Below are 72,089 nucleotides of genomic sequence, written 5' to 3'. Positions count from 1 at the left end.
GTCTTTTAAATTTCTAGATGGACTTGATAGCTGGTATGTGTATGGTGTGTGCTCATATAACATCATTGTAATGGCTGCACTACCAATTAAAACAAGAAGGAAAAGCTAGGTCAAATTTAGTTCTTTGGGACACCTGGGTGGCTCAGTGGTTGAGAGTCTGCCTTCAGCTCAGGGCGTGATCCCGGGGTCCAGAAACGAGTCCCACATTGGGCTCCTTGGGGGAAGCCTGCTTCTCCCTCTACCTGTGTTTCTGCCTCTCTCTCTTTGTGTCTCTCATGAATAAATAAATAAAATCCTTAAAAAAATAGTTCTTTCAAATTTAAAAGTTATAGTACGTAGTCTCATTTTAATTTAGTTCTTACCTTAATTTGGTTTGTTTATTTTCACTGCTTTTTGGAATCTTATGTTTTTGAAGTCTTTCTTTGTTACACATAATAATAAACTTTTCCCTTATATTCTCTTCTGTTGAAATTTTATATTGGGAAAAGAAAACCCACGGCAATTTACTTATAAATTAGATTTTATAGATGTGACTTTGATATGAATTGTCATTTGGAAAATTATGTAATTACTACAAGAAGGAAAACTGGAAGAGATGAAGACATGGGAAAAGATAGACATATTGAAATATAAAACAGAGATTCAGAAAAGGGGGAAAAAAGAAAGTGAGGGAAAGGGAGAGAAAAAAGGAGAGAAGAAGAGGAAGGAGAATAAAGGAGAAGCATTATTTGTCAGGGAGGTATAAGTCTAATCAAAAACCAAAGATGTCAAAATAGAGATCTTTTTCCTCAACCAGCTGCATATTGCCATTATAAATTCCTGAGAACAAAAGAGCCTACCAGTTAAAGAGGTTAATATCCATAGTATATAAAGAACTCCTACAAGTCAATAGCAAAACAAAACAGAAAACCAAAGAACCCAATTAAAAATGGGCAAAAAAATCTAAAAAGACATTTCTCTGAAGACTATATACCTGCAGAGAAAATACTGTTTGGAAAACATGACTTCCACCTCCTTGTATTATAAAGAAGCATACTCAAAGCAGAGAAAAGATAGGAAATCTTTAAGATTTTATCTTAATTTGGAAGCCAATTAATCCATCCTAACAGTCAAGGTTAGAGTCCATGATCTGGGAACTTTACATTTACCAAAAAATTCAATCCATTAAAGAAAGTTGTGATAGTTGTGATATGTGCCACTGTATTCACTGGAAGTAAAATCTCCCCCTCATAATAGTCTGTTTTCTTTCTCTAGAAAGAATCTTTTAAAACAATCGGTTTCTTTCAATCAGCTATATAACATGCACAAGGAAAAAGGCCGGTATTTTCCAATATATTTTTGTGATTTTTATAATTTACGCTTGATTGATATAGGTAAAGGTACACACACACACATGCACGCACACATACACGCACACACACAACTTTCAAAGTTCATGCAGTAATTTGTCCATTAAAATATAATACTTTTAACCTCTGGTGTTGGGCAAGTAACTAAGTGGGGTAAGCTTACAATAGTTTATCTTCCACACTGATCATAATTAAAAATGCAAAGAACACACTAAACCCAAAGACTCTCAGAAGTTCTCAGAAGTTAACAATAGCAGCTAGATTAAAGAGGGATGCCATAAAATGAAGAATGAAGTTACAGAAATGAGTTTCCTTATTTCGAAAAAAAATTTTGTCTCCTATCTGACTACAGGATAGACCAAATGTGGGAAAGCATGGCAGCAGAAGAGTCAGCAAATGCTTCTAGAGAAACTCTGGCTTTGTGACTATCTAAGGATAGGAAACCTGAGAGCCAGACCATAAAGAGCATACTATTGTTCCCTCTTCATCTATTTTAACAGAACCCAAAGTCTCACAACATGCTATTCAAAATGTCCAGGTTACAGTTAAAAACCAGGAAACTTAACCAGTTTTCAAGGTGAAAGGCAATCAATTAATGCCAATCAAAATATATATGTGATGATTTTAGAAAACAAATATTTTTTTAAATTTATTTTTTATTGGTGTTCAATTTACCAACATACAGAATAACCCCCAGTGCCCGTCACCCATTCACTCCCACCCCCCGCCCTCCTCCCCTTCTACCACCCCTAGTTCGTTTCCCAGAGTTAGCAGTCTTTACGTCCTGTCTCCCTTTCTGATATTTCCCACACATTTCTTCTCCCTTCGCTTATATTCCCTTTCACTATTATTTATATTCCCCAAATGAATGAGAACATATAATGTTTGTCCTTCTCCGATTGACTTACTTCACTCAGCGTAATACCCTCCAGTTCCATCCACGTTGAAGCAAATGGTGGGTATTTGTCATTTCTAATAGCTGAGTAATATTCCATTGTATACATAAACCACATCTTCTTTATCCACTCATCTTTCGCTGGACACCGAGGCTCCTTCCACAGTTTGGCTATTGTGGCCATTGCTGCTATAAACATCGGGGTGCAGGTGTCCCTGCGTTTCATTGCATCTGTATCTTTGGGGTAAATCCCCAACAGTGCAATTGCTGGGTCGTAGGGCAGGTCTATTTTTAACTCTTTGAGGAACCTCCACACAGTTTTCCAGAGTGGCTGCACCAGTTCACATTCCCACCAACAGTGCAAGAGGGTTCCATTTTCTCCGCATCCTCTCCAACAGTTGTTGTTTCCTGTCTTGTTAATTTTCCCCATTCTCACTAGTGTGAGGTGATATCTCATTGTGGTTTTGATTTGTATTTCCCTGATGGCAAGTGATGCAGAGCATTTTCTCATGTGCATGTTGGCCATGTCTATGTCTTCCTCTGTGAGATTTCTCTTTTGCCCATTTCATGATCGGATTGTTTGTTTCTTTGGTGTTGAGTTTAATAAGTTCTTTATAGATCTTGGAAACTAGCCCTTTATCTGATATGTCATTTGCAAATATCTTCTTCCATTCTGTAGGTTGTCTTTTAGTTTTGTTGACTGTATCCTTTGCTGTGCAAAAGCTTCTTATCTTGATGAAGTCCCAATAGTTCATTTACAATTGCACCCAAAAGAGTAAGATACCTAGGAATAAACCTAACCAAAGATGTGAAGGATCTATACCCTCAAAACTATAGAACACTTCTGAAAGAAATTGAGGAAGACACAAAGAGATGGAAAAATATTCCATGCTCATGGATTGGCAGAATTAATATTGTGAAAATGTCAATGTTACCCAGGGCAATATACACGTTTAATGCAATTCCTATCAAAATACCATGGACTTTCTTCAGAGAGTTAGAACAAATTATTTTAAGATTTGTGTGGAATCAGAAAAGACCCCGAATAGCCAGGGGAATTTTAAAAAAGAAAACCATAGCTGGGGGCATCACAATGACAGATTTCAGGTTGTACTACAAAGCTGTGGTCATCAAGACAGTGTGGTACTGGCACAAAAACAGACACATAGATCAATGGAACAGAATAGAGAACCCAGAAGTGGACCCTGAACTTTATGGGCAACTAATATTCGATAAAGGAGGAAAGACTATCCATTGGAAGAAAGACAGTCTCTTCAATAAATGGTGCTGGGAAAATTGGACATCCACATGCAGAAGAATGAAACTAGACCACTCTCTTTCACCATACACAAAGATAAACTCAAAATGGATGAAAGATCTTAATGTGAGACAAGAATCCATCAAAATCCTAGAGGAGAACACAGGCAACACCCTTTTTGAACTCGGCCACAGTAACTTCTTGCAAGATACATCTGAAGGCAAGGGAAACAAAAGCAAAAATGAACTATTGGGACTTCATCAAAACAAAGATATTTAAAGCAGATATTTGGTGATACTTCACAAGGTAAAGGAAAGCACTATTAAAATGAATGCAGATAAATTTCTCAGCAAAGAAGTAGAAACTATAGAATAAATCAAATGCAGATTTTAGAACAAAAAAATGAAGTATCTTACATAAAATATTTACGTCTCAATTCAGTAGCATGATGAGGATGAAGAGGAACAAGTACTGAGCTTGATACATTTTTAAAAGAAAAAATATATATATTTTTAGTAACTTCTAAATGAAATGTAGCATTTCATTCAATTATATATGCAGACAACAAATTACAGTAATATTAACTGTATATGCGATTTTGATACCAATAGAAATCAGTTGTATTTTCATATCACATAGTAGACATATAAAAATATCAATTATCTATTATTACTTTGAAATTATGGTAGTTATCAGACCTGATGCTAGATCTTTATGTCAGTGCAATAAGAAAAGGCATAAATATTAGTATGCCACAAAATTTTAAACACTTTTGCAATTGTATTGTACTGTGACTTAAAAATGTTATGCACTTAAAAATATTATTCTAAGGACAGTTCATAGATTTTGTCAGCTGCCAAAGAGGTCATTGGGCGAAAAAACAGCTTAGGAACATCTGATGTAAGCATAATTTATGTATGTAAACATAATGAATATTATCTTGTTATTAATTTGTAGAAAAGCAATAGATTTCTCTGTACTGATTTTGTATATGCCTTATTGAATTCACTTATCAGTTCTAGTATAGAACTAGATAGAACTCTAGAACTCTCTAGAGAGAGAGAGAGAGAAATGTAGATGATATCTCTACTGTAGTTGTCATATACATCTGTCTCTCTCTATATTTATATAGTATATGTCATCTACAGCTAGTGAAAGTTTTGCTTCTACCTTAACTAATTTGTATGCCTTTTTTTTTGTATTTTTATTGGATTTCGATTTGCCCACATATAGTATAACACCCAGTGCTCATCCCGTCAAGTGCCCCCCTCAGTGCCTGTCACCCAGTCACCCTATCCCCCCCGCCTACCTCCCTTTCCACTACCCCTTGTTCGTTTCCCAGAGTTAGGAGGCTCTCATATTCTGTCTCCCTCACTGATATTTCCCACTCATTTTCTCTCCTTTTCCCTATAATCCCTGTCACTATTTTTATATTTCCTGTATGAGTGAAACAATATAACGATTGTCCTCTTATTGACTTACTGCACTCAGCATAATACCCTCCAGTTTCAACCATGTTGAAGCAAATGGTGAGTATTCGTCGTTTCTAGTGGCTGAGTAATATTCCATTGTATGTATAGACCACATCTTCTTTACCCATTCATCTGTCCATGGACACTGAGGCTCCTTACACAGTTTGGCTATTGTGGACATTGCTGCCATAAACATTGGGGTGGGGATCCCTGGCTGGCGCAGCAGTTTAGTGCCTGCCTTTGGCCCAGGGCTCAATCCTGGAGAGCCGGGATCGAATCCCACGTCGGGTTCCCGGTGCATGGAGCCTGCTTCTCCCTCTGCCTGTCTCTCTCTCTCTCTGTGACTATCATAAATAAATAAAAAATTAAAAAAAATAAAAATAAACAATGGGGTGCAGGTGTTCCAGTGTTTCATTGCAATCTGTATCTTTGGGGTAAATCCCCAGAAGTGCAGTTGCTGGGTCATAGGATAGCTCTATTTGTAACTCTTTGAGGAACCTCCACACAGTTTCCCAGAGTGGCTGCACCAGTTCACATTCCTACCAACAGTGCAAGAGGGTTCCCCTTTCTCTGCATCTTCTCCAACATTTGTTGTATCCTGTCTTGTTAATTTTCCCCATTCTCACTGGTATGAGGTGGTATCTCATTGTGGTTTGGATTTGTATTTCTCTGATGGCAAGTGATGCAGAGCATTTTCTCATGTGCTTGTTGGCCATGTCTATGTCTTTCTCTGTGAAATTTCTGTTCATGACTTTTGCCCATTTCATGATTGGATTGTTTGTTTTTTTGCTGTTGAGTTTAAGAAGCTCTTTATAGATCTTGGGTACTAGCCCTTTATCTGATGTGTCATTTGCAAATATCTTCTCCCATTCTGTAGGTTGTCTTTTAGTTTTGTTGACTGTTTCCTTTGCTATACAGAAGCTTTTTATCTTGATGAAGTTCCAATAGTTCATTTTTGCTTTTGTTTCCCTTGCCTTCATAGATGTATCTTGCAAGAAGTTTCTGTGGCCAAGTGCAAAAGGGTGTTGCCTGTGTTCTCCTCTAGGATTTTGATGGATTCTTGTCTCACATTGAGATCTTTCATCCATTTTGAGTTTATCTTTGTGTATGGTGAAAGAGAGTGGTCTAGTTTCATTCTTCTGCATGTGGCTGTCCAATTTTCCCAGCACCATTTATTGAAGAGACTGTCCTTTTTCCAATGGATAGTATTTCCTGTTTGTCGAATACTAGTTGACCATAGAGTTGAGGGTCCACTTCTGGATTCTCTATTCTGTTCCATTGATCTATGTGTCTGTTTTTGTGCCAGTACCACACTGTCTTGATGACCACAGCTTTGTAGTACAACCTGAAATCTGGCATTGTGATGCCCCCAGATATGGTATTCTTTTTTAAAATTCCCCTGGCTATTCGGGGTCTTTTCTGATTCCACACAAATCTTAAAATAATTTGTTCTAGGGACGCCTGGGTGGCTCAATGGTTGAGCACCTGCTCCTGGCTCAGGGCGTGAATGGCGGTCTCAGGATCGAGTCCCACGGCGGGCTCCCTGCCTGGAGCCTGCTTCTCCCTCTGCCTACGTCTCTGCCTTTCTGTCTCTATGTTTCATGAATAAATAAATAAATAATTTAAAAAAATAATTTGTTCCAACTCTATGAAGAAAGTCCATGGTATTTTGATAGGGATTGCATTAGACGTGTATATTGCCCTGGGTAACATTGACATTTTCACAATATTAGTTCTGCCTATCCATGAGCACGGAATATTTTTCCATATCTTTGTGTCTTCCTCAATTTCTTTCAGAAGTGTTCTGTAGTTTTTAGGGTATAGATCCTTTACATCTTTGGTTATGTTTATTCCTAGATATCTTACTTTTTTGGGTGCAATTGTAAATGGGATTGACTCCTTAATTTCTCTTTCTTCAGTCTCATTGTTAGTGTATAGAAATGCCACTGACTTCTGGGCATTGATTTTGTATCCTGCCACGCTACCGAATTGCTGTATGAGTTCTAGCAATCTTGGGGTGGAGTTTTTTGGGTTTTCTATGTACAGTGTCATGTCATCTGCAAAGAGGGAGAGTTTGACTTCTTCTTTGTCAATTTGAATTCCTTTGATTTCTTTTTGTTGCCTGATTGCTGAGGTTAGGACTTCTAGTACTATGTTGAATAGCAGTGGTGAAAGTGGACATCCCTGTCGTGTTCCTGATCTTAGAGGAAAGGCTCCCAGTGTTCCCCCATTGAGAAAGATATTTGCTGTAGGATTTTCTTTTTCTTTCTTTCTTTTTTTTTTTTTTTTTTGCTGTGGGATTTTCGTAGATGGCTTTAAGATGCTGAGGAAAATTCCCTCTATCCCTACACTCTGAAGAGTTTTGATCAGGAATGGATGCTGTTTTTGTCAAATGCTTTCTCTGCATCTACTGAGAGGATCCTATGGTTCTTGTCTTTTCTCTTCTTGATATGATCTATCACGTTGATTGCTTTACGAGTGTTGAACCAGTCTTGCATCCTGGGGAAAAATCCCACTTGGTCATGGTGAATAATCTTGTTAATGTACTGTTGAATCTTATTGGCCAGTATCTTGTTGGGAATTTTTGCATCTGTGTTCATCAGGGACATTGGTCTACAATTCTTTTTGGTGGGGTCTTTGCTTTTGGAATTAAGGTGATGCTGGCCTCCTAGAATGAGTTTGGAAGTATTCCATCCCTTTCTATCCTGCAAAACAGCTTTAGTAGAATAGGTATTATTTCTTCTTTAAACAGTTCATAGAATTCCCCTGGGAAGCCATCTGACCCTGGACTTTTGGGTCTTGGGAGATTTTTGATAACTGTTTCAATTTCCTCCCTTGTTATTGGCCTATCCAGGTTTTCAGTTTCTTCCTGTTCCAGTTTTGGTAACATGTGGCTTTCCAGAAATGCATCCATTTCTTCTAGATTGCTTAAGTTATTAGCATATGGCTGCTCATAATTTTCAAAATAGTTTGTATTTCCTTGGTATTGGTTGTGATCTCTCTTGTTTCTTCATGGTTTTAATAATTTGAGTCTTTTTTCTTTTTAATAAGGCTGGCTAATGGTTTATCTGTCTTATTAATTCTTCCAAAGGGGATACCTGGGTGGCGCAGCAGTTTAGCGCCTGCCTTTGGCCCAGGGCGCGATCCTGGAGACCCGGAATCGAGTCCCACGTTGGGCTCCCGGTGCATGGAGCCTGCTTCTCCCTCTGCCTGTTTCTCTGCCTCTCTCTCTCTCTCTCTCTCTCTCTCTCTGTGTGTGACTATGATACATTAAAAAAAAAAAAATTCTTCCAAAGAACCAACTCTTGGTTTTGTTGATCTGTTCTACAATTCTTCTTGTCCCTATTTCATGGAGTTCTCAAATCTTTATTTTCTCTTTCTGCTTGGTGTAGGTTTTACTTGCTGTTCTTTCTCCAGTTCCTTTTGGTGCGAGCTTAGCTTGTGTATTTGAGTTTTTTGCAATTTTTTGAGGGATGCTTGTTGCAATGTATTTCCCTCTTAGGATTTCTTTTGCTGTATCCCAAAGATTTTGATTAGTTGTATCTTCATTTTCATTTTTTTCCATGAATATTTTTAATTCTTCTCTAATTTCCTGCTTGACACATTTATTTTTAGCAGGATGCTCTTTATCCTCCACGTGTTTGAGTTTCTTCGAAATTTCTTCTTGTGATTCAGTTCCAGTTTCAAAGTATTGTGGTCTGAAAATATGCAGGGGACATTCCCAATCTTTTGGTGTCTATTGAGACCTGATATATTATCCAATATGTAGTCTATTCTTGAGAAAGTTCCATGTGCACTTGAGAAAAATGTGTATTCAGTTGCGTTTGGATGTAAGGTTCTGTAACTGTCTGTGAAATCCATCTGGTCCAGTGTATCATTTAAAGCCCTTGTTTCTTTGGAGATGCTGTGCTTAGAAGATCTGTCATTTTCAGAAAGTATCTTGTTGAAGTATCCCAGTATTAGTGTATTATTATCTAAGTATGTCTTTAGTTTGGTTATTAGTTGATTAATATACTTGGCAGCTCCCACATAGGGGCATAAATATTCATGATTGTTAGGTCCTCTTGTTGGATAGACCCTTTAAGTATGATATAGTGCACCTCTTCATCTCTTACTTCAGTCTTTGGGATAAACTTTAATTTATATGATATGAGGATTGCTACTCCAGCTTTCTTTGAGGATCATTTGAAAAGTAAATCATTCTCCAACCTTTTATTTTCAGGCTGGAGGTGTCCTTAGGTCTAAAGTGAGTCTCTTGTAGACAGCAAATAGATGGGCCTTGCTTTTTTATCCAGTCTGAACCCCTGTGTCTCTTGATGAGTTCAAGTTCATGAGCCCATTCATGTTCAGAGTAACTATTGAAAGATATAAATTTAGTGTCATCATAATACCTATTCAATCCCTGTTTTTGTGGATTATTTCTTTGGGCTTATTCTTTCTTTTACAGGATCCCTCTTAATATTTCTTGCAGAGCTGGTTTGGCGGTCACATATGCTTTCCATTTCTGCCTATCTTGGAAGCTCTTGATCTCTCCTTCTATTCTGAATGACAACTTTTCCCAATATAGTATTCTTGGCTGCATGTTCTTCTCATTTAGTACCCTAAATAAGCCTGCCAGCCCTTTCTAGCCTGCCAGGTCTCCGTGGAGGGGTCTGCTGTTAATCTAATATTTCTCCCCATATAAGTTAGGGATCTCTTATCTCTCACTGCTTTAAGGATTTTCTCTTTATTTTGGAATTTGCAAGTTTCACTATTAAATGTTGAGATGTTGAATTGTTTTTATTGATTTTGGGGGGGTGGGTAACTCTCTATCTCCTGGATCTGAATGCCTGTTTCCCTCTCCAAATTAAGGAAGTTCTTAGCTATGATTTGTTCACATATGCTTTCTGGCCCTCTGGCCCTCTTGGTATCCCCTGGAACTCCAATTATACGTAGATTTTTCCTTCTGAGGCTATCATTTATTTCCCTTAACCTTTCCTTGTGGTCTTTTAATTGCTTTTCTCTTTTTGTCTCAATTTCCTTCCTTGCCATAAACTTGTCTTCTATGTCACTCACTCTTTGTTCCACCTCATTACCCCTCATCATTAGGACCTTCAGTTTCGATTGCATCTCATTTAAATAATTTTTAATTTTGGCCTGATTAGGTCTAAATTCTGCTGTCATGAAGTCTCTTGAATCCTTTATGTTTTTTTCCAGAGCCACCAGTATCTTTTTAATTGTGCTTCTGAATTGGCTTTCTGACATAGAATTTTAATCTGCAGATCCACAGAATAGAATTCTGTAACTCTATGGCAGAGAGTACTGTTTCTGATTCTTTCTTTTGTGGTGATTTCTTCCTTCTAATCATTTTGCTCAGTGGAGAGTGGTTTCATGAGTGGGATGAGTCAAGAATATCAACCATGACCTAAGTAAATTTCACCCTAGTAGATTCTGAAGAGGTCAGAGGCCAGAAAATGATCAGAATGAAATAAAAGGACCACTAAAGTGAAAAACAAATTTTATTTTTTTTAAATTTTTATTTATTTATGGCAGTCACACAGAAAGAGAGAGAGGCAGAGACACAGGCAGAGGGAGAAGCAGGCTCCATGCACCGGGAGTCCAATGTAGGATTCGATCCCGCGTCTCCAGGATCGCGCCCTGGGCCAAAGGCAGGCGCCAAACCTCTGCACCACCCAGGGATCCCCGAAAAACAAATTTTAGACAAAGTTGTAAAAAGGCCAAGAATCCCAAAGAAGAAGAAAAAAAAAGAAGAGAAAACAAAACCAAAACAAAACAAAAGTAAAGGGGAAAAAAAGAAAAAGAGAAGCAAGAAAAAAAAGAGAGGGATTGAGAGATGGGCTGGAATAGTGCTCTCGGGGCGGCGGCTCCTGAAGGCAGCAGGGCTCAGCCCCCTCTGCCCAGAGCCCCCGCCTGACCTACCGGCTTCTCCAGAGGCCCTGCCAGGTGCGTGCCTTCAGTTCTTTATTTTTTATTTATTTATTTCATGAGACACATAGAGAGAGGGAGAAGCAGAGGAAGAAGCTGGCTCCATGCAGAGGGAGCCCAACGTGGGACTCGATCCCGAGTCTGTAGGAACAGGCCCTGGGCGGAAGGCAGGACTAAACCACTGAGCCACCCGGGCTGCCCGGTTTACTAATATTTTGAGGATTTTTACATCTGTATTCGTCAGAGGTATTGGCTTGTAGTTTTCTTTTTAGTGTCTTTATCTGGCTTTGGTATCAGGGTAATGCTGGACTCAGAATAAATTAGGAGGTTTTACTTCCTCTTCTATTTTTTGGAATAGTTTGAGACAAATAGTTATTAACTGTTCTTCAATTGTTTGGTAGAATATGCCTGTGAAGCCATCTGGTTCTGGGCTTTCATTTATAGAGAGTTTCTGGATTACTGATTCAATCTCATTGCTGATAGTTGATCTGTTCAAATTCACTACTTCGTCCTGATTCAATTTGGGGAAATGATGCATTTCTAGGAATTTATGAATTTATTCTAGGCTATCCAATTGTTGGTATATATTTTTTTCCATAATACTCTCTTATAATCATTTGTATTTCTGTGGTATTGATTGTTATTTCTCCTCTTCCATTTCTGATTTGGTTTATTTGAGTCCTCTTTCTTTCTTCTCCCTTTTTTGAGAATCTTCCTAAATTTTTGTCAGTTTTGTCATTTTGTTGATCTTTTCAAAGAGCAAGCTCCTGGTTTCATTGATCTGTCCTATTGTTTCTTCACTTTCTATATCATTTATTTCTGCTCTGATTATAATTTCCTTCCTTCTGCTGGTTTTGGGTTTTATTTGTTTTTCTTTTTCTAGCTCCTTTATGTTTAAGGTTAGGTTTTTTGAGATTTTTCTTGCTTTTGAGGTAGGCCTTTATTGCTATAAACTTTCCTCTAGAACCATTTTTCCTCTATCCATCCCAAAGATTTTGGATCATTGTGTTTTCATTTTCATTTGGTTCCACATATTTTTTGTTTCCTCTTTGATTTCTTAGATCATTGTTTAGTAGCATGTGACTTAACTTCCATGTATTTGTACTCTTTCCAGCTTTTCTCTAGTGGTTGATTTCTAGTGGTCTTTGTGGTCATAGCATTGTTGTAAAAAAAAAAAAAAAGATGCATAGTATGACTTTGATCTTTTGGATTTGCTGAGACTTGTTTGTGGCCTAATATGTGATCTATTCTGGAGAATGTTTCATATATCTTCTGCTATTTTAGGATAGAATGTTGTGAATACATCTTACTCTACATGACTCAATTTGTTATTCAAAGCCACTATTTTCTTGGTGGTTTTCTGTTTGGATAATCTGTTAATCAATGTAGGTGGACTGTTAAAGTCCCCTACTCGTATCGTATTACTACTCATTACTTCCTTTATGTTTGTTAATAGCTCTTTATGTATTTGGGTGCTCCCATGTTAGGTGCATAAATATTTACAATGGTTATATCTTCTTGTTGGATTATTCCCTTAATGATTATATAATATCCTTCTTTTCCTCTTGTTACAGTCTTTGTTATAAAATCTATTTTGCGTCACATAAGCATTGCTACCCTAGCTTTCTTTTGACATCTATTTGCATGCTAAATGTTTTTCCATCATTTCACTTTCAATCTGCATGTATCTTTAGGTCTGAAATGACTCTTATAGGCATATATATATATATATATATATATATATATATATATATATATATATCTTGTTTTTATCCATTCCATTAACCTATATCTTTTTATGAAAATGTTTAGTTCACTTGCATTCAAAGTGATAGGTATGTACCTATTGCCATTTTGTTACTTGTTTTATGGTTATTTTCATAGTTCTCTGTTCCTTTCTTTTGCTCTCTTCTCTATGGCTAGCTGGCTTTCTCTTGTGATATACTTGGATTCCTTTCTGTTTATTTTTTCCATAAATACTACTGGTTTTTGCTTTGTAGTTACCTTTAATTTTGTATATCATGTTTTCTATAAATATAGCATATACTAAGTTTGATGTTTGCTTAAGTTTGAGCCCAGACTTTACTGAATTTTCTTCCATGTTTTAGGTATATACTATCATACTTCATATCCTTTTATTTTGTGAGTCCCTTGACTGAATTTTTACAGATATATTTATTTTTACTGATTTTATACTTACTACTTTTCTTACTCTTACTTATGGTCTTTTGATGCAAAGAGTTCCCCCATAAGATCTCTTAAGCACTGGTTTCATCATCATGAATTACTTTAACTTTTATTTGACTGGGAAACTATCTTGCCTTCTATTTGAATTATAGCATTGCTAAGTAGAGTTCTTGGCTGCAGATTTTTTCCTTTCAGCATTTTTAATATCTCACATTACTTCTTCTGTCCTACACAGTTTCTGTTGAAAGATCACCTGATAGCCTTATGGGTTTCCCCTTGTATGTACCTGTTTTCTTTTCTCTTGTTGCTTTTAAAATTCTCTCTTTATCACTGTTTTGTGGGTTTTATATGCCATTTTAATTATTGTGTGGATCTCCTTTGATTTATTTTGTTGGGAGCTCTCTGTGTCTCCTGGATCTAGCTTTCTGTTTCCTTCCCTAGATTTGGGAAGTTTACAGTTATTGTTTATTCAAATAAATTTTCTTCCCCCTTTTCTCTTCCCCTTCTTGGGTCCTTATAATGCAAATGTTATTACTCTTTATGGTGCCTCCAAGTTTCCTATGCTTATCCTCATTTTGTATTATTTTCTGTTCTCTCACCTGCTCGGCTTAACTGCTTTCCACTACTCTGTCCTCCAGGTTGCTGATAGATTTTTCTGCTTTCTCTAGTCTACTATTCTTCTGCTTCCTCCAGTCTACTGTTTATTTCATCTAGTGTATTTTTAATTTAGTTTATTGTATTCTTCATCTTTGATTGGTTCTTTTTAAAATCTTTTTGTTAAGGGTCTCATTGATATCCTCCACTCTTTTCTCATATCAGGTGCATATCTTTATGATCATTACTTTAAATTCTCCATTAGGCAAATTACTTATCACCATTTCACTTAGGTATCTTCCTGTGACTTTGTCCTGTTCTTTCATTTGAGACATATTCCTCGGCCTCCTTGTTTTTTTCTAATTTTTTGTGTCTATTCCTATGTGTTCGAAAAGTCAGCAATGTCTCCTGCTTTTGAGAATAGTCTTGTAGTGCCCTGCAGTACAGTGTCCCCTCTTCACCAGAACCTGGTGCTCCTGGGGTGTTTCCTATGTGTATTGTGTGTGCCCTGCTGTTCTGGCTGAGCCCATTTGCCTTCAGTTCAGTCATCTCCAATCATTGCCTATCGTGGGTAGTGGTTGGTCCCTGTGCTGTTTGTGGGCCAGTCTATGGCTGCTATGGGCTTGAGTTGTCAGATCTGATATTTGTCAAAGATGCGGTGACACTTTCCCTGTGTTGTTCCTTATAAGCTTTTATTGGTGGTCAGGTTCTGCAGTCAGATCACATATCTTCCCCCAGCCACTACTGTGGCTGCAGTTTGACCTGTGGTGTGGTTATTTTTACCTCTCCTCAGTGCAGGAGTCACTTTGGAGTGGTGCTGGCCCCTGCTCAGGCTGCTTGCACACTACTAGTCTTGTGATACTGCTTTGGATGGACTCTGCCCAGGAGCATAATGTACAGGGTAGATCCGCCAAAGCATGGTGGGAAGGGCAAAATGCATGGCATAAGCAAGTTAAGTAGTGAGTGTTGTTTCCTTTTTTTTTTTAACAAAAAATTTTTTTAAAGATTTTATTTATTTATTCATAGAGACAGAGAGAGAGAGGCAGAGACACAGGCAGAGGGAGAAGCAGGCATCATACAGAGAGCCTGATGTGGGACTTGATCCAGGGTCTCCAGGATCACGCCCCGGGCTGCAGGCGGCGCTAAACCGCTGCGCCACCGGGGCTGCCCTGAGTGTTGTTTCCATGCTGATTTCTACACCTGGCCCTCTGATTATGCTGGAGGGTGAGGGAGGAAATGGTACCCTGCACCAGCTCCTTTGTTCCTGGAAAAGTCACCCAAGGATTCCTGCCCTTCCAGCACATGCTCTGAGACTAGTATAAACATATATCCTTCATGTATGCCCCAGACATTTTTCAAAATGCTGCTTTTATGCTGTATCTTTGTGGGCTGTATGTTGTGTTCTTTAAGGTTAGGGCCTCAGTTTCCTCTCACCTTTCTGGGCCCCAGAGCTGAGCCTGCTCATTTTTAAACTTCTAGGTTTTGAGTCCTGTTGGTTGTAAAAGCTCACAAAATTTGGCCCCTCTGGTTTTCAAAGCCAAATGTTATGGGACTACATCTTCCCCCATATGGGCTCCCAGTGTGCAGGTATGTTTCTTGCTCCTCTCCATGCTTGTGGCATCATGGAGTAGTCCTGTGGGTCCATTTAGCTCCAAACAGTGTCTCTGCCCTTCTTGCCTTCTTGAGTGTGGCCTCTTTTCTACATTTAGTTGTGAAGTTTGTTCTGCCAGTTTGGGGGCCATTTTCTAGGATATTACACAGATGTGTGTGATATCACCCCTATCCATGGGATGAGGTGAGCTTAGGGTCCTCTCACTCTGCCATCTTCCCCAGAAATCAAACATTATTTGTATTAATGAGAAACTGGAAAACCTGAATTTGCAACAGCTAGAGAATTAAAAGTAAATGATGGCATATCCAATTATGGAACCATGAAAAAATATATAAAATTGTATTTAATGATTCTGTCTTAAAAACGAATATGCATATATTTAAAAAGATGAGATATAATCACTAATATCCCCATAATATTAATTTTCTTATTTTCTTTAGTTCTATAATGAATATATACTTTTATTATAGGGAGATCTTTTATTATTTTTTAAGAGTTTTTATTTATTTATTCATGAGAGACACACACACACACACACAGAGAGGCAGAGACAGGCAGAGGGAGAAGCAGGCTCCATGCAGGGAGCCTGATGTGAGACTCGATCCCAGGACTCCAGGATCATGCCCTAAGCCAAGGGCACACTCAACCACTGAGCCATTCAGGTGTCCCAATAGGGAGATCTTTTAAAAGTATAAAACATATATCTGGTTTGCAAATGGTCAGTGAATACAAAGAATATTTTAAGAGGTTGCATATTAATGTAACTCTTTAATTTTAAGTTAGTTAACGCTAATTCAAATACTACCTCAGGGTAAAAAAGTAGTATTTAACATCTAAATGAAATAAATTACTTGAAACACTGTCTTTAACTCAATTTCTTTATACTTAAAACACTCTTTGTATCTCTTACCAGAGATATTGCAGCAAGATGTCTTCCTATGTAAAATTCTTTGGATAATTTGGAAGGAAATCTCTCTCTTGATAGCCAAAAAATGAAATCAAGGCATAAATATCTGCTGCTCAGGAGTTCAGGGACAATGCAATATCTCAGAAACTCAGCACAGCCCACATACTTGTTGACTAATTGTCAGTATGAGTTGTAGAGGTTGTATCTACTGATATTTCTATGTCACTGAGTGCTTCTACTTGACTCAAGTATAGTGGAAGATGTGTCCTCTTGCTGCCCTAAAGCTCAGAGGAGTGCTCTCTCTGTGCAGAGGAGGGGGCTACATGAGAATATGAGGAAAGGATTTTTTAGAATTAAGCAAATATTTTCTAAGCAGCTAATTTTGGTGCTCAGAATTAAGGGCTTACTGTTCTAAAATTATAATGAGGTATGCATTTGGGAAATAGGTGACAAGATTTTGTTACGTGTCATCAACTTGTACTGAAATAATAGATCTACAGGGCCCTTATTTCCTTGAGACTGCGAAACAAAGAGTCCATGGGACAGTGACAAAATACCTGAAATTTGCCATTGAAGTTCCAGAGAAAAATATAGTGAAGAAAAAATACTGGAGGAAATAGTGACTAAAAATGTGTCACATTTATTGAAGGACATGAATTTATAGGTTCAAAAATGTCATCAAAACCAAAAGAGATAAACTCAAGGAAAATCATGCCAAGGCAAGCCATAACCAAACTACTTAAAACCTAAGAAACAGAAATCTTGAAAGCAATCAGAGAAACGTGACCCATTACATATAGGGAAATAAATTGAATTACTGTAGATTTCTAAGAAATCATAAAAGACACAAGACACTGAACACTATCTTTAAAGTTCCCAAAGAAAAGAATTGTCAATCCAGAAACGTATCTCAAGCAAAAATATCTTTAGGAATAGTGGAGAAATAAAGACATCCTCAGATGAAGAAAAAAATAATAGAATTTATCACCAATAGACTATCACAGAAAGAAATTTTAAATTATGTTCTTTGGGGTAAATAAAATAACACCAGGAAAAAACTAGTACTGGAAAAATGAAGAGCAACACATAGTTAAAAATTCTAAGTAAATATGACAGACTATTTTTCCTTCATTTATATTTTTAAAATTGAGTAAGACTGTTTAAGGCAAAAAATATAATACTGTTCTGTGAGGATTTTAGGAAATGTAGATGTAATATATTATAACAATTGTATCATAAAATGGGAAGGAATATGACATTTGTAAAACACCTCTTTTACTTGAAGTGGTAAAATCTTAACTCTAAGTAGACCATGAAAGATTAGATATCTATATTTTAGCCCCTGGAGCAAGCACAATAAATATTAAAAAAGATATAGCCAAAAAGTCAACATATAAATTAAAATGGAATGCTAAAATATATTCACATAAACCAAACGAAGGCAGGAATGTGGAAGCAGAACAAGAAACTGACTACAAAAACAGACAATAAATCATAAAATGGTCAACCTAAATATGATCATATTAATTACTAAATTACATAGAAATGGTCTAGGTTTCAAATTCCTGGTAAGATGTAAGCACACTTTATCTTGCCTCCCCCATTGGATATAGCTAAATCCTGGGGGGGGCGGGGGGCAGGGATTCATGCAGCAGCCATTTGAAAAAAACCAAAAACACAAAAAACTCAAAAAGCAAATAATAACAGGCAGATAGGGAAAGAAATGAATTTATAATACCACCTAACCAGCAGTGAGTCTACCACTTTTTTTTTTTTCCTCCAGTATTCCCTAGTCAGAGTTCAAGGTATTGGAAACCTATAAGTATCAGAGCACAGAGAGTATTCCAAGGGATTTACTGACTTCTAACCCAATGAGTGAACAAAGGAACACCTAATGCTCAGAGTGAGTTTGGAGTCTACTCCTTCCCCCCCTCCTTTTTCTCTATTATCTTATTGTCCCCTGGTAGTGATTGCAACTGGTTGCAATTACAGAAGGCAAAATTCCAAAGGAAGAGAAATTTATCTGGTTTGTAGTTTGGCATCTAACATTAACTTAGGAAATTCTCAGTTATTGTGTTTCACATATTTTTTGTTCCTTTCTATTTTTCCTTCTGCTGGTGTTCCCATTGCACAAAAGTTATACTGGTCCACAGTCCTTGGGTATTGTGTTGGTTTTTTTCCCCAGTATTTATTCTACTTCCTTGTTGGTTTCTAAGGAACCAACTATTGGAGGGTCCTCCAGTGTACAGGTTCTTCTTTCAGCCATGTCCAATTTACTAATAAGCCCATCAAAAACATTCTTCATTTCTCTTACAGAGGTTTTTTTTTTTAAATCACTAACATTTTCATTGTTGTTTTTTCATAGGACTCTCTTTCTCTGCTTACATTTCCAATCTGTCCTTGCATCCTGTGTACATTGTCCACTAGAGTCTTTAATATATCAGTCATAGTAGTTTAAAATTTCCAATAATTCCAAAATCTGTGATGTGTCTGATTCTGATGCTTGCTTTATCTTCCCAATTTTTCTTTCTTGCCTTTTGGATTGCTTTGTAATTTTTTTCTTGATAGTGAGACATGATATAATAGTTAAAAAGAACTGCTGTAAGTAGGATTTTAATAATGTGGTGGTGAGGTATGGGGGTAGGGGAAGCATTCCATAGTCCTATGATTAAGTCTCAGTTGTAGTGAGCTATGCCTCTGTCTGAACTATGGAATTCATTAGTGTTTCTTAGTTTTTTTCTTCCCCTCTTAGATGGGACAGAATGTTTACAGTAGGATTGGGGTTAGGTATATCCCTTTCCAAGGTCAGTTAGGCTCTAATACCCCAGTAGGTTAGGCACTGGCTAATTAGTTTCTCCTGAGAGCAGGCCTTGTTAAGAAGAACAAAGTTCTCTGGTGTATTTCAAAATAATTCTTTTCTTACTCTTCCTGCTGGAAGCCTGAGGTTTTTTTTCTGATATATACTGTGGAAATCTATTCCAGCTCCTGGAGGTAAGTCTTGTAATATGTGGGATTCTTCCTCTGAGTAGGTCTCCCGGAGTTTTTTAACTCTTAGAGTTGTCTGCAGTGAGCTTCCAGTGATTTATCATTTATGATTCAGGCTTTCTTACACAGCCATTGGTTCCTGAGGCAGTTTCTGCTCATGAATCTCTGCTCCTGTAATTGGTAATTCCCTATATTTGCCTTTCTCTCCAATTTTGGAAGCAGTGGTTTGGCCTGTGTTGTCCTCTGTCTTTTGGATCCAACAAGAGTTGTTTTTTCAGTCCATTCAGCTTTATACTAGATGTTAGTTAGGATGAAGGGGAGACTTTTAACTTCTTTACATTCAGAACCCAGAGCAAGTAACTATTATTTCATTTTAAAAAGTGGACCAACATGTTCTATTACCCACATAGCTAAGGACTGACAAATATTTCTCTTGTTTTTTCATCTTATACTTTAAAAATTTATATGTGATGCTTAGTTGTTTGTGATCTGTCTAGCCCTGTCAATAAAATGTACAACAGGAATTCATTTCTTCATTTTTCTTGTTTGAAACAGATTTCATTAAGGAAAACATACAAATAATTCCAGTTAAAGTAACAACTAATATTAATATGCTAAAGAACACACAAAAATCCTTACAGTAGATATTATTAGACGTTATTTATTTTCTGTTGATAAATAACAAAACAAGATTAGGTTACTGACATGCCATCCTGGAAACAGAATCTTGACTGCAATTTTCCCTTAAGGTTAACCTTTTTCAGAAGTGTATCATTAATCACATCTAAAGAGATTCTTTTTCAAGACTTAAAAAAAAGGAACTTCACAGGATACATTAAAAGCAATTGATTATGGTGTTAGCTTTAGGAACAATTTTTTTTAAGGGAATGGGGGTTGGAATAAAGAAATGACAAAGTTATTTGACTGTAAACATGCATGTGAAGTGAACATCAGATTATGTATTTTATAGAAGGACATAAACATACATGGTTCTAATCTTAATTCAACTCATTTCTTACAAAGGAATAGGTGAAATCCTTTGTTAGTATGACTAAGGCAATTTTAATTTTTTTTTTTTTTTTTTTTTTTTTAGAGAGAGCTCACACATATGCAAGTGAGACCTGAGAGAGGTTGGGGGAAAGAAGAAGAGGGAAAGAGAGATTCTTAAGCAGGCTCCATGCAAATTGTAGTGCTCAATGCAGGTCTTCATCTCATGACCCTGAGATCATGACTTGAGCTGAAATCAAGAATCAGACACTTAACCAACTTAAGCCACCTAGGTGCACTGTAAAATATTTTTTAAATGTTGTTTTTCAAAATGTTGAGACCCTAGCTAAAGGCTGGTGAGTTTTCTTTCTTGGGCAGCTGATTAAAGCTTTAGCCCAACACTTTCCATATCAGGGCTAGGGATTCTCACAATCAGGGAACACTATGTACCCTCTCCAATGCCAGGGCCAGATTCCAGACAGCCAGTGACATTTCCAATATCCCTGATCACTGGAAAGTTTTCAAATTATCCAACCCAAACAGAGTCTGTGAAATCTCCTAACCTCACCCCTACAGCTCCAGCATGCTATTACCCTGTCCTCAGGTACAATCTTCTATGTGGCCTTGCCCAACAGCCTTGTCTGATTTGGAGCTGTAATAAGAAAGAGTTCTGCCTTTCATCTATCCAGATGTCATTCTGTTGTATGCCACCATCAAAAGAATCTTTATTTTATAAAATAGAAATTCTGAGGCTTTACGCTCTTCATCTACTTATTTGTCTGTCAACCATGCTCTATACATCATCTGTTTTCTTTGGGATATTTACTTGCTTTATGCGTTCATTGAAGACAACCTGCTAAATATGCCGGTGTAGAGCATATAGTATGAGCAAAGAGCATCAGGTAAAAAGTAGTAGTAGGAGTTTCAGAAAGGGAAAAATTAGGAAGGACTTTATATTATATTAATGCCCAGAATTTGGACTTTATTTTGTAGATAATTAGAATGAATAAAGGATTATAAACAGACCCTAATTCAATCAAGTTTGTTGCTGACCAACTAGGGAGAGGTAGAGCATAAGTTGGCTTAGAGTTACCAGTGTGGCAATGTTTACATATTTTTTTGTTGTTGTTTTCTCTCTGATATGAATTATGGGATTCTGTTTTCTGATCTAATTTAAAGTAAAAAAAACTTAACAGTTTAAAATGTGTGTACCAGACATTTAACCAACTGTAGATACTGAATTCTTCATTTTCAATTTACCCCGGAGCTGTTGGAGAAAAAGATGTGATGTTTTGACAAGGTTAAAAAGATCTAAAGCTGTTTATAGAAATGCAATAGAAAATACAGTTTCTACCAGAATGAAGACCTAGCCATTGACAGTGGGCTAGATGTCAGACTGTGCACTTCATTTTAGTGCTCTACAGAAAGCTACACTTATTTAGGAGGGAATCTTGTCAAGGCCTCCTGCCTTTAGTCTCAAGTCAATAATATTGACATCACCTTTGTCCACACTAGTTAAAAATATATTGTCTTCTATACTTTCTTATTGAATACAAACTTTAATGACCATAAATTCAAATATTATGATGAAAGCCAGTATTAATTTGAATATAAATAGTAATGTTTCATTCTATCAGTATTTCCTTCCCAAGAAACATAATTTCAAAAACAAAGTACGTATTATCTATGCAATTACAACTTTTGGTTCTGATCAAAACAAGGACATTCTTAAATTATTTACTTCCTTAAAATCTTACTTTAATTAGAAGAACAAATGACCAGCTTATAAGATGAATGTCTTTTATTAACTTTGTACTTTTCCTGAAGAACAAAATTATCAAGACTTTAGTTTATTAGAGAAGTTGTATGTCATGATTTAGAAGATATTGTATTTTGGAATTAACATCTACCCCTTCATTTTGATAGGAGATGGCAAATTAAGATACATGAGTATTCCACAGCTATGGTGAAGCAATGTATTAGCAACAGGAATGGCTAATAACTATTAAACACATTTAAAGTCAGATACTGTTACATACTCAATTATCACAATTACATTTTAGATAGATATTTTTTTTAATTTTTATTTATTTATGATAGTCACACAGAGAGAGAGAGAGAGGCAGAGACACAGGCAGAGGGAGAAGCAGGCTCCATGCACCGGGAGCCCGACGTGGGATTCGATCCCGGGTCTCCAGGATCGCGCCCTGGACCAAAGGCAGGCGCCAAACCGCTGAGCCACCCAGGGATCCCTAGACAGATATTCTTATTTAACTCTTTTTGAAGGCTAAAAAATTGAAACTTGGAAGTTTCATAGAATACGGTTAAAATCACAAAACTGTAAAACTCTGGCTAAGTTTTGAAACAATATTGTTTGATTTGAACTTACTACAATGTCATTGGAATTGTCATTATCTATTCACAATAATTTAAACACTTTGCTAGAGCACAGAATTGCCCTTTCCCATCTATTTAAATTAGATCCAGCCATGTGACTTGCTGTAGCTAAAGAAATGTAAACAGCTATGGCATGTGACAGTTCAAAGTGGAAACTTAAAAAAAATCAAAATGAAGTAAGCATTGGTACGAGTCACTCTAAACAGTGTCAGAAGGACATTGAGGAAGTAGGTCCCATGTAATTTTTTTTTTTTTTTTTTTTTAGATTTTATTTACTTATTCATGAGAGACACAGAGAGAGAGGCAGAGACATAGACAGAGGGAGAGGCAGGCTCCATGCAGGGAGCCCAATATAAGACTTGATCCAAGGACTCCGGGATCCTGCCCTGAGCTAACGGCAGGCATTCAACCAGTGAGCCACCCAGGCGTCCCCTCATGTAAATCTTTTATTTCAATTTTCAGAGCACCATTGATTTTTAAATTCTCAGGACTTTTGATTTTTGTTAATTGCAACTGACTACCTTCTGGAACAGATTCTTCTACTTTGTATTGAAATAGGGACAATGTGACACCTGTTCAGTAAGTAGCCAACTGTGTATTAGACATTCAGTTAAAATTCTACTGGCACCAATCATATTTTTTTCAAAAAAGTTATATAATCCTTTTATATATTTTTCTTTGTAACATGAGCTCCCTCATCTTTAAGTGGAGGATTTGGGTTTCAGATTCTTGATGAGTACTCAACTATCGGAAATAATTCTTCTGAAGAGACATATGATGATCATCCTCCTCCTGGAACTCCTGCAAGATTATTTTTAAGGAATATGGCCCTTCTTGCTCTAAAAGTTTGCCCCATTGGGCTGACATTACCCAGGATGATTTAAAACTTAATGGGTCGGGGATCCCTGGGTGGCTCCGCGGTTTGGCGTCTGCCTTTGGCTCAGAGCGTGATCCTGGAGTCCTGGATCGAGTCCCACACCAGGTTCCCTGCATGGAGCCTGCTTCTGTCTCTGCCTGTGTCTCTGCCTCTCTCTCTCTCTCTCTCTCTCTCTCCCTCATGAATAAATAAATAAAATCTTTTTTTAAAAAAACCTTAATGGGTCAAAATGGAGCACATTTGATATCCCAAAATTGGCTTACTTATTACACAAGTGGAAAAATGTTATAAAACCAAATAAATTGAATGTGATACCTATTAATTAATTGGTACTTGGGTCATTCCAAATGTATTCAGGACTCTAAAATCACATTTTTACAATATACCACTTCTAAATTAATTGAAGTGAACAAACAATTGAAGGAAGACCCTCTCCCATTTTCCATTTTCTGGGACTCATTAATGATAATTTTCATAGATTAGGATTCTGGTTTTTTTGTTTCTTGTTTTTTTGTTTTGTTTTGTTTTGTTTTTTTAGAAGAATGCTGATCTTGTCTTTCTCACATTCACTAAGAGTTTTAAAAGAGTGTCAAGATGGATTCTCTTATACTAAAATACATGCCAGGGCAAACAGGAAAATAAAGGATATTTAGTTCATATGAATGCCTCTTTCTCTCTCTCCTCTTTATCTCTCTCTCCCACACACAGAGTGTTTTTCAAAATCAGATGTATTAGCCACAGAAATAACTTCTGGGGACGCTTGGGTGGCTCAACAGTTGAGCATCTGCCTTCAGCTCAGGGTGTGATCCTGGAGACCTGGGATCAAGTTCCCTGCAGGGAGCCAGCTTCTCCCTCTGCCTGTGCTTCTCATGCATTAAAAGAAAAAGAAGAAAGAAAAGAAAGAAAGAAAGAAAGAAAGAAAGAAAGAAAGAAAGAAAGAAAGAAAGGAAGGAAGGAAGGAAGGAAGGAAAGAAAGAAAGAAAGAAAGAAAGAAAGAAAGAAAGAAGAAAGAAAAGAAAAGAAAAAAGAAGAAAAGAAAAGAAAGAAAAGAAAAGAAAAGAAAAGAAAAGAAAAATGAATTTCTGGCATATGCCAGTGCTTAAAAGACTTTGTTAAGTAGAAAAATACTTCTTTGGAAACAAGCAAATCTCAATTTTTACATACTCAACTTCTCTCTAGAGAATCAGTGTTGGTAAGTGGTATACTGAATTATGTATTGCAAGCATATGCCTGTATTTCTCACACCTGCTGATGTGGAGAGATATAGGAACACGAAAAGCAAGAAGTTTCAGGAAGAGACATATATAACATGGCAAACATGACCTAAAAATCATGATGAACATAATTTTTGTAAATGATAAACAATTGTTTTGTAACTGTGATTATAATGCCCATGAAATGCCGCCACCCCCCCCCCCCCCCAGCAGGGTCAGGCTGTGTAGCTAGCTGACCGACTTCACCCAGAGATGAGGCCTCAGCACCAGGGAACTTGGTTCCAGGGAGCCCCCAGGCTTTCAACTCCTGGGCCGGTGGATCCAAGGAGACCCGCAGGCGCTCAGGCAGAATTTTTTTTTTTTTTTTCAAATGACTTAGATTTAATCAATGGAAGCAAACTACATTAAATGGAAAGCTTACAATAGAGAAGAATTATATGTCAGCGCCTTTTGCAAACTGAGCTATGCCAGGAAGAGGCCAGGGCTGCCCCTCAACCTGATCCCTTCCAAACAGAGACGTCCACAGTGTCCCTGGCAGTCTGGCTCAGGGAAGAGGAAGCCTCTGCCGGCTCTGTGCGTTGAGGTCACCTTGCCCTTCACTCACTCCTGGCCAGCGTCAGGAGTCCCGCCTTGCCGGCTCTGGTCGTCACCCTTCTTTTTGTGGCCTGAGACAGTGTCATCAATCCGCAGCAGGAGAACTGCCGTCTCTACTGCTGTCTTGTATGTCTGCAGCTTTACAGCCAGTGGTTCCCAGATGCCCAGTTCTTTCATGTCTACCAAGGTACCTGTCTCACCGTTTACACCCCATGTCTCACAGTTCTCCTGAGTGTGCTTGGCCCGAAGGGAGGTAAGCAGACGAATGGTGCTGGCCCCACAGTTCTGGATTAGGGTGCGAGGGATGACCTCAAAGGCCTGGGCAACAGCCCTGTACGGCCACTGTTCCACACCAGTCATGGCCTTGGATTTTTCTGTCAAGGCATGGGCCACAGCCATTTCAGAGGCCCCACCTCCTGGAACCAGCTGGGGGTCCAAGAGGACATTGTGGCACACCTGCATGGCATCCTGGAGGTTACATTCCACTTCCGAGAGAACCTCTTTGCTGGCTCCCCGGAGAATGGTACATGCCTTGGGGTCTTTGCACTCAGTGATGAATGTAAAGTACTCATCTCCAATTTTCTTGATTTCCAACACGCCTGCTCCTGTCCCAACATCACTACTATGTACTACTATGTACTATCACATTCAGACACAATAGAAAGAAGACTCTCCAGACAATTCGGACAGTTCTGGAATAACATGAGACAGTTCTGGTTAAATTCCTATTTTTCAGAGGGACTATATAACCGATCTTCTCTCCGTATACCAGAATATTACCTCTAATACTAAGGAAGGGCTCATTCAGTATATCCTTATAAATCAAACTTGGAAAAATTCCCAAATTAGGGTTTTATGAAGATAATCAGTGGACATACTAGGAGTATTTTTATGCTCCTCCTCCACCAAATGAAGAAATGGATATAACTCATTATGCATGTATCATAAAACAAAATATAAGATACATGGTAGGTTCTGAAATGAGCCCCCCTTTTCTTCTCTAGGAAGAGCCGATACTTTTAAACTATTGGTGAGTAGAGTCTCTGTGAGAGTACATTCTATCTTTTTCTGGCCATGTTATACACTTCTTCTTTTGTGAAGTAAACTCTGGAATGTCATCTTTTTGTTTCAGGATTCTTAGTATTCTATCTCCACCCATGTGCCTTATCTGTCAGCAGTTACTGCATATGACACAATAGTAAAACTCAATAGATTTTAAAAAGTGAATATTTTTTTCTCATACATTTTAGGGTCAGTTGAAGGTGCTCAGTAAATTCTTGTCATTGGTTTGTTAAGATTTTTTATTCATAAATATGCTCTCAAAAGCCAAACCTACCTCTTCACTTATTAATGGAAATAGCCAGATGGTTCTGCAGCTGTTTGTCTCTTATCCATATATTTGTGTCTATGGCCTTTCTCTTTATCACTGTGTCTGCCACTAGCTAATAAGTACTGTGACAGCATGAATGACATTTCAATACTTTCCCTCTTTCTCTCACCTTACTTCCATCTGGGTTCAAGAGAAGAACTAATATTTATCCTTCCACAATCAGAGTAAATTAATCATTGGTTTACCTGTATATTATCTTCTTAGAACATTGAATTCCTTTGCAACAGGTGTTACGTATTAGTTACCTTGTGTCATCAGTTTCAATGTCCAGGACAGTGTCTCTCAATTTTTTTAAAGATTTTATTTATTTATTCATGAGAGACAGAGAGAGAGAGAGAGAGAGAGGCAGAGACACAGGCAGAGAGAGAAGCAGGCTCCATGCAGGGAACACCTGATGTGGGACTCGATCCCAGGACTCCAGGATCAGGCCCCAGGCCGAAGGCAGGCGCTAAACCGCTGAGCCACCAAGGGATCCCCTCAAATTTTAACATGCATTAATCACCTAGCATGTTAAAATGCAAGATCTGATTCAGTAGGTCAAAGTTTAAGCCTGATTTTCTATCTTTTTGACAAGCATCAAGGTGATACTGATGCTTCTGGTACACAGGCCATAACTTGAGACTCAAGGATCAAACCTCATTTTGTGAAAAAAAAAAATGTGGTTCCCCTCTTTGCTAGACCACCACTCATCCCAGTATTATGTTTTGCATTATATTTTATGCTTTGTTACTTAAATTTAACCAGATTACTTAGATCCTTGATAAAACAATTAAATATTTAATCAGAAAGAGGAAACATGTATTAGAGTGTATGCAGAGGAGGTAGGTATAGGATTGTCTTCTCTATGTTCTCAAATCACAAAGTATAACATTCTCTTAGTCTATTGCCTTTAAAGGAGTCCTTCTAATGGAAAGTACTTATTACTCTGCCAAGTAATTTTTTATAAATGACAAACTAACTTAGTCATTTCTACAAATTCTATAACTCAAGTCAAGGTCTGCTTATCCTTAATGATATATAAAAATTGTTCTCGTTGATCACATAAGGTAACTTTGCATATCTTGTATAATCTGAATAATTAATCCTCTCTCTTAGAGAATTTCTCAGTTCCAGATTCATTGTTTTTTTCATTCAGTAATCAGGATATCTCAGCTTATTTTATGCTTAAATCTAACAGAAAAATGGCTTCTCTAGTTTCTGTTATATTTTTTCTGCAGTTTTCACATCCTTTTGCATATGAAATATTCTCAGGGTAAAGATCAAATCAAGGGCATCTGTAAGACTGAATTTTTTAAGATGATACTTAGGATATTATCTCAGTGAAATCAAAGGGCTTATAAAGATTCTAAGAGCATAGTCTCAGAAGCCTAATCCCCAAATAACTATGAGTAAATCTAGAGAGAGAGGTTTGTCTCACAAAATATTATAGGCTTGGCTTTTGTTTAATTAAGTAGAATATAACCTGATAGAAAACCCACAAATAGTTTGAGTGTTGTATTTGCTCAGAGTAAAAAATACCATGATAGTTCAAATTGCAAGGTTTTTGAACTCTCAATTTTCTATTTGTGAATGAATGAAGTAGGTGAGAAAGCTATGAAGTAGCAATCATGGGACATTTTTTCTGGTAAAGGAGAGTATGTTCAGGAGCTTCTTATTTTGATGTTGTCCCAATAGTTTATTTTTGCTTTTGGTTCACTTGCCTTAAGAGACATATCTAGAAAATAGTTGCTATGGCTGATGCCAAAAAAATTACTGCCTTTCTCCTCTAGGATTTTTATGGTTGCAGGTATTTTTATGGTTTCATCCATTTTGAGTTTATTTTTGTGTGTGGTATAAGAAAATGGGCCAGTTTCTTTTGCATGTTGTTGTACAGTTTTCCCAACACCATTTGTTGAAAAGACTTTTTTCCATTGAATATTCTTTCCTGCTTTGTCAAAGATTAATTGGCCATATAGTAGTGGGTTTATTTCTGGGTTTTCTATTCTGTTCCATTGAGCTGATCATGTTTTTTAGCATGTAACCTGTCGTTTTTTAGCTCAAGGTCTCTGGAAGAGGAACTATACCCACAGGACAGCAATAATGGAGTCTTTTCTACATCTGGACTTAATTTAGAGGGTATTAATTGGATCTTAGATTCCAATCCTAATGTCACCTCATAGGATTGTTGAATATAGTATTTCTATAGTATCTCACATGGAGAAGATGCTTAACATGCAGTAGTATGATTCCAATATTTTGTGTTTATAATGACTCTGTACCATCATTCAAAGCCAATGGTCAGCCAATGTAATTTTAAAGTTTTAAGAGGCTTTATAATTGATTAAAAAAACCTAACACCTAGCATGTTTAGGAGATTGTATGTTAATCTGTGTTCATAACAGTGTCAGTGTGTTTGATTCTGACCTTCATTCATTCTCTCTTCCTTCCTTTCTCTTTCCTTTCTTCCCTCCTCTTTCCCTCTTCCCTCTACCCCCCCCCTTTTCTTTTTTTTCTTTTGTTTTCTTTTTTGTTTGTTTGTTTTCTTTTCCTTCTTTCACTATAAGGCATAAATACTGCTGTTAAGGGCTGAAATAATTAAATTTTATTGTTTATAAAATATTAATTTGCTTGGCCTAGGACAGACAGTTTAATGCTATTTAATTCTACACATTAATAGCTGGGTAGATACAGTGTAATTATGGTTTCCTTGGGACTCAGTGTACCCATTTATTGTGGAAGGTAAAGGTTACTAATGGAAAGCTCAGGGCAGGATTAAAATTGACAGGCCACATTCTTTTAGAGCCGTGTTTCAAAAGGCTGTAAACTTTCTGCTGCTGAAAGCTTATTCAGAGAAAATGAACATTTAACATTATTGGGTTTTTACTCCCTTTTCAGCTAATTAATGTATTATTTTAATGAGGATTAGATGCTGATTAGATATAATGACTGCTAATGATCATATGTACTAATTTTAGACAGATGTTAAGGGATTCATTCTTAAAAATACCTCCTGTAATAAATCTCAGGAGAAGCTGGTTGAGAAAGTCAGATCCTTCCGCATATACCATGATAATGAATTAACCGTGACCTGAAGAGGCAAAATGATTTGGCTCATATACAGGATGGAAATAATAGGTACTTATAGTGCTTTACAATTTGAATGCAAAATATTTTTAGAAGTATTGACAAACTTAAGGAGATGAAGGTTTTCAGAGCAGAAGAAAGAATCCTTGGATTTGTATCATATTTGTTTTAGAGCTAATAGTATCTTTATAGACATTTTTGTCCAACTTCACCCAGTGAAGTTTCTAATTCATCCAAAGTCAAGGCATGTAGAAACTAAATACCAGGTCTCTGTTCTTATTTTACACATGTATAGCCTTGTAGGGCCATTGACTTGGGCAAATTTCTTGGATATTTAATTGGATATAAAATTACATTTTATTCAATTTTATGTATTATTTATGTGAAAGCACAGTTGTAAGCAAGGAGCCATGATCCATGTAAAGAAGTTTCTTTGCCACTTTAGATATTTTAAGGATTAAAGTACAAAATAAAATGGATGGTTTACCATCCAGCAGAGGATCAATATCAATATCTTTGAATTTGAAGTCAGCAACACATATGATTACCTTACAAATCTTGTAGTTAGACTAGTTAAATACAAGGTTCTTGTATTTAGACTAACCTCAAATCTCCATGCTTTAACCCATTAGGTTTAAAACTCATTCATATAGTAGCCTAATGAGGAGTTTGGTGAGTGGCTTTCCTTATGGTGAGTTATAGTCCCAGGTACCTTCTCTGTAATGAGTTTGTTAATCTACCTAGGGATTCAGAGTCTTCCACTGAATTAAATGTTGATTATATATAACATTATCTAGTGAACTGGAGAATCACAAACAGGTTTTAAGGACCATAGTCAGTAATATATGTCACTTCCTCCTACATTTCATTGGCTGGTATTTGGTCACATGGTCCCACTTAACTACAAAGCAGCATAGGAAATGTAAACCCTTTTTTGATTATGAGAAAATAGATGGAGTTTTATGTCTTCTCCATAGTCTCTTTGTCCACTTAAAAAAATTAACAATCTCCCAGATCTCTCATGTTTCTGTAACAACAGACTGTTAAGTTAATAATATATTACTAATTGTATTTTGAATAGTTCCATAGGAAATAGGGATTTTCCTCAGGATAGGAAAGGAAATATATAATTTTTTTGTCATGAATTTTTTTTTGTGTGTAGTAAGAAAAGTGTTTCAAAAGTCATAGGACTTTAGCTCTGATTTCGGATGTATGTCCTCCTAGCTGTGTTATTTAGCCCAATCACATCACTCCAAGAGAAGGTGATAAGGTAAGGCTTATCAAACAGAGTGTTTGATAATTTTTAAACTTCCAATAGACTATTTTTAGAATAGTTTTAGCCTCCCTCCCAAAATTGAGAAAAAACTACAGTAAGTTCTTTTATATACACTGATATCACTCTTTTTCCTGCCCCACAACAAACACAACCTCCCTGATTATCAACATCTCCCACCAGAATGGACATTGTTATAGTAGATCAACTCACACTGACACATCATAATCACCTAAATCCCATAGTTTGACTTTTTTCACTTTGTAATATGCATTTAAATTTCTTGTATATCTTTTCATGGGTTGCTGGCTCATTTCTTTTTAGCACTGAATAATATTCCTTCTACTACCATAGTTAATTTATCCATTCACCCACTGAGGAACATCTTGATTGCTTCCAGGTTTTGACAATTATGAAAAAGGCTGCCGTAAACATGCATGGGCAGGTTTTTGTATAGACATGTTTTCAATTCTTTCAAGTAAATGTCAAGTAGGGTGATTGCTGAATTGCATAGCAAGGTTATATTTTATTTTGTAAGAAACTACCAAATTGTCTTCCAATGTGTTGTATGGTTTTGCATTGCCACCAATAACAACTGATAGTTTTTTTATAACCTTGTTTTATTTTTCTTTACTCTATTGCTCTTTACCAATATTATGTTTTTTTCACAAATTGAAGGTTTGTGGCCACTCTGCATCAAGCAAGCTATTGGCACATTTCTCCCACACCATTTGTTCATTTAGGATCTCCATGTCACACCTTGGTAATCCTTGTAAAATCTCAAAACTTTTCATTATTATATTTGTTATGGAGTTTTGTGGCCAGTGATCTTTGATGTTACTATTGTAATTGTTTGGGGGAGCATGAACCATGCCCAAATAGGACAGTGAACTTAATTGATAAATGTATGTATTCAGGCCGCTCTGCCAATTGGCCATTATCCCTTATTTCTCCCCTCTGTTCAAGGCTCCCTATTCCCTGAAACATAATAATGTTGAAATTAGACCAATTAATAACCCTACAATGGCATCTAAATGTTTCAGTGAAAGAAAGAGTCATATATATGTCTCGCTTTATTTTTCTTCCAAGTTTTTATTTAAATTCTAGTTAGTTAACATGCAGAGTAATATTAGTTTCAGATGTAGGCTTTGGTGATTCATCACTTATATACAACACCCAGTGCTCATCTCAAGTGCTCTTTTTAATTTCCATCACCCATTGAACTCATCCCCCGGACTACCTCCCCTTGAGCAAACCTGTTTGTTCTCTATAGTTAAAAGTCTTTTTAATGGTTTGCCTCTCTCTTTTTCCTCATGTCCATATGCTATATTTCTTAAATTCCACATAAGTGAAATTATATGGTATTTGCCTTTCTCTTCTTTCTTTCTTTTTTTTAAATTTATTTACTTATTCATGAGAGATACAGAGAGAAGGGCAGAGACACAGACAGGAGGGAGAAGCAGGTTCCCTGTGGGGGAGGAGCAGAGGGAGAGAGAATCTTGAGCAGACTACAAGCTGGGCAATGAGCCTGATGCAGAGCTTAATCCCATGACTCTGAGATCATGACCTGACTTGAAACTAAGAGTTGAATGCTTAACCAAGTGTTCCACCCAGGTGCCCCCCTCTTTTTAAAGATTTATTTATTTACTTGAGAGAGATACAGAAGAATCTGTTCTTTTTTATGGCTGAATAATATTCCTCTGTGTGTGTGTGTGTGTGTGTGTGTACGTACACATCCATTCATCAGTCAATGAACCATTGGGCTCTTTCCATAATTTGGCTATTATTGATAATGCTGCTATAAACATTGAGGTGCATGTGCCCCTTTGAATCAGTACTTTTGTATCTTTTGGGTAAATACCTAGTAGTGCAATTGCTGAATCATAGAGTATTTCTATTTTTAACTTTTTGAGGAACCCCTATACTATTTTCCAGGGTCGCTGCACCAGTTTGTATTCCCACCAACAGTATAAGAGGGCTCCCCTTTCTCTGCATCCTTGCCAACACCTGTTGTTTCCTGTGTTGCTAATTTTAGCCATTCTGACAAGTGTGAGGTAATATCTCATTATAGTTTTGATTTGTATTTCCCTGATTATGGGTGATGTTTTAATGAATATCTTTTCTTGTGTCTGTTAGGCATCCATATGTCTTCTTTGGAAAAAAAAAAATCTGTTCATATCTTCTGCCCATTCCTAACTGGATTATTCGGTTTTTGGGTGTATTGAGTTTGGTAAGTTCTTTACAGATTTTGGATACTCACACTTTAACAGGTGTGTCATTTGCAAATATCTTCTCTCATTCTGAAGGTTGCATTTTGGTTTTGTCGATTGTTTCCTTTGCTGTGCAGAAGCTTTTTGTCTTGATGAAGTCCCAGTAGCTTACTTTTCCTTTTATTTTCCTTACCTTAGGAGACATATCTAGTAAGAAATTGCTATGGCCAATGTCAAAGAGGTTACTGCTTGTACTCTTTTAGAGGGTTTTGGTAGATTCCTGTCCCACATTTAGGTCATTCATCCATTTTGAATTTATTTTTGTATTTGGTGTAATAGAGTGGTCCAATTTATTTCTTTTGCATGCTGCTGTCCAGTTTCCCCAACACCATTTGTTGAAGAGACTGTTGGATATTCTTTCCTGCTTTGTCAAAGATCAATTGACCTTAGAGTTGTGGATCTATTTCTGGGTTTTCTATCCTGTTCCATTGATCTATGTGCCAGTTTTTGTGCCAGCATCATACTGTCTTGATGACTACAACTTTGTGATATAGATTGAAGTCTGGAGTTGTGATCCCTCCAGCTTTGCTTTTCTTTTTCAAGATTGCTCTGGCTATTGGTGGTCTTTTGTGGTTACATTTCTCACTTTAAATCAAAAAGTAAAAATGATTAAGTAAGGAATGCATGTCAAAAGACAAAAGAGACTAAAAGCAAGGCATCTTGTACCAAACAAGTAGATTGTGGTTTTCAAAGGAAAGGTTCTTGGACAACATTAAAAGCACTACTCCAGTGAATACATTAATGATGAGAAAATGAAACAGCCTTATTCCTGATACAGAAAATGTTTGAGTGGTTTGGATAGCAGATCAAACTAGCCGCAATATTTCCTTAAACCTAAATTTAATCCAGACCAAGGCCCCAACTTTCTTAAATTCCATGAAGGCTGAGAAAGGCAAAGAAACTGCAGAAGAAAAGTTTGAAACCAGTGTAGATTCGTTCATGAGGTTTAAGGAGAAAAAACATCTCTGTAACATCAAAGTGCAAGGTGAAGCAGTAAGTATTGACATAGAAGCTTCAGAAAGTTATTCAGAAGATCTAGCTAGCTTAAGTAATGAAGGTTGCTACACCCAACAAAATATTTTCAATGTTGATGAAACAGTCTTATTTTGGAAGAAGATGCCATCTAGGACTTTCATAGCTAGAGAAGAGAAGTCAGTGACTGGCTTCACAGCTTCAAAGCATAGGCTGACTCTCTTGTTAAGGGCTAATGCCCCTGATGGTTTTAAGTTGAAGCCAGTGGATTTTTACCATTTCAGAAATCCTAGGGCATTTAAGAATTATGCTAAATCTACTCTACCTGTGCTCTATAAGTGGAACAACAAAACTTGGTTGATAGCACATCCACTTACAATGTGGTTTACTATATACTTTAAGCCCACAGTTGAAACCTACTAATCAGAAAAAAATATTTCAAAATATTACTGTTCATTGACAATACACCTCATCACCCAAGAGCTCTGTTTGAGATACACAATGAGATAGATGTTTTCATGGGTGCTAACACAACACCCATTCTGCTGCCTGTGGATCAGGAAATAATTTTGACTTTCAAATTTTATCACTTGGGAATTACATTTTGAAGGCTATAGCTGCCATAGATAGTCATTCTTCTGGTAGGTCTAGGCAAAGTCAATAGAAAACCTTCTACAAAGGGTTCACCACTCTAGACACCAGTAAGGACGTTTGTGATTCATGGGAAAAGCTCAAAATATCAACATGAATGTGAATTTGTAATAAATAGATTCAATCCTCATGTATAACTTTGGGGGTTCAAGACTTCAGTAGAGGAAAAAACTACAGATATGGTAGAAATAGCAAGAGAACTACAATTAAAAGTGGGCCCTGAAGATGTGACTGAATTTCTGTAATCTCATTATAAAACTTAAAGAGATGAGGAGTTTCATCTTATGGATGAGCAAAAGAATTTGTTTCTTGAGATGGAAACTGCTCCTGTTGAATGTACTATGAATTTTGTTGAAATGATGCAAATGATTTATATTATCTAAACTTAGTTGATAAAACAACGGCAGGGTTTGAGAGGAATGACTGCAATTTTGAAAGAAGTTCTACCATGGATGAAATGCTATCAAATAGCATAGCATGCTACAGAGAACTCATTCTTGAAAGGAAGTGTCAATAAATGCAGCAAACTTTACTTTAGTTTCCTTCTTAAAAAGAAGTTACCACAGCCACCCTAACCTTCATCAACCATGATCCTTATCAGTGAGCAGCCATCAGCATTGAGTCAAGACCCCTCACCATCAAAAAGATTATGATTCACTGAGAGCTGCTGATGGTTAACTTTTTTGGCAATAAATTTTTTATTAATTAAGATTTATACAACCTTTAGTTATAATGCTACTTCACACTTAATAGACTACAGTATAGTGTAAATGTAACTTTTATATGTACTGAGAAACCAAAAAAAATCGTTTGACTAGCATTGTTATATTTACTTTATTGTGGTAGTCTGGAACCAAACCCACAATGTTTTGGGGGTATGTCCCTATTTTATTTTAAGCGGTGATAATTTTCTGATGCCATCTGGCACCCCTTCTTGTTCACATTAGTCTCCATTGTGTCCCTGCCTTAGACCCCTTACACTTGAGTTCACTGAAGCCTGGGATGGTCTTTTCTCTAGAAAAGAGATCCTTACATATGCAGTTCCTTCTCAAAGTTTGAACTTTAGCTCAAACACACCTTTTTTCAAGAGGTTTTTTCCTGAGATATTACCCCTCCTATCCCGTTTACTCCCTATGATGATACTCTATGTATCTTCTTTAAAGCACTTTTCAATGCATACTAATTAGTCCACTAGAATGTAAGTTCTATAATAGGGACTCTGTCTTGCTCCATGATACATATGTGGACACTGAATAAAGTTCTATTAAATGAATTCATTGAAAGACTAGAACACACAGAGACAAAACTATGTATTAGTAAACATATTTGTTGGATCTTGGGCAAATTTTGTTTCCTCTCTGGGCATTCTGAATTTCTAGGGAATATTTCAGAGTGCCTTCTAAATATAAGGTGGTCTTTCTGTTTTTGGTGGGTTCTCATGGACCACCTTGAGAAGGTAAGGCCTTTCATTTTATGGTTCATTTAAGAATTATGGGCATAACTGAAGAGTTTTGTAATGAACCTTTTACTATTTGTGTGATTTAGATTTTATGTAGGCTTCACCTGAGCAGTATACAAACCAAGAACTTAAAGGGAGACAAGTGCAACAGGTGGTATTTTATCCATATTATCTACCATTTTGATTTAGATCAATGGAGATTCACAATTATTTTTTGGAGTGTATGGCTCCAGGTATTGAATTCTTCCTGTTTATCATATAATTTTCAAATTAGAATACAGCTTTTCTCTATGTAAAGTAGTTTAAAGCAGTTTATCATTTAGAAAAAAATCTGTGAAAGGTTTTTTTTTTAATGGCATACTTTTTGTAAAGAAAGGCATGATACAGGCTTTACAAAGGGCAAAGATGTATATAAAATAATTTGAAAACAAGTATGTATCAGAGAAAAAATAGAGGTCACTTAAAGATTTTAAAATTTGGAAGATAGAGCATTAGAATGAATGCCCAATGTAATATAATCGAAAAGTATTACATCCTTAGTGTAAACTGAATAGTGTAAGTTTCTAGTTTTCTGTTCTCTTTTTTAAAGATTTATTTATTTATTTATTTATTTATTTATTTAATTTGAGAGAGAGATAGCATGAAGAAGGAGAGGGAGAGGCAGACTGCCCCCTAACCACTGAGCCCAGTGTGGAGCTGATTCCCAGACCTCAGGGATCATGACTGGACCAAAGGCAATCAGGTAACCTGCTGAGCTACCCATGTGCCCCTAGTTTTCTGTCTTGAATCTTATGTATGCCTGGCTTAAAATAAAGAAATTACTTTTATTTTTAGAGAGTTGATAACTTACATTTACCAAACACCTTTACTCAAATCATCTCATACAGTTACTCAGATAGGTTTACCAGTGAACTGTTATTCGACCTATTCGATACAGAGAATGAAAAATGTTGAACTATTTGTCCAAGTTGACATAGCTATTAAATAACAAACCTACTACTAAGCACAAGTCCAACTGACTTACATTGGTTCTTCCATTCTATGGTTCTTCCATTCTATTACTAGCTATACATTTCTTGTATTATCATCTTCTGACAGATGAGGTGAGCTTATATCATTTATTTTGTACTTGCATTGCTTGGGGCTCAGAGATTAAGTAAACACTTTAAGATCACATTTAACCATAAGAGATTCAGTCTTGTTTAAAATCCATGTATTTTAGTTCCAAATTTCAGAATATTTTAGTGTAAATTTACTCCAGGTCAGACTCAAAAGAGATAAGGATGATTAATTCATGAGTCTGTGAAGACCAGAACCAAAGGTTTTTATTTTAGTTAATAAAATTTCTGCGGTATTTTTTCATGTTATTCTAAAATAGTTTCAAGGGATCCCTGGGTGGCGCAGCGGTTTGGCGCCTGCCTTTGGCCCAGGGCGCGATCCTGGAGACCCGGGATCGAATCCCATATCAGGCTCCCGGTGCATGGAGCCTGCTTCTCCCTCTGCCTGTGTCTCTGCCTCTCTCTCTCTCTGTGAATATCATAAGTAAATAAATAAAAAAAATAAAAAATAAAAAATAAAATAAAATAAAATAGTTTCAAGTATTTCTCTACAAAAATTACACATTAAGAAAAATATTGTGTATATTAAGAAAAAATAATTTCTGGACCCTTCATCTCCACAATTTCTTTTTCAGTAGTTCTGAATTGAGGCCCATTAGTCTGTATATTTAATAAGCAGATGCTTTTGATATAAAGGTCTGCACAGGAAACTTTAGAAAGCACTATTATTTTAGTGTTCATTATAACATGGATTTTATTCCATGATTCCTAGTCATTTGAATGTCTTATTCCATAAAGTCAACTCATATTCAGAGTCCAACAGTGAAATTGGACAGTGGACAGTGAAATCGATAAAATACTTCCCTTACATTTATAGATAATATTACAGTGAGTAGGAAATCTTCTTCTTTACTACACTGTTGAATAATTATTTTAGGCAACATCCAAAGGGGAAGAATTCCTAAAGCAAAAAGCTTTGCATTCTGTTTACTTTGAATCATTTTAAGTCAGTTTTTCAGTTTCTGTTTTCTCATATAGCTTATATCAAACTCCTTTCAGATTTATCCCACTGGCTGGTCAGCAGCAGCATCTCCATATAATTGGCCTCCTTACATTCTCCAATTTTACTTTGACACAGACAGTTATCTGTAATAGGGGTGTTGGACCTTGAAATGTTTACTTAATCAAAAAAAAAAAAACTAAAAAAAGAAATAGACAAAGAGTACAGAATGGCAGTGTCTTTTGTTTCTCCTTGACTTAATAAACTGTAGACTTTTTTTGGTTTGTTTGTTTTGCTTTGGGTAGTTTAATTCTGGAATTAAAATCAATTAAAATAAATGAGCAAGTTACAATAGATTTCAAATTGAACATTGTTCACAACACCCACAAGGCTATAATTAGGATATCAAGTAAGAATTCTACTACTTGTTCCTTCATGTGTTCATCTAATGGATATTTATTTAACACTCAAAATGTTGGGTACTAGACTAGACAAATAAGACAGAATGGTTTCTTCTTTCATAACATTTTTAATCTAATGAAGAATATTGGTACTAAAGTAGTAGTTATAAAGTGTGAAAAGGATACTATTACAAGCATGGCATGCATCTCGTTAGTCCTGAGCAAAGTCTTACATGAAGTAAAGGGTGAGCTGATGCCTGAAGAACAGGGAGAAAATTGTCTAGGCAGAGTGTGAGGGTGCAGTTGGTCCAAAGAACAACTTCCACAAAATTTAAGAGAAGAAATGGTCTGCTCTGTCTGGAAGAATGAAAGTCATCAGAGAGGGAGAAAAACTATAAGAAACTCTTAACTACAGGAAACAAACTGAGGGTTGTCAATGGGGAGGTGGGTGGGAGGATGGGGTAACTGGGTGATGGGCATTAAGGAGGGCATTTGATGTGATGAGCACTGGGTGTTATATGCAACTGATGAATTATTGAACTCTACATCTGAAACTAATCATCTACCATATGCTGGCTAATTACATTTAAATTTTTTTTTTAAATGGAAGCATTTCTATTTGGTTGAGGTTACTTGAGTGAATAGTAAGAGAGAATGCTGGATGAAATGGTAGGTCTGATCAAGAAAGGCCATGGTGAAGGGTTGGGATTTCATTTGAAGGACAAGAGGCAAAGATTTTTTTTTTCTTTTAAGAGACACATACAGAGAGAGACAGAGAGAGAGAGAGAAAGAGGCAGAGACACAGGCAGAGGGAGAAGCAGGCTCCATGCAGGGAGCCCGATGTGGGACTCGATCCTGGGTCTCCAGGATCACGCCCTGGACCAAAGGCAGGCACTAAACCGCTGCGCCACCAGGGCTGCCCGAGGCAAAGATATTTTAAGCAAGATGTCAACATATGCAGATTCACATTTGGGAGCAATAATTTTCATTGTTTTATGGAGACAGGATCTGTGAAGAATGATAGTAAAGTAGAAGATGATTTACCAGGCTGTAGCAGTCACCAGGTGCACCAAGTGAGGACTGGCAGCCTGACCTTGGATGTTACTAAAGAGAGAAATGAGAGGAGTTGAGACTCACTGGTGAGTGGAATCTAACAATCTGGAATTGGAGTTTGAGCAAATGTTGGGGATGAGGAAGATGGAGATGCAAATTAAATGCTAGATTTCCAGTTCTTTAAAGGTAGGTATTAATTTGTGCTTTTCTTTTTCTATTTTGGAAAGACTAGTGAAGTTAAGCCACTCTTTCTATGCTTCTACCTTTTACTTCTGAAGGCAAGCAAAGTTTTTTTTTTTTTTTTTTTTTTTAAAGATTTTATTTATTTATTCATGATAGTCACAGAGAGAGAGAGAGAGGCAGAGACACAGGCAGAGGGAGAAGCAGGCTCCATGCACCGGGAGCCCGATGTGGGATTCGATCCCGGGTCTCCAGGATCGCGCCCTGGGCCAAAGGCAGGCGCCAAACCGCTGCGCCACCCAGGGATCCCGGCAAGCAAAGTTTTTAATTCTGTAAGTCATTTCTCAATATCATCTTTTGAAAAAGTAGAAGTGTCAAGGACGGAGCTCTGAAACTTTTCAACTTTTCGCTGTTGGACTCTGAATATGAATTTAAATAAAAAATTAAAAATAAATACAAAATCCTTGGGTACATGAGATACAGTGATTTACCAATGAAGAGTATATAGTAACTATATAGAGAAGAACTACTCATGCTTGTTTGTTGTCCAGTCAATTCATTTGAAGATTTCTATAGTGTCCAGGCACCATCTTTTCCTGTCTAGGTCTACAAATGATCTCTTTCTGTTCTTTATTATCAAATATGCTATCCCTGGCTAATTTTATAGCTCCTACAATAAGAAAAATGTAGCAATCCTGTCATTACTCACAATGCCATGGCTCTTTTACTTAAAATAACATAGACCTACTTGGCTATTCCATTCCTTAATTTCACATATTTAATGCTGGTTGCATCACATCAACCAACACATTCATTATTTGCAGTAATGTAAATAATGATGCCTATGAATACTGACATCCAATTACTCTCTCAAAAGTTACTACTGAGCTTTATTGATAATGACCACAAGGGCAAGTCTTAACCAGAGTATGCAGTACATGTGACAAATAATTAGTTTTCTGATCATGGTATACATATAATTTTTTTAAATTTTAATTTTTTTATTTAAATTCAATTTAGTTAACATATAGTGCATTATCGGTTTCAGGGATAGAATTTAGTGATTCATCAGTTGCATATAACACCCAGTGCTCATTACATCTGGTGCAGTCCTTGAAGCCATCACCCAATTGCCTCATCCCCCCATTCACCTCCCCTCCGGCAACCCTCATTTTTTTCCCTATGGTTAATAATGTCATATGGTTTGCCTCCCTTTCTGTTTTTATCTTTTTTTATTTTTCTTTCCCTTTCCCAATGTTCATCAGTTTTATTTCTTAAATTCCACATGAGTGAAATCATATGGTATTTGTTTTTCTCTGACTTATTTTTCTTAGCATAATACTCTCTAGTTCCATCCACATCATTGAAAGTGGCAGTTTCATTCTTTTTGATGGCTAAGTAATATTCCATTGTATATATATGTGTGTGTGTGTGTATATATATATATGCATATCTTCTTTATCAATTCCTCTATTGATGAACATCTGCACTCTTTCCATATTTTGGCTATTGTAGACATTGCTGCTATAAATATTGGGATGCATGTGCCATTTGTTTTTCTCCACACCTTTGCCAACATCTGTTGTTTCCTGAGTTGTTAATTGTAGCCATGTGAGGTGTTATCTCATTGTGGTTTTGATTTGTATTTTCCTGATGCCAAGTGATGTTGAGCATTTTTTCGTGTGCCTGTTAGCCATGTGTATGTCTTCTTGAAGAAATGTCCATTTATGTCTTCCGCCCATGTTTTTTACTGGATTTTTATTTGGGGGGGGATGAGATTAAGTTATTTATAGATTTTGGATACTAGCTCTTTATCTGATATGTCATTTGGGAATATCTTCTCTCATTCTGTAGGTTGCCTTTTAGTTTCATTGATTGTTTCCTTTGCTGTACAAAGTTTTTTATTGTGATGAAGTCCTAATAGTTCATTTTTGCTTTTGTTTCCCTTAGCTCTAGAGATGTGTCTAGCAAGAAGTTGCTGTGGCCAAGGTCAAAGAAATTGCTGCCTGTGTTCTCCTCTAGGATTTTATGGATTCCTGTCTCACATTTAGGTCTTTCATCCATTTTCAATTTATTTATTTTTTTGTATGGTGTGATAAAGTGCTTCATTTTCATTGTTCTGCATGTGGCTGCCCAGTTTAAAGATAGGAAAAAACCTTGCAATTGTGTCTCCTTTTGAACTCTGCCTTTACTGGATTCCTATATGGAATATGGTCTTTCTTTTTTAATACTGACCACATTCCTGCCTACCACACACTGACACCTGTGGGAAAGATAGGCAAGACTCCTATGAGAGATTAGGAAAAGTGGTCCTAATGAAACATTTGACAAAACATAAGAGCAATCTGAGAGAATACTCCTCACAGGGCAAATGAGAAGCAATAGAGAAGATTGATTGGAAGCGCCAATTGGCTTTGCAGAGAAGATAGGTGGAGCCACTTCCAGAGTACTGATAGATGTGTGTTCTGGAGCCTGCAAAGGATGTAAAGTGACCATTCTGGCCAAGGAATGCACAGAGTAAAGGAGTCCTAGCCACCATTTCTTCATTGGTTGCTCTAGACCAGAGGCAACACTGCAGTCAGAATAGACTGATGATAGAGAATCTATGACAACACAGGGGACTCAATAAAGGTCAAGGGCCAAGGGTAGGCCATTGGATAGGGCATATTTAATAAGTAGCTGATTCTAAAGTAGGATGTCTTTATACCACACTTTGGAAGTATTCTTCTTTCAGTGTTTATTGTATTATAATGTATTGATTTCCTTTTTGTAATTTTCATTCACCTGAATTTCTCACTAAATCAGTCAATTCATATTAAAAACCCTGCACAAGCATGGTAGACAACAAATTTGATAAAATATTTCCCCTTACATTTATAGAAAATGTGAAAATGTATAGAAAATATTTTTCCTTACATTTATAGAAAACATTACAATGGTTTTATGTTCTGGTGTTGAATTTCCTTTGGTTACATCTCAAGAAAAGGGATTGCTGAATCAAAAGACTTGGGCATTATGTTGACTTTATAAATTTTGACTCCTCAGAGCTGGTGACCATTGCTCAAAGATGGGCATTAAAGGTCAGAGTATCCCAAAGAGAGAAATCTGAGACCATATCTATCCTAGGCTCAGAGTGTTCTATTATTAGCCCTGCCCAATACCAAAATAGGATCTAGAAAATTTCAAGAAAGGCCCTCCATGGTATAGGGTTCACTGAGGCACAAGAAAGGCAGTATTGTCCTAGATACAAAAATTATTACCAGCTCTCAAAATAACTCACTTTGGGAAATTAGGTCAATTATCTTACCTCTCTTAACTACAGGTTTCTTAAATATATAGGTAAGGAAGGAAAAAAATCTCTCTCACACAGTTTTTGAGGTTAAAATGAAATAAAGTATATGAAGGCATGCTTTGCCTAGAATACTTTATTTTTCAAAAATCTTATATTTTTTTCTTCCTAAAGAGTCAAATTTATATATAATTTTTGAGACTTTTTCTATTTTTTTTTAATAGAAGAGAAATGACCTCAAGCAAAATATTGAACGTGAATTTTTATGCATCTGGCTTCTTCAATTTTATCTTCTTTTCCCATTGGTTCACTGTGCTTTTTGTTCTCTCTCCATTCTTTTCAGAACATGTTCCTTGGGAGGATTATAAGTTATTCACATACTTGTATAAATATGTGTTTTTGTTTTTCATCTATTAGTAATTTATTCACTATATTAAATAAGTGTTTATTGAGTACTTCTTTCTCAGGTATTATTGTATACACTGGATATAAAGTGACAACTGGGCTGGCTTCATATGTGTGTGAACTGTGCCAGAACTCAGGGTCCTGCTCTTAGAAGTCTGCCATGCTTGGTTCAATGCTCTGTTGTTCTCATCTTGAAATCCTTAATAACATTTGAATAATGGACCCATGGTTCTTTTTAAATTCTTTTTTCTTAATTAAAGTATAGTCAACATACATTATATTAGTTTCAGATGTATAGTGTAGTGATTTGACAATTACATACATTATGTAGTGCTCACCATAGTATAGTTAACATCTGCTACCATACAACAGTATTACAATCTTTTATCTATATTTCCTATACTATACTTTTCATCGCCATGACATATTTATTTTATAACTGGAAGTTTGTACCTGTTAATCCTCTTCACCTATTTTGCAGCCCCCCGCAACTCTCCTCCCCTCTGGAAACTACTGGTTTGTTCTTTGTATAATCTGTTTGTTTCATTTTTAAATTCCACATATAAGTGAAATCATAAGGTATTTGTCTTTTTTCATCTGAATTATATTAGTAAGCACAATAGCTTCTATAGCCATCCATGCTGTTGTAAATGGGAAGATTTCATTTTTATGGCTGAGTTGTATTCCATTTATCAGTGGATACTTGTGTTACTACCATATCTTGGCTATTGAAAATAAAGATGCAGTTAACATGAGGGTGCCTATATCTTTTCAAATTCGTGTTCTTGTTTTCTGTGGGTGAATGTCCAATAGTGGGAATTACTGGATCATTTGGTATTTCTATTTTTAATTTTTGGAAGAGCCTCTATACTGTTTTCCATAGGGGTTATACCAATTTACATTCTTACCAAGTTCTCTTTTCTTTACATATTCACCAGCACTGTTAATTTCTTGTCTCTCTGGTACTAGCCATTCTGACTGGTGTCAGGTGATATTTTATTGTGGTTTGTATTTGCATTTCCCTGATGTTTAGTGAAATTGAGCATCTTTTCTTGTGTCTGTTGGCCATATGTTTGTCTTCTTTGGAAAAATGTCTATTCAGGCCTTCCCATTTTTTAATTGGATTATTTGGTTTTTTTGGTGTTGAGTTGTAAGAGTTCTTTACATATTTTGGATATTAACCCCTAATCAGGTATATCATTTGCAAATATATTCTTCCATTCAATAAGTTGCTTTTTTGACTGTTGATGGTTTCCTTCACTTGCAAAAACTTTATTTTGGTGTAGTCTCAATAGTTTACTTTTGCTTTTATTTCCCTTGCCTGAGGGAGTCCTAGCTGTAGCAATCAGACAAGAAAAAGAAATATGAGGCATCCAAATGGGTAGGGAAGAAGTGAAACTTTCACTATTTGCAGGTGACATGATACTATATGTTGAAAACCCTAAAGACTCCACCTGAAAACTGTTGAACTAATAAATGAATTCAGTAATGTTTCAGGATACAAAATTCATATACATAAATGTGTTGCATTTCTATAAATTAATAACAAGGTAGCAGAAAGAGAAATTAAGAAAACAATACCATTTGTGAATTTAACAAAAAGAGTAACTTACATAAAAATAAACTTAATGAAGAGGGTGAAAGACTTGTACTCTGAAAACCACAAAACAGTTATGAAAGATATTGAGGATGACACAAACAAGTGAAAAGATATAACATGCTTATTGGAAGAATTTATATTGCTAAACTATCCATAGTACCCAAAGTAATCTAAAGATTAAATACAATTTTTATCAAAATATCAAAAAATTTTTTCACAGAACTAGAGCAAATAATCCTATAAGTTATATTGAACCACAAAAGCCCTGAATAGCTAAAGTAATCTTAAGGAAAAAAAATAAAGCTGAAGGTATCACAATCCCAGATCCATCTACAAGCTATTCAACAAAGCTATAGTAACCAAAACAGTACGGTAGTGACAAAACCAGACACGTAGGTCAATGGAATAGAATAGAGAGGCCAGAAATAATGCCTCACTTACACAGTCAATCTTTAACAAAGGAGGCAAGAATACATGATGGAGAAAAGACAGTCTCTTCAACAATTGATGTTGGGAAAACTGGACAGCTACATGCAAAAAAGATGAAAGTAGAATGCCTTCTTACATCATACACAAAAATTAAACATGGACTAAGGATCCAAATGTGAGACCTGAAACCATAAAACTCCAAAAAGAGAACATGGGCAATGATCTCTTGGACCCAGATTTTCATTTTGCCCTGGGAATCACAAATTATGTAGCTTATCCTGAGTAGTGAGCCTAAAAATTGTTCTTTCTGCCCTCAATAAGCTTACAAGATACACATACATTTAAAATAATAAGCCACTAAGAAGTAAATACTATATAAAGTTCTGAAAAAGAAAGAGTATTATTTGAAATAGAATAAGAAAAAACTGTAATTAAGAGTGGGGCAATGAAGGGTGCCTGGGTGGCTCAATCGATTAAGCATTCAACATTTGGGTTCAGTTCAGGTCATGATCTCATGGGTTATGAGACTGAGCTTTGTGTTGGACTCTGCGCTCAGTGGGGAGTCTGCTTGAAGATTCTCTCCCTCTGCTCCTCTCCCCACTCATGCTCTCTCAATCTCTAAAAAAAAAAAAAAAAAAAAAATCTTTAAAAAAAAAAGAAGAGTGGAGACATTAGCAAGGCCTCTCCCAGGATGTGGGCTAACACCTAGAGGATCAGCTCAGTTATGAGATTAAAAAAACAAAAACAAAAAAAACAGAAAACATGATTTAAAGCCCTGGGGTTGCACTTGATGGGATGAGCACTGGGTGTTATGCTATATGTTAGCAAATTGAACTCCAATTAAAAAAAAAGAAGAAAGAAAGAAGAAAAAAAGAAAGAAAGAGAAGAAAGAAAAGAAAGAAAGAAAGAAAGAAAGAAAGAAAGAAAGAAAGAAAGAAAGAAGAAAGAAAGGTAAAGAAAGAAAGAAATGTAAAGAAAGAAAAATAAAGCCCTGGAGTAGATAGAAATTGGACACCTAGAAGGAAGTGAGGAGTGAGTCTGACCGAATTTGGAGAAAATGTCAGGGCCACATCACCTATAGCTATGTAGTCCAAAGCACAGATTTCATGTTTTATGCCATGCAGAGTTGAAAAACTAGACAAAGTGTGTGTGTGTGTGTACATGTGTTGATAAATGTAGTGACTCTCTAATGCTATTCTAAGTATAGATAGACATTGCTGGATCAGGAAGACTAGGAAAAATATGTTCTCTGTAAAAGAGAACTCAGAAAAGTAAAGGAGGTATTTGGGAAGGCAACATAAAATTTCTGCCTTTAAATGATGTATTTGAACAAAAATTTAGGGTTTTTTTACCCTTAAAATCATATCTGTTTCAATTTCTTTTGAGAATCTTACACACAGTTCTTGCTCTTGGCTATATGTACTATATCCCCTGAGAGAGAGATGTTGTAGAATGCAGAAAGGAATAAGATAGTTGTCATCATAAATTTTATGTCAACTTGACTCATCTAACACATGGCTACGTAGCTGGTAAAACATTTCTGGTTTTGTCTTTGAGGGTGTTTCTGGAAGAGGCTGAGCATTTGACTCAATAGACAGTCAAGAGATCTGCCTTCAACACTGTGGACAGGCACCATCCAATCTCAATCTGTTGATGGTCTAACTAGAACAACAAGGCAAACGAAGGGCAAATTCCCCCTCTGTTGTTGACCTGGGCCATTCATCTTTTCCTTCCCTTGGATACTAGAGCTTTTAGGCTTTCAGACTAGTGGCCTCCTGGTTCTTAGGACTTTGGCCTCAGACTGGGAGTTACACACACCATTGTCTACTTGTTTCTCAGGCTTTCGGACACTACCAACTTTCCTGGTTCTCCAATTATATAATATATATATATATATATATATATATATATATATATATACAAATATAATTTCCTATAAGTTCTATTTCTCTAGAGAGCACTAATAACATAGTATGGATGATAGCACATTATCAGGAGAATGTTGAAAAATACACTTTCTACTCAGAAATTGAGTAGATGTAAAAGTGAGATATTTATATAAGAACAGCCTCAACTCATGATTAGTTACAGCAAAAATTATCTATTTCAATTAATATCCCATACTTTGGCATAGTGTATAAACATATAATTTATTAGCTGTTAATTAACCTATCTCCACATAAATACTGTTTGTAGTATTATTCACTTTCAAGTGAGTATAAAAAATATTCTTGGGCTCTTTGACTTTAGTAATTGTACCACTGCCCCTTTCCCAAATACTCTTGTTCCATCTCCCTAATAACCATTTCTTATCTCTCATCACTCAGCTCAGCAAGCCTTCCTTGGCAGCCCTCAGTCCTTCTGAACCTAAGGAGAGTGTTACTCCTGTTTGCTTTTACAGAATTGTGGGCTTCCCTTTCCTATAGTCTTATCTTTCTGCTTTGAGATGCTATTTTTATTCGTCTGCCTCCCTGTCAAGAGTATGATTTCCCAAGAGTTAAGAGAACTGTGATCTCTGGATCCACTAGCTTGCATAGGGCCCAGGGTAGTGCTTAACCAACTATTACAGAAAACTGAAAGAATGAATGAATGAGCTAGTTCCACACACGTGTGTCATGAAGATTTTATTAGGTAATACATATAAAAGTATCCAGAACAGCAGTTCATTGAATGTACTCAAACAGGAGTTGACATGGAATGTAGACTTTTTCTGAAGCACTTTATGGCTTTGATTCTGTGTAAGGAGACTCACTGTGAGTCAAAAAACAGTAAATACATGCACCAGTCCATGACACCAGCGTCTGGCAGGAAGGCTGTTCTGAAAGGGACATGATTTGTAGAACTTAATCCTTTGCAAATATTTAATTCATTGATTTTAGCCCTGTTCTGGGACTCTTAGAAACATATCCATCAGGAGATTGTACTGGAGAATATTTTATAGGGATTTCTCAGATTTGTTACTGTTTCACTGATTCTTTTGGTGTAAAAAAAAAATTAAGCAACAAAGCATGTTTCTGATTGGATTCAAAGCAACATTTCTAGTAGTATTTTATTATTTGTATTATAAATAGAGGGCAAAGGAGCATATTTTAGATTATTCAAATTAGGGCCAGGAAAGCATGTGCTCTTTTAGTCACATTGCTAATTTATTCTCTGATCAAAGTATAAAATACTTCACAGTTCTGGCTCTATAAAGTATTGTTATATATATTAGGAATTTTTTTCTTTTTTCTTTCTTCCTGTCTTTCTTTCTTCTCTCCTTTCCTCCCCTCTTTTCCTTCCTTCTCTCTTCTTTTTTGTTTTCTTTCTTTCTTTCCTTTCTTTCTTTCTTTCCTTTCTTTCTTTCTTTCTTTCTTTTCTTTCTTTCTTTCTTTCTTTCTTTCTTTCTTTCTTCTTTCTTTCTTTCTTTCTTTCTTTCTTTTTTCTTTCTTTCTTTCTTTCTTTTTCTTTCTTTCTTTCTTTCTTTCTTTCTTTCTTTCTTTCTTTCTTTTCTTTCTTTCTTTCTTTCTTTCTTTTTTTCTTCTCTCCTTCTTTCCTTACCTCGCTCTCTTCTTTCCATCTTTTTTCTTTCTCTCTTTTTCTTTCTTTCTTCCTTCCTTCCTGTCTGTCTCTGTGTCTTTCTCTCCTTCTCTTTGTATACCAGTAAGGAAACTGAGAATTGGAAGTATTCAAGTGTTTGTTTTAGTGCACTAGGCTTTCATATCAGCAATGAGAACATACTTCATTTAGAGGAAAGTAATTTTTACTGCTTTCTGGATATTTTTAAGAAATATATTTTCAATAAATTTACATACCAAATTTCTATCCCATAGTAGTTTTCTATCCCACACTCAAAAAAAAAATCATGACAACCTTTCATAACTATTAATGGCCTAGTAGTAACATTTATTAACTGATTTCCTGTTGAAAAGAATCAATGAATAAATACCACATCAGAATTGAATTGATAAATTTCAGAAAGTTGCATTCCTTTGCAGTCCTTTTTTTTTTTTTGGTAGGGTGACTGACCACTTATTTTGTCCCATTTAACATGAAGACAGTATGGTGTAAAACAGATCAAGTCAACATGGAGAGAAAGATCATCACTTGTTAGAACACCAAACAACTGAATGCCAGAGCAGAAGGTAAGGCCAGAAAATTGTCAAATGATGATAGTACAATTCTGTGCCATGCCTCCTTGCCTGGCAGTACGTGAGGCCAAAGAGCTTCCATAGACTTCCAATTCTATATAGAATCCATAATAAGTGTCCTTTGGCAAGGCCAAATCCTAAATAGTCAGTGTTTCACACTTTACCTCTTCCTATGTGGGAAAGGATATAGGAAATAATTTTTCTACCTCCAAATTTCTCAGACTTTCCTCACCTTTTCCTCTTGGGTTGCTGGCTGCAATTGTAACTCCATTCTACATGTGCAAGCATTGTCATTATCTGCACATGTTTCATTGCCTCTGTGGATCCTCTAGCTGCCACCACCATTATTGAAAATGTGGGCTTCTGAAAGAGTACTGCTTGGTATCCTTCAGGATAGTAGTCAAGGCATCTCTCGTTTTTTTAAAGATTTATTTATTTATTTATTAAAGAGAGGCAGAGAGAAGCAGGCTGCCTGAGGGGAGCCCAATGAGGGACTCAATTCCAGGACTCTGAGACCATGACCTGTGCTGAAAGCAGATGCTTACCCACTTAGCTACCCAGGCACCTCAAGGAATCCCTTTCAAAATCCAACTCTGTCTCCTATTTTATACCACTTTTCTTTCTATCATCCTTGATTTAATCAAACTCAAGGGGAAGCCTCTCTCTATCTTGTGTTGCTGTGATCTTCTCTGTCAATTCCAATAGGAAATCACTACAAAATTTAGTATAGTTTCTTGGGCAGCCCTATTACCTGACCGACCAGGGAAAGTAAAAGCTAGTAAAACAGACATGGAAACCCACCCTCTATCTCAGAACACTCTATGGTGAGATTAATATCTTCACCAGGAAAACTCTATTTATTTCAGGGTTGAAATAGTTTCTTCCTGGACAAGAAAAGAAACCAGGAGAACTGCATACAGACCTAATGCAGCCTACCCTCCTGTTCCAGGAAGTGTGCTCAGGAGCTGTCTTCCAAACACTGGTTTATTGTTTTGTACTTGAGTTCATTCTGTCTTGGTCTAAATCATTAAGAATAATGAAATGATTGGGTAATCTGCCTAACTAGTCATTTTGTGCGTGTGTGCCAATATACTTTCTTTGATTGGTCCCCTTAGGCTTCATGCATCCCAGATCACACAGGAGTGTGGTGCTTCAACATGTGTCATACCAGGGCTTCTTGCATATAGCACTGCTCAGCCTCAATGTCTCCAGAAGCCAACTGAATGGGAGGTGGGATCCAACATATTAGGTGATAAATGATTAGTAGAAAATGGCAATATTAGTAGAAAATGGAAATATCTCTTGTTTCAGAGTTCAGAGATGAGTATTGGGCCCTCAGAAAAACAATCCCAGCTTATGCATTGAGTTAATAATTTACATTTTAAAAATTTCAGTGCTTTTTTTTTTCCCCTCATTTTTTAGTAAGGTATAATTTGTGTACAGAAACAATTATCTTCTTTATTATAAAATTCTCCGAGTTTCAAAAACAATATCTGATTGTGTAATCACCATTACAATCAAGATATGGAATATCTTCATCAACCCCCAAATTCCCTGGTGTCCCTTTGCAGTCAGCTTCTTCCTTCACTCCAGACTCTGACAACCATTGATGTTTTCTTTCCCTACAGTATTCACTTTGCAAAGGTGTAATAAAAATGGAAGCACATACAATGTTGCATTTCGGATCTGGCTTCTTTTGCACAATTGTTTGATCCATTTTGTTGCATATATCCATTGTTCATTCTTTTCTTACTAACAAGTAGTACTCCATTATAAGTTTGCACCACCGTTTGTTTATCCATTCCCCAGTTCAGTGACATTTGAGATGTTTCTAGTTTGGCAATTAAAAATAAAGTATTTTTAACATCCACACACCGATTTTTGTGTGAACAGCTTCCATTTCATTTGGAAAAAATATGTAAGAGTGGAATTGCTGGTACATATGGTAAATGTCTGTTTACTTTTATAAGAAACTGCCAAATTTTCTTCCCAAGTGATGGACTACTCTTTTTTCCCACTAGCCACACACTACAGTTTTGGCTGCTCTGCATGCTTACCACCTTGAAATATTGTCATTTTCTTTTTATTCATTTATTTTTCCCCATTAATTCCTTTTTAATTGAAATATATGTGACATATAACATTGTGTAAATTGAACACATACAACATGTTAATTTGATATATTTACATAGTGTAATATGATTCCCATTGTAGTAATAATTAGCAGCACTATCACATTACATAATCATCTTTTTGTTTTAGTGGTTACAATAAATGAGTTCTAGTCTCTTTGCAAATTTGATGATTATAATAATACAATATTTTGTGTCTATATTCACTATACTGTGCATTAGATTTCTAGGACTTCTTTCTAGGACTACCCATTGCAAGTTTGTACCCTTAAATAACATCTGTGTAATCCCCATTTCCCCCCACCCCGTAACCACCAATTTTACTCTCTGTTTTTCTGAGTTTGACTTTTTTAGTCTTCACAGATATGAAAGATAGGCTAGCAATTCTTTATCTCTGTCCAACTTATTTACTTGGCATAGTGTGCTCAAGGTCCACTCATGTTATTGCAAGTGGTAGGAGGTCCTTCTTTCGTGGCTGAATAATATTGCTTTGGTTATATATGCAATATATTTTGTTATCTACCCATCATTAATTAGCACTTACATTGTTTCCATACCTTGGCTACTATGAACAATGCTGCAACAAACATGAGAATGTTTTCACTTGCCCTGGGTATGCACCCAGAAATGAAACTGGTGAATCACGTGGAAGCTCCACTTTCAATTTTTTGAGGAACTCTATATTGTTTCCATAGTTGAAACAATTTACATTCCTTCAGTGTACGAATGCTGTCTTTCTCCATGTCCTTGCCAACATTTGTTATCTTGTCTTTTTGATAATAGCCATTCTCACAGATGTGAGTTGATAACTCATTGTGGCTTTGATTTGCCTTAACATAAGGATTAGTGGTGCTGAGCATCTTGTAGGTATCTATTGACATTGGATATATATATATATATATATATATATATATTTTTTTTTTTTTTAAATGTCTATTTGGTTCTGCCCAATTTTTTAATCAGATTATTTTGGAGGTGGTTGCTATTGAATTGTATGAGTTCTTTATATATTTGGAATATTAAGCTTAAGTTTTTAAAAATTAAAAATAGAACTTTCATGTGATTCAGCAGTTTCACTCCAGGGTACATATTCAAAGGAAATGAAATATTCCTATGTCCATTGCAACACCACTTACAATTGCCAAGGTATGCAAACAATTCAATTAGATATTAATCTCTTACCTGATATATAGTTTGGAAAATTTTTCTCCCATTCTGAAGATTGTCTTTGCCCCTCTCTACCCCCTGTGTACTCTCTCTCAAACAAATGAATAAATCTGTAGAAAAAAAATAAAATATCTTAGTTCCTCGATTTAAATTCCAGTTAATTAACATACAGTGTAATATTAATTTTAAGTATGCAATATACCAATTCAATATTTTTATTCAACATATGGTGCTCATCACAACAAGTGAACTCGTTAATCCTTACCACCTATTTAACCCATCCCCCCACCCACCTCCACATTGGTAACCATCAGTTTGTTCTCTATATTTAAGAGTCTATTGCTTGATTTGTCTCTCTCTTTTTTCCCTTTGCTCATTTGTTTTCTTTTTTTTTTCTTTCTCCAAATTTTTATTTAAACCCTAGTTAGCTAAAATAAAGTGTAATATTAGTTTCAGGTGTAGAATTCAGTGATTCATCACTTATAACACTCTGTGTTCTTCACAAATGCCCTCCTTAATACCCATTACCTATTTAACCCATTCCCCAAGCTACTTCTACTACATTAATCCTCAGTTTGTTCTCTGTAGTTAAGAGTGTCTTTCTTGGGGATCCCTGGGTGGCGCAGTGGTTTGGCGCCTGCCTTTGGCCCAGGGTGCGATCCTGGAGACCCGGGATCGAATCCCACATCAGGCTCCCGGTGCATGGAGCCTGCTTCTCCCTCTGCCTATGTCTCTGCCTCTCTCTCTCTCTCTCTCTCTCTCTGTGACTATCATAAATAAATAAAAAAATTAAAAAAAAAAAAAGAGTGTCTTTCTTGGTTTGCCTCTCTTTTTTTCCCTTCCTGTATCATCTGTTTTGTTTCTTAAATTTCACATATGAGTGAAATCATATGGTATTTGTCTTTCTGTGACTTATTTCATTTAACATAATACTCTCTAGCTCCATCCATGTTGTAAATGCCAAGATGTCATTCGTCTGAGTATGCACATCACATCTTTTATCTTCTTTATGCATTCATCAGTATATGAACATTTATGCTCCTTCCATAATATGGCTGTGGTTGATAATGCTGTTAGAAACATCAGGGTGCATGCATCCCTTTGAATCAGTATTTCTGTATCATATGTAAATTCTTCATAGTGTAATTGCTGGGTCATATGGTAGATTTGGTAGATTTCTATTTTTAACTTTTTGAGGAAACTCTAAGCTATTTTCCAGAGTAGCTTCAACAGTTTACATTCCCACCAACAGTGATACACACACACATACATACACACAATGGAATATTAGTAAGCCATTAAAAATAATGGAATCTTGCATTTACAATGACATGGATAGAGCTAGAGAGCATTATGCAAAATGAAATAAGTCAGTCAGAGAAAGAGAAATACCATATGATTTCACTCATCTGTACAGTTTAAGAAACAAAACAAATGAACAAAGGGAGATAAAAGAGACAGAGGTGAATCAAGAAACAGACTCTTCACTATAGAGAACAAACTGATGGTTACTGGAAGGGAGGTGTGAATAGGTTGGAGGGGCTACATAGGTGGTGTGGATTAAGGAATGCACTTGTGATATGTACTGTATGGTATATGGAAATGTTGAATCACTATTTTGTATATCAGTTTTACACAGTATATTAAATAACTGGCATTTAAATAAAAATTTTCAAAACTAAATTTTAGTTGTTCTAGTATATGTTTGTAGTGTCTGTGTTTTCATTTTGCAATTTCCTAATGACTAAGGATATTGAGCATCTTTTCATGATCTTTAACTTTTAATTTTTTATTCTTTATTAAATTCAATTTAATTTACATATACTGTATTATTAGTTTCAGGGGTAGTATTTAGTTTTTTATCATTTGCATACATATAACAGCCAGTGCTCATTATATTAAGTGCCTTCCTTAATTGTCATCGCACCCAATTATCCCTTCCCCTACCAACCTCCCCTCCAGCAATGCTCATTTTGTTCTTGATAGTTAAGTCTCATTTAATTTGCCTCCCTTTCTGTTTTTATCTTATTTTATTTTTCCATTCTCTTTCCCAATGTTTATCAGTTTTATTTCTTAAATTCTATATGTATTATTAAACTATACATTTTATATTTTAATTATATAGATTATATATATTAAATTATATTTAATGTATGTGTATATATATATGTATATATATATACCATCAAAAATTGGTAGAACTGATACAGGAATTTAGAAAAGTTGTAGGATTTAACTTTTAATTTTAAAATAATAAGACAAAAATAAAATAAAATAAAATAAAATAAAATAATAAGACAAAACTTGCAAGAGTCATATAAAAGAACAAACATACATTCATTATCCAGATTCTGCCATTAACATTTTACCACACGTGTTTATAATCATGTATGTATATGATTATACATGTATATGTGTATATATATATATATATATATATATATATATACACACACACACAAGGTATTTTCTGAGCTTTTTGAGTGCAACTTACATACATGATGCCACTCTACCCCTGAATTCTTCAATATGTTTCTTAAAAACAAGAATATTATCTTATATAACCATAGTACAATCATCTCATAAAATAAAATCATTACCTAAGATCTTAATCCAATACTGTCCTCTATATCTGTTTGTGCATGAAAATGTGGTTGTGTCCCTGTTTTTATCCTGTTTGAGATCTAATCTGATTACAAATGTAATTGGTCATCATATATATTTAGTCTTCTTCAATCTAGAGTTGTTCTTTTTGTCTTTTATGACTTTGAAATCTTTGAATAGTGTATGACACTTATTTTGTAGGATGGCCCTCAGTTTGGGTTGGTTGATGTTTCTCATGATTAACTGTTGATTTTACATTTTCTGTTAGAAATACCACATAAGTGTTTTCTTTTTTTTCCAATTCATTGTAATAGCAAGAACACTGTATTGATTTGTGTGATTTTGGTTGAAATTAACATTAATCACTTAATATGGAGTCTGTTATATTTCTCCATTGTAACTTTATATTTTTTCTTTTTGAAAGTAATTTATACCTCATGTGGACAGTGATCCTTTGAGACTCTCCATATCCTGTTACTGTTCTAATGCTATTTCTCTAGTGTTAGCATCCAGTGATGATTTACAGTGGAATCCCATTATTACTGTGATGATTACTAATTGGTCATTTTCTAACTCCATCATTATTTCATCAATTATCAGTTGGCATTTTTACCCGCGCACACATGCACACACACACAACAGCTTTCCTTTTTCTTAAATGTATTTATTCATTTGTTTATTTCCTTTTTTTGATCTTATGTTCTTATTTTATTCCATAGATTACAGTCTTTTATTTGAGATACTGAACATGTCACAGATTTGGCCAGTGGAAGCTTCTTCATTTTGGCTCCTGATTCTTTCAGATATGTCTTTGTATTCTTTAAAGATTCTTTATTTTTTTACCCATAAGATGATCCAGAATCACACTCTTCAACCTCAGTTCTAGAATTAGCTATTTCTCTAAAAACCTTGCTTTTGTTTTTAATTAATTATTTTTATAGGGATTTTATTTTTTAAATTCATTTATGTATTTATTCATGAGAGAGAGAGAGAGAGCGAGAGGCAGAGACACAGGCAGAGGTAGAAGCAGGCTCCATGCAGGGAGCCCGACGTGGGACTCGATCCCGGGTCTCTGGGATCACGCCCTGGGCTGAAGGCGGCGCTAAACCGCTGAGCCACCCGGGCTGTCCAAGAGATTTTAGATTAGAAATGATGATTTTGTGCACAGGGAACTCTTTGTTACCACATTGTGCCTGTTCACAGTTTCTCTCAACAAACAGATAGGGCATGTAAGTATATATACAAACACATGTTTCTATGCATCTGTCTGTATATATACTTATATATCTATCTGTATTTTATTTTATTTTATTTTATTTATTTTTTTTCTATCTGTATTTTAAAATAACTTCAGTTATGAGACAAATAAGTCACAGGGATGAAAAGTACAGCATGGGGAATATAGTCATTAAGACTGTAATAACTTTATACGGTGATGGATTTTTTAAAAATATTTTATTTATTTATTAATGAAAGATACACAGAGAGAGTCAGAGACATAGACAGAGGGAGAAGTAGGCTCCCTGTAGGGAGCCTAATGTGGGACTTGGTCCCACCCTGGGATCACAACCTGAGCCAAAGACACGATGCTCAACCACTGAGCCATCCAGGTGCCCCTGGCGATGGATTTTTAACTATCCACTTATCATAGTAAGCATTTTATAATGTATATAATTGCCACATTATTATGTTGTATACCTGAAACTAACATAATATTGCAAGTCAACTTTACTTCAACAAAAAATAATATGTCTATTTTGTTACCACCAGTTCCAGTTCAATATCACATAATTCATTCTGCTGTTCTCTCTTATATAGTCTAACTTTTCCCCAGCAGTGAGAAACTTAAAATATACTTAATACAAGATAATTATTATTTCCTGAGTCCTGAATATACCTAAGGTAGTTTCAGAATTGCTTATACATACCACTGAGAAAAACATCTCCACTAACAAGAGTTTAATGCTCATTTACAGGTTTTTTTTTTTTTTTTTTTTTGCCTTCAGCCTAAGGATATGTCAAAATACTGGGTCAAAGAAAAATAATCACTTTTCTTTCTTTTTTTTAAACTTAGTTATTCATTTCATTTTTAAAATATTAATATTAGGATAACTGTGATTTTGGGGGTATTTAAATTCAAGTTAGTTACAATATAGTATATTATTAATTTCAATGATAAAACTTTGTGATTCATCAGTTGCATATAACACCCAGTGCTCATTGCATTAAGTGCCTTCCTTAATGCTAAATCACCCAATTACCCCATTCTCTCACCTATCTCTCTTCTAATTTGTACTCCAGAGTTAAGAGTCTCATATGGTGTATCTCCCTCTCTGTCATTTTTTTCTTTTTGAGAGAGGGAGAGAAAGAGAGAGATAAGGGGTAGAGGGAGAGGGAAAGAGAAAATCCCAAGCAGGCTGTACGTCCAGCATGGAGCCCAACAGGGGGCTTGATCTCATGACCTGAAATGACCTAAGCCAAAATCAAGAGTTGGTTGCTTAACCAACCTAGCCACCCAGGCTTTGGTTATTCATTTCAGTTAGATTCAGTTATTTATGTTTGTATGTTATTTTAAAATTTACCCTATCTTTGTGGCCTGTCCCTTTCTTTCTTTCTTTCTTTCTTTCTTTCTTTCTTTCTTTCTTTCTTCTTTCTTTCTTTCTTTCTCTATCATCTATCTATCTATCTATCTATCTATCATCTATCTATCTATCATCTATCTATCTTTCATCTGTTTTTCTGAGTATGTGAAACTTTAGCATGGTTCCATAAGTTGTAAGTGTACAATGAGGTATATACTTAGAGCCCTGTCACTCTCTTACCCTATATTCCTTACCCTCCTCATCCTGTTCCTAATATGAGGTCCTGTAAGTAATCAATCCCATTAGTTTTGGTTTATAGTTTCTATATTTATTTTTGCAAAAATGCTCAGCTACATGGAAATGTCATTTTGGGTATGCATTTAGTATTTTTATTTACATGTCCTTCTTCTTTAAGAACATATGACTCTATAGAATTAGTATATTTTTCCTTGTGTGAATTCACTATGATTTATATATGTTGTTCTTGAGATATCTTAAGCTTTTATTTAATATAGAATTAATGCATAAGTTAGCAAACTCTATATATGTATATCATCTAAAGGCTAAGGTCATGATTACTCTTAGTTATCTGTATGCTTTCTTTCATTTATTGTATTCTTTCTGCATTATTTTCTAAACTGCTTTGTTTGCTTTTGCTTCACAAGTGACTGATAGAATATATATATATATATATACACACTATACCTGCATCTATATCTACATATTTGCATCTATATCTATGTCTAGTTTAGAAGATACCTACCTCAATCAGAGAGACTGGCCTTTTTTTTTTTTCCTCAGTTTTTTCTGTTCTTATCTGGAATTGCACTTATCTAGAAAATGTACAAAATTTAGGAAGAGATAGTCTTTGCAAATGTCCCTGATGTCTGGCTTTGATTGTTTTCTGTAAAATGCCTCCTATTTAGGAGGCAGTAAGAATGGAAGTAAAATGAACTAACAACTGACAGAGATTTAACCTTTTTGACCAGAGTTTGTATCCCATGAGTGTTTAAAACGTTATGTGGGTTTTTAAAATAAGTAAAATGAGGCTCAGAGAGGTGGAAAATTTTGTCTCTGATGTTTTTGTTTACCAGTTGCCTTTCACTTTGGACTGCATGAATGACATGAATGGTGGGGTATAAAGTAAAAAGAAGGGAGAGGACAGATATTTCAGATTCCCTCCTAAGCCATTTAATCTAGTTTCCTAGAGCAGGAAAAAAGAAGCTAGGATGGAACTGAAGAGAAGTATTGACAAAGCATCTGCTGTATTACATGAACACCAAGTTCTTTTAACTGTCACCAATTTGTACGTACATTTCCTGCTATCCAGAATGTTCCTTTCCTGTAGCTGCCTGAAAAACTGTGATGTATCTCCCCAAAACTTGATAAGACCTCATCTACAATCTGAAACAGTCCTAGGTTTATTTAAAACAGTAAATAAATCTTTCTTCAATAATATGTTAAATAGGGACTGGGTGGCTCAGCGGTTGAGCGTCTGCCTTTGGCTCAGGGTGTGATCTCAGAGTTCTGGGATTGAGTCCCGCCTGCATCAGCCTCCCTGTGAGGAGCCTGCTTCTCTCTCTACCTATGTCTGTGCCTTCTCTGTGTGTCTCTTATGAATAAATAAATAAAACCTTTAAAAAATAATAATAACATATCAAATAAAATATATTACTGTCATCTTTTAACAGATGTGGGCAGTATGACTCAAAAATGTTTATTTCTTTAGTCAACAAAACTATGTAATGACTTGGCTAGTATTCATACTTTCCCTTTTTGACTTCACATTTTTGATGCTTTGTATCACACCAATCAGGACACCTCTATTTATGCATGAACCATATTGTATTTCAATTATGTGATTTTAGTTCCATCTCATGTATTATTCTATGAGCTCCTAGGTACTCAAAGCCTTATTTGTATTTAATAACTTTTCAAACTAAACAGTGTTTCTGAGACTTCTGAAAAGCTAAGGTGTGTAAGAGGATGAAACTTCTACCAACAGTTAGTTTTAGAAATTATTGTTTTCCTCTTTAGTGTGACATTTTTACATTGGAGAGTTTTGTTTTTCTTTTGTTAAATTTTTCAAATACCATGTGAAAACTACTTAGATTTTAGGAACGCTATACAAAGTTTCTATAACTCTGAATCTGATGTCTGGGTTTGATTCTATGGGAGCAATTCTCTCTGCCAGTCACGTTTACCCAACATCAGAATCATAAGTGCTTTGTTTTTTCAGTTTGAAAGAGAGCATTTTTTGCTCTCTGCAGTATGTGTGTGTGTTTTCTCTCAAACTGACCATGGGATGCTGATAATCACTCTTTGTGTATGATCTTTTACCTACTGTGCAAACTTAGGAACAGCTTGATGGATCCACTCACCAACTACATGCCCTCATTAATTATGGTAATTTTGTAGATTATTAGATGCCCCATGATATCTAGTGATTTATTACAGGGAAAATCTGTGCACATCTTCTTGGCTAATTTGAAAATGGAGACAACATAACTCATGTGCACTTCCTCATTAGAACTGAGACAATGGAGAAACATGTAATAAGTAAGAAGTAGGCTGATGCAGTGAAAGAGACCTACAGTGTAAATGAAAGGAACTGTGTTCCAGGCTCTGTTTTCATGCTTACCTGTTTGATAGCATTGATCAAATGCTATAACCTACTTGGTCATGGTTACCCAGTAGGTAAGCACAGAATCATATATTAGAGCTCTCATCTGTAAAATGGACTTAAAAACATCTACTTTTCCATCCCTTCAAAGCCGATGAATCAAATGAAGTAGTATCCAGTAATTCATTTATTTTTCACTCATTTATTCATTCTTTCATTCATCCCATACACATTTATTGAGCTAGGGCTACTAAAATCTATAAAATGCCCCTGATCTCAAAGTGGGGGAGAAAAAAAAAACAAACATCAATAATATAATAACAGTTTGGGCAATTCTAAATTTAACAGACAAAGAAATTTAAGTCACCTCTCCTTTCTTAAGAAGTGAGACTACCATTCATTCAATCCTACAGGCTGAAAACTTGAAGGTTATCTGACTCTTCCGACTTCTTCATAATCATCCACACCATCAAATAAGGAAATCCTGTTGACTCTCCCTCCTTAATTATTTTAAAATCTGTTTATCTCTATCCCATTTCTATAATACTAGTGCTCTCCCCTAGATTGCTACAAAGTTCTCTTCACTGACCTATCTGCTGTTTATTCCCACTATTCCATTCTTTTTGTGAAACTTGGATGATCTTTCTAGAAAAACAAACAAACAAACAAACATGTTTTTGTCACTCCCCTGCAAAAATCTTTCAAATAAAGAGCTTTATTTTATCTGGAGAATAAAATCTGAGCTCCTTAACAGGAATTGAAATCTTTTTCATAGCTGTTTTCTATCTGCTGTCAAGGAACTCAATATTTTCTCACCATTTTCACTACTCTTCTCCCAAATACTGTGTAATGTCTTTGAGGGATCATCCTTGTATTTTTTATTGTTGTATTCCTAACAACTAGCCTGGTTTTTGTCCTGTGGTAGCTACTCAATAAATCTTTGTTGGACAGATGGGTTTTCTTCCAGTTTTTTTGCAGAACTGTTCCTAAACTGTGTTGAACTCAAGTGATTTCCTGAGCTGCTGCCACGTTTTTCTGTCTCTACTGATGATTTGGATTCAAGCCATGGAAAGAGTAATAGATTTCAATAATAAGTTATTTTAAATGACTTGATACTTTGAGGAGCATAACCTGTACATTGTTATACCAACAGGAAAGCAGACATGTTTTATATATTTTATGTCTCACACGATAGTGGGAAGCTTAAAGAAGATTAATTTGTGAAAGTACATTAAAATTCAAGAGCTCTAATATATTAAAGCATTATTAAAATTATTATTTAGGGATCCCTGGGTGGCACAGCGGTTTGGCGCCTGCCTTTGGCCCGGGGTGCGATCCTGGAGGCCTGGGATCGAATCCCATGTCAGGCTCCCTGCATGGAGCCTGCTTCTCCCTCTGCCTGTGTCTCTGCCTCTCTGTCTCTCTCTGTGTAACTATCATGAATAAATAAATAAAATCTTTAAAAAAATAATAAAAATAAAATAAAATTATTATTTATTATTATATACTTCAGTCATGTGATATATGTTAGAAATAGAAATATAAATTGTGATCCATAGAGTATATTCATCTAGTTAATTGCTGTTGATTTTATACTATTTGTTGACACTATCTCTTTGTTCTGATGATATTAAGTTCTCCAATATTCCTCTAATATATGTAAAAATATGCATTGCTAATCTAAACAAGGACATGTTGAGTCAGCACATACAATAACTTTATTGATTCTTTTAAGCTATTGCTGGGTAATGTATTTTACAAATTTACAGCATCTACCACCACATGCTAAACCAGCTGCCTCATGCCAATAAAGATAAAGTTAAGAAAATTGAGCAAAATTATTAAACTGCTGAAATACACAAAAACTATATTAGTAAACTTATTGTGCTGGTATTAAATAAGCTGCAGCTATTTTCAGTGTCCAGAACTGTTTGGCACTCAGTGATTTAAAATCATTCCAAATGTTTAAGCATTCCTTTTGCTTAACAAGGGCAATACATATGAGAGGATCTTTAGTGTTTTCCTTCCCTTTTCTCTACTTTTTAAAGTTAATACCTCTTCTTGGGATCCTTCCTTGGTAGTTTCCTCTCACTTGTAACTTTTCCACCTAAGACTGGCATTGGAGACTTTGTCCTTTCACTTACCCTATGCATTCTGTTACCAGAAGACTTACTGCATTTACTGGAATTATTTATGTGCTACCATTCTTTATCATTATAATGAGAGTAGACAATGTATCATTATTCTAAGTTTATTTATATATAATAAATTTGAGATGTAGCTTAATGAAAGTTCTTATGAGATTTGGGGCATGAGAAGTGATACAGAAACAGATTATCAATAGAAAAGTCTACAAAATCAAAATAGAACTAAAAAAAACTGTCATGTCAACTTTATTTGAGAAATAATTGATGCATGGATTATAAAAATAGACTCACATCAGAGTTAATTATCTTCCCAAATTGATGCTTATACTTTGAAGAAGATTATATTTACATTTTGTGGTATATTGCTTTTTTGTCAATAAAATATCAATAGAAAAATACACCAAGTTTTTTTCTTTTCCAATACATAGTGAGTTCCCACAATACCACTGGATTTGTCTGTAAATTGAATTAAAAGTTAAGGCATAAATCAGAATTCATTTTGACACAATCATTTAATACAGAAAGTAGGGAGACATCATGTATTAGAAGGAATGTGGGAAGTGTCTAGCAAAATGTTGCTGAGGCCTGGATCAAAGAAGTTGATCCTACCTGTGTTCTCTAGGATTTTGATGAATTCCTGGCTCACATTTATTTCTTTATCCATTTTGAGTTTACTGTGTATGTTATAGAAAAGTGACCCAGTTTCATTCTTCTGGTGTTATATGCAAATGATAAACCACTAAATTCTACCCCTGAAACTAATAATACAGTATATGCTAACTGAATTGAATTTAAATAGAGAATTAAAAGAATAAAAAAAGCGAGAGTGTAGGTTATAGTCTTACAGATCTGAACCATAGCTTGTAAAATGAGATCCTTGCTTTCAAATCATAATTCTGCTACTCACTCACTGAGCAATACAGGAAGGATAATTAATGGTTCTGAAGGGATGAAGATGATAATATTCAGACCAGGTTTTCAGATATGAATAAATAACAATATCTAATATTCATTTTGCTCTTGTAATTTGTCAGCCCTGGCAATGTTTCTTTCTTTTTTTTTTTTTAAAAGATTTTATTTACTTATTCATGAGAGACACCGAGAGAGGCAGAAACACAGGCAGAGGGAGAAGCAGGCTCCATTCAGGGAGCCCGACGTGGGACTCCATCCTGGGTCTCCAGGATCACACACTGGGCCAAAGGCAGACACTAAATCACTGAGCTGACACCCAGGTGTCCTCTTGGCAATGTTTCTTACACATATGATTCAATTTAATTTTCACCACATCCTGATTTGAATTTGGCATTATTCACTTTTTAAAGATAGATAAACAGAGATTCAGAATAGTTTAGTGACTTATCCAAATGTGAACAGCAAGCAAGTGACAGATCAGGATGAGAGTTTAAGGCTGTGTGGCTTCATAGACAATAGCCCTGATCAACCTGTCATATGGGTAAACTATATTGCAGACTCTCCATAAATGATGACCAATGTTATGATTATACATTTACAGTTGCTGAGTAGGAAATAAAGGCACCATCTGGCTTTCCTTTCAGCCATAATCCACTACTTACAGATTTTTAGAAAAAAGTCCTCCATTTTTTATGAACTTTCATCATCACTTGGTGAGATTCATGGATAAAGAATGCTGTCATTATAAAAGCATTGAACTGAAATCAGAGGTTACAGGGTTTTAGACTGACTCTGCCAAAAATACCTGTATTCTTGATTTCATTGGCTCAAAGTCCAAATCTCAAAGCAGAAGACACTGTATGTTGAGACTTGTAGTTCTTTGGTTTCAGACTATTTGTGTTTGGATGTTTTGAGGCACAAAACCATTTACCCTTCCTTTCAACCACATTTTACATGCTAAAATATAAGCTATTTTTGTTTACAGAATTCAGAGAACTGATGGCACTTGCTTGATTATTCAGGGTGGTTGACCTTGAAATTGATCAATGTCCAATGGGTTATTAAAAATTGAGCAATGATTGGTGGCAGCAGGAGCAAATACAATTTACACTCAAGATATCTAAATTATAAATTCAATTGTATTGACTTGGCACAATTCCCTAAGCCCCAAGAGGATTGCTAAAGGATAGGATTTAAGATAAGGGTAAGCCTATAAAGTGGGCTTGAGGGCCTCAGAGACATTTCGGAGAATTTTCAAGAAGTTTGCATTTTTGTAGTTGAGTAATTTAGAAACTGTAAAAACAGTTTTGAAAGTCAAGAAGATCAGGACTTTCAAACAAGTTGCATCATGGTTTGTCATTTTTTACTGATTGAATTCAACTCTAGCAGCATGGATAATAGGTACTAGACTAAGAGAGAGGAGATATTAGTTTAATTTCATGATCTACCAATAATTGCATGGATAATAGGTACTAGACTAAGAGAGAGGAGATATTAGTTTAATTTCATGATCTACCAATAAGTACATGACTTTGGACGAGCGACTTCACTTTTCTAGATCTGATAGTCCTTTCTTAAGAATTAGGACATTGTCTGGGTCATCTTCAATATCCTTTTTCAGTTGCAAAACCTGAAATTCCCTCAACTCTGATAGAAATCCTGGAGAAGAATTCTCACCCTTTGTTTCCAGAAAATATACATTCTATAACACCCAGAATAAAACTGATCTCAATATTAAGTAGGTATTTTTAATGAGGAGTACTTTTTAAAACCTAGGGACAATTTACAGATAAACTGTTTAGCCAAAGGTACTATGTACATAACGGGGTTCCTCTTTATGACAGGGGAGACATAATGAATACAAATTGAACTGAATAAATGAATACTGAATGAAGTTAGTTAATTATATCACTTTCTGACTCAGACTAGATATTCCCAGAACAATCAATTGAAAGAGAGAAACAATTGGATGGTTCCATATTTCATTCTTAATTTAAGTGACATCAACCATGTGAGGTTTATTTTATTAATCTACTTTATAAATTAAGAAACTGGTGGTCAGAGGTTCAGCTAGATTTCTGCAGCTTGGAAGTCTTGAGACAAAGACTCAGTTTTCTGAAACCAAATCAAGTGCTCTTTTCCAATATGTTATACTGTACTTTTATCTACCATTTCTATTACCTTTTAAATATTTAAAGAGCTTCCTGGCATATCCTAACCACTTTTAGAATTAAAATTGTTGTTAGTTCACTGAAATACACTAATAAAGTCATTCCTTACAGTTACTTTGTAATCTGAGAATCTTAACAACAAAAATACTTGGTACATCTATTTCTCTAGTATTCATTGAGGAGATAATAAATAAATCAGAGAAAATTATAGAAAGTGACTTGAACTTTGAGGACTCAGGGATAATGTATGGTTTCTATATCTATAAACAAATAAAAATGAAACTCATAAAACAGTCTGTAAACTCAGTCTTTGGCACATGGTAATGTTAACCACTGTCTTTTGAGCTATGCATATTTACCCAAACTTCCCAAGGTATCTTACTCACTTCCTGAGTAGTTTATTGAAAAACGTTAACATTCTTAAAGTTAGATGAATTGCAGTTTAAATTCTGGTCTTGGCACAATATGTAATTAAATGTTATAAACTGTGAGTATAGGTCTAACACCCTAGTTTGATAATCTTGAAAACACCACTTTACCACCTATTTGTAAAATGTAGGGGAAAATATCTACATAAGAATGGGTATTGTGTGCATTAAATAAAGCAGTCTTTGCATGTACTAATATCATTAAGCTCACTGAGACTCAGCTGATTCATCCAAAATATTAGAGTGATTACTATGTAATGGACAATTGTAATGATTAAAAATGATAGTAAATATAGCATACCTACACATATGAGGCTCCCAGTTATGCCATTATTTTTTATTATTTTATTTTCTTTTATTTTTTTATCATGATAAGTGTACTCTTTAATCCCCATCAGCTACTTCACCCATCTGCCCACCCTCCTCCCCTCTGGTTACCATCAATTTGTTCTTTTTAGGTAAGAGTTTGTTTCTTGATTTTTCTCTCTCTTTCTCTTTTGTTTTGTTTCTTAAATTCCATGTATGAATGAAATCATGTGGCATTTGTCTTTTTCTGACTCCCTTATTTTGCTTATCATTATACTCTCTTGCTCAATGTTGCAAATGGCAAGATTTCATTCTTTTTTTATGGCTGAATAGCATTGCATTCTATCATCTATCTATCTATCATCTATCTATCTATCTATCTATCTATCTATCTATCTATCTATCATCTGTCTATCTATCATCATCATCATCTATTTCACTTCTTTACCCATTCATCTCCTGATGGACACCTGGGCTGCTTCCATAATTTGGCTATTGTAAATAATGCTGCAATGAACCTAGGGGTACATGTATTCTTTTGAATTAGTGTTTTTGTATCCTTTGTTTAAATACGTAGTAGTGCAATTACTGGATCAAAGGATAGTTCTATTTTTAAATTCTTGAGGAATCTTCATACTGTCTCTCACAGTGGCTGTACCACTTTGCCTTCCCACCAACAATACAAGAGGGTTCCCTTTTCTCCATATCCTTGCCAACATTTATTGTTTTTTTTTGTTGTTGTTGTTGTTTTTTTTTTTTTTTTAGCCATTCTGACAGTGTGAACTGGCATCTCATTGTGGTTTTGATTTGCATTTCCCTGATGATGAGTGATGTTTAGCATTTCTTTGTGTCTGTTGGCCATCTGGATATCTTATTTGGGAAAATATCATTTCATGTCTTCTGCCCATTTTTAAAATTGGATTATTGTTTTTTGGGTTTTGAGTTGTGTAAGTTCTTTATGCATTTAAATACTAACCCTTTATTGGATATTCCATTTACAAATATCTTCTCCCATTCAATAGTTGCCTTTTTGCTTTGTTGTTTCCTTCCTTCAATGTACAGAAAGTTTTTATTTTGATATAGTCTCAGTAGTTTATTTTTGCTTTTATTTCTCTTCTCTCAGGAGACATACCTAGAAAAATATTACTATAGCTGATGTGCTAATGCCTGTGCTTTCTTCAAGGATTTTTATGGTTTCAAGTCTCATAGTTAGGTCTCTAACCATTTTGAGTTCGTTTTGTGTATGGTAAAAGAAAGTGGTCCAGTTTCATTGTTTTGCATGCGGCTGCCCAGTTTTCCCAGACCCATTTGTTGAAAAGACTGTCTTTTACCCATTCATTCATTCTTTCTTTGTCAAAGATTACTGACCATATAACTTGTGAGTTTATTCTTAGGATTTTACTGTTAGTACTATACTGTTTTAATTACTACCATTTTGTTAAATAACTTGAAATCTGGAATTGTGATACCTCCAGTTTTCTTTTTCTTGTTCAAGATTGCTATGGCTATTTAAGGTCTTTTGTGGTTCCATGCAAATTTTAGGATTGTTTGTTTCAGTTCTGTGAAAAATACTTCTGGTATTTTAATAAAGATTGCATTAAATCTGTATATTGCTTTAGGTAGTATAGTATAGAGATTTTAACAATATCTGTTCTTCCAATCCAAAAGCATGAAATGTGTTTCCATTTCTTTGTGTTGTCTTGAATTTTTTTCATCAGTGTTTTAGAATTTTCAGAATACAGGTCTTTCACATTTTTTGGTTAAGTTTATTCCTAGATAGTTTATTATTTTTGAGACAATTGTAGGTGGGATTATTTTCTTAATTTCTCTTTCTGATGCTTCAATATTAGTGTATAGAAATGCAACAGAGTTCTGTACATTGATATTGTATCCTGCAACTTTACTGAAATCTCTTATCAGTTCTAGTAGCTTTTTAGTTGGAGTCTTTAGGGTTTTCCATATTTAGTGTCATGTCATCTGCAGAGTTTTACTTCTTACCAATTCAGATGCCTTTATTTCTCTATCTTATCCAGATGCTGTGACCAGGACTTCCAGTACTATGTTGAATAAAAGTGGTTAAGAGTAGACATCCTTGTCTTATTTCCGATCTTAAGGGAAGAACACTTAGTTTTTCACCATTGAAGATGATGTTAGCTGTGGGTTTTTCATAGTTAGCCTTTATTATGTTGCAGTATGTTCTCTCTTAGACCTATTTTGCAGAGTTTTTACCGATGGATATTGTGCTTTGTCAAATGCTTTTTCTGCATCTTTTGAAATGATCCTGTTTTCTATCCTTTCTCTTATTGGTGTTACGTATTACATTGATTGTTTAGTAGATATTGAACCACATTTGCATCCCAAGAATAAAGCCCACTTGAACATTGTGTATGATTTTTTTTAATGTGTTGTTGGATTTGGTTTGCTGATATCTTGTTGAGGATTTTTGCATCTACTCATGAGCGATATTGGCCTTTAGCTTACTTTGTTGGTAGTGTATCTGGTTTCAGTATCGAAGTAATACTGATAGAATGAATTTGGAAGTTTCCCTTCCTCTTCTATTTTTTAGAACAATTTGAGAAGAATGGGCATTACCTCTTCTTGAAAGGTTTGGTAGAGTTTGCCTGTGAAGCTGTTTGGTCCTGGACTTTCATTTTCTGGGAATTTTGTGATTACTGATTCAATATCTTTACTGGTAATTGGTCTCTTCAAATGTTCTAACTCTTCCTGTTCCAATTTTGGTAGTCTGTATGTGGCTAGGAATTTAGTCATTCCTTTTAAGATGTGTAGTTTGTTGGCATAATGGTTTTCATAACGTTCTTTTACAATTGTTTGCATTTTTGTGGTGTTGGTTGTTATTTCTTCCTTTCATTTGTGATTTTGTTTATTTGAGTTCGTTCTCTCTCTTTTTGAAGGGTCTGGCTTGAAGTTTATCAATTTTCTTGATCTTTTCAAAGAATCAGCTCCTGGTATCATCAATCTCTTGTTCTTGTTTTTGTTTGATTTGTTTTTTAGTTTCTATAACATATATTTCTACTCTAATTTTTATTATTTCCTTCTTTTTACTGGTTTTGGATGTTTTTCTATTTCTAGCTCCCTTAGGTGTAAAGTCAGATTATTTATTTGATATTTTTCTTGCTTCTTGAGGTAAGCCTGTATTGCTCTAAACTTCCCTCTTAGAACATCTTTTGCTGTGCCCCACAATTTTGAACAGTTGTGTTTTCATTTTCATTTGTTTCTATATTTTTTTTTCTTTTTTGCCCTGGTGGCCTGATGGATAAAGCATTGGCCTCCTAATTTTTTTCTTGTTTTGATTTCTTGGTTGACTCATTCATTGCTTACTAGCATGTTATTTAGCCTCCATGTATTTGTGCTTTTTCCAGATTTTTTTCTTGTGGTTTATTTTTAGTTTTGTGGTCAGAAAAGATGCATGCTATGACTTTGATCTTTTTAAATTTGTTGTGACTTGTTTTGTAGCCCAATATATGATCTGTTCTGGATAATGTCCTGTGTGACTTCAAAAGAATATGTATTAGATTTATTTGGATTTTGGAGAGCCCTTTCATTTTATATGCTTCGATTTTTGTTATGAAAGTTTTATTTCATTATGCTTATAACTATTGTTTCTATTATATTTATTTTAGTTTCTCCCCCCCTTTATTTTTTAATTTTTTTTATTTTTTTAATGATAAATTTATTTTTTATTGATGTTCAATTTGCCAACATACAGAATAACACCCAGTGCTCATCCCGTCAAGTGCCCCCCTCAGTGCCCATCACCCATTCACCCCCCCCCCCCCCCCCCGCCCTCCTCCCCTTCCATCACCCCTGGTTCGTTTCCCAGAGTTAGGAGTCTCTCATGTTCTGTCTCCCTTTCTGATATTTCCTACCCATTTCTTCTCCCTTCCCTTCTATTCCCTTTCACTATTATTTATATTCCCCAAATGAATGAGAACATATAATGTTTGTCCTTCTCCGATTGACTTATTTCACTCAGCATAGTACCCTCCAGTTCCATCCACATTGAAGCAAATGGTGGGTAGTTGTCATTTCTAATTTTGGTTTCTACCTGAGCAAAACTAATAAATTTTATCTCGGATTTCTATGTCCTAATTTTACATTGTTTTCTTCTTATTTTTATATTATGATATTTATAATAAATTCAGAAATGGATGAAATTTGTGTTCACATTTGAATTCAATTTCTTTTTTTTTTTAATTTTTTTTAATTTATTTATGATAGTCACAGAGAGAGAGAGAGAGGCAGAGACACAGGCAGAGGGAGAAGCAGGCTCCATGCACCGGGAGCCCGATGTGGGATTCGATCCCGGGTCTTCAGGATCGCGCCCTGGGCCAAAGGCAGGCGCCAAACTGCTGTGCCACCCAGGGATCCCTTGAATTCAATTTCTAACTGAATTCTAATTGAATTCCAATTACCTTTGATATTATTACCTTGAATGCAGCTTATATTTTGATATTTTATTATGAATTTTAAAAAATTCTCTTCATCCTTTCATCTCTTCTTCATATTACTTTTTTGCTTAAAGCTGATGACATTTTCCCTCAGCCTCTTACTTTCTTAGAAATTTTTACGTGTTTTCTAGTTATAATTCATAACTTTTAATGATTTGTTCTTCTCAGCTTATGGAATATTTGCTTTCTTTTTATTTCCCCACTTTTCCCCATTGGTCACATATTACTCAAAAACAAGCAAGTTTGTACAATCCAATTAGATATCCTGGTAGACCTGAGTCTGTCAAAACATGAAGCTTGTAGGTTGCCTGCCATATTTGACTGACAAATCCCATTTTCAAGTATACAAGTGAAAGATAGGTTAAAATGTAGAGTTTCTGGGCCAGATTTAAAGTTTTCTCCATGGAAGAGCTTTAAGTAGTCAAGTAGTATGAACTGAAAGAAACAATTAGCAATAACCTCTAGTGTAATAACATTAGCATTAACTGTTAATATGGTGTTTGTATATCAAGGGCAGAGATGTAGAAAAGATATCACAACAAATTATCTCTTTGAGAGGCAGGTCTGGAATGTCAACCCTTTTATGAATACATAAATAGTAAATACTTAAACTTTCATTGATACCTTTGTTGCTTTTCAAAATTGTAATTGTTTTCATCTGTAGTCATTACC

The 72,089-nt window shown here is 35.6% G+C and overlaps 1 pseudogene; it reads right to left on the bottom strand.

The window, feature by feature from the left end:
- Nucleotides 1–25,010: 25,010 nt before the first annotated feature.
- On the bottom strand, nt 25,011–50,221 carry LOC144295190 (T-complex protein 1 subunit gamma pseudogene; annotated as a pseudogene).
- Between the last annotated feature and the right edge of the window lie 21,868 nt (nt 50,222–72,089).

The sequence above is a fragment of the Canis aureus genome, chromosome 23, assembly GCF_053574225.1.
Source record: "Canis aureus isolate CA01 chromosome 23, VMU_Caureus_v.1.0, whole genome shotgun sequence".
In the NCBI taxonomy this organism is placed as follows: Eukaryota; Metazoa; Chordata; class Mammalia; order Carnivora; family Canidae; genus Canis; species Canis aureus.
This window is presented reverse-complemented; position numbering and strand designations above follow the sequence as displayed.